General features: G+C 34.4%; 1 protein-coding gene across 1 annotated transcript; it reads left to right on the plus strand.

Annotated features, from left to right (window-relative positions):
• Positions 1 to 13,278: 13,278 nt before the first annotated feature.
• On the plus strand, positions 13,279 to 60,684 carry LOC119066999 (neurexin-1-like; the record flags this gene model as incomplete). Its single annotated transcript, XM_037169727.1, has 17 exons — positions 13,279 to 13,438; positions 34,030 to 34,190; positions 34,670 to 34,696; positions 35,969 to 36,127; positions 36,347 to 36,499; positions 40,480 to 40,590; positions 40,761 to 41,145; positions 41,204 to 41,580; positions 41,642 to 41,753; positions 50,142 to 50,289; positions 50,358 to 50,761; positions 50,831 to 51,184; positions 51,238 to 51,416; positions 51,474 to 51,645; positions 51,769 to 52,004; positions 58,844 to 59,138; positions 59,315 to 60,684. Coding segments are annotated over 17 exons (4,212 nt in total), but the record flags the coding sequence as incomplete, so codon positions are not given.
• Between the last annotated feature and the right edge of the window lie 9,385 nt (positions 60,685 to 70,069).

Raw genomic sequence — 70,069 nt, forward strand, 5'->3', positions numbered from 1 at the left:
TCCAATTTTCTTCCAGGAGTGAACATAATGTTTTACATATATGCGAGGAGTGATTAACCGCTTTTCTCCATGAAACAAAAAGACCTACTTGTCACACAATTTTTCAAAACAAAGGTTTTCAGTTCGGTGGCGAGAATGTCTCTTTTCTCCACTGTCAAAACAAGAGTCGATAAAATAGACGTTTCCATTCCCGAACTGTCATTAAACAAAGAGTCAACCAAACGTTATTTTCCTATTCCCTTTTGAGTGGAAAAAATAAAGTTAGTCAAACCGCACATATGAAAAATTGTATTTATCAGTCGTTACCGGAACAAATGATAGAATAGTATGTTGTGTTACAAGTATTGTAATGTTGATTTTTTCAGCACTAGACCCAAGTTTTCCGTACGAGCGGAGCGAGTAAGGAAAATTGGGTCGTGTGCTGAAAAAATCTCATTACAATACGTGTAACACATCATGCTTTGTGCCAACCGAGAATTGAAATAGACAAATACCCAAAAAATCATAATTTTCATGGTAAACAATCACTCTTCAAATTTGATCGATCACATTGCTTTGCATTTTCTAAAACGAATGTTGTAATAACTCATACAAATTCCATAACAACACTGCTTTGAGTGTTGAAATATCCCATCAAACGGATGCTGAAATAAGTCACTTTACAGCACTAAAATGAGTGCTGAAAAGAGTCGTATTTCAATTCTCGGTGGCACAAATGATTTTGGAAACAATTACACATTTTCAAGGACATTTAAAAAAAAATTGATATCGCTATTTCACACGATATCTAGTTCCCTTTGACTGTAAGTCATGGGTTTTACAAAAACAAATACGCTGTACATAACACGTTCACTATGATTAAAAATGTATTGAAATGTGATGAAAAAACGTTAAATGTTTAAATTTTGTGCCCTTTGTTAACACGATAACTTGAGTAAATCTCAACCGATTTTCAAAAACTCCTTTTTATTCGACGAAGTGTTGAAATCCTCAAGTAAAGTTCGAAAATGGGTGGTATCGGTTCAACCATCTGGGAGTAGTTCCAGTAGTTCTCAGAAGAAGCCTTTTCTGCTCTTTGTTAACACGATAACCAGAGCAAAGTTCAACCGATTTTCAAAAACTTTTTTTTATTCCCTTGACTGAAAGTCAGGGTCTTATGAAAGAAAATACCCTTAAATGTCCGTAACGCTAAGTTCACTTTGATAAAGTTCACTTTGATATTTTGAAAATGTTCTACATTGGCAAAAAACGTTAAATACAGAAAACGTCCGTACACTTGTGGGCTCGATAACTCGAGTAATTCTTTACCGATTTGCAAAATTTTGGTTTTAATCGACGGAGAATGAAAATCATGAGGTTAAGTTCGTAGATGGGCAATATTGGGGTAATGAGATGGGAGTAATTCTTAAGAGAATTTTATTCCTTGTTACCGCGATAACTTCCCTAATTCTTATCCGATTTTCAATTTTTTTTGTGTTATTCGACGAAGATTGAAATTCTTGAGGCTGAGTTTGCAGATGGATAATGTTAGATAAACGAGATGGGGGGAGAAATTCTACATAGACGCTTTCTCTTGTTACTTTATCGCGCAGTAACAAGAGAAAGCGTCTATGTCTTGAGTAATTTTTACCAGATTTTCAAATTTTTGTTCTCTTTATTTAAATATGCGAAAAAAAAGGCTGCTCACAATGATGCAGCCCGTAAAAAAACGATCTTTTCAAAAATCAAAGGTTACAAAACATAAAAATCATCTACTCTATCCGTTCCCAAAGTCCCCAAAATACACGCAGCGTTGCCTCTTTGTATCGCAATTGAAATTTTCTGCAATAAATAATCCATTGATCGCGGTTCCCCTGAAGTGGCCTTTATAATTTTTCCTAATTTCTCAATGAATTTCTTTGTTTCAGGTCCCATACAGCCTAAAGTCTCGAAAGCTAGAGGAGTAAACAAATAATTTTCTTTTAAACGCTTATAATGATTGTGTTTAAATCTTTCTGCGTTGTCCGCAATCGACCGCTGTTTCTTGCTAGATTCATTAATGTATGAAGGCGCCAATGTATCTCTTATGGTTACATCCCAAATAAGAGATTTACCATGACTCCATGGAATCAGGGTCATTCCATCAGGTCTTTTACCATCATCTCTAGACATACCTGGCGGTTGTAACATGGTTGGAAATCCTGCTGAAGAAAATGCATGAGAAAAAACTTTGTTGACTTCAAATTTTTTGTTTTAATTGACAGAGAATGATATTGGAGTAGTGAGTTTGGAGTAATTGTAAACATAACTTGTTATACGACGACATTTTTGCAACGGATTTCCAGAAAAATTTCTTATTTGACGAGTTGTGAAATTCTGGATTTCTGGTCTAACAATTAAGAAGTACTTCCCAAAAGAGTTTTTGCTTGCTTGCTTGAGAAACCGATAGCTCGAGTAATTCAAAAGGTATCAAAAATCAATTTCGACCAGTAGCGTAATTCAAGTGGTTAAACTCGAACATTGGAATTTAATTGGACTAGTAATCTGGGATAGACGACAATTTTTGGTTGAATTCTGTATTCTTAAAAGAATTTTTTTCGTTCGTAAAATGTTTGAACGAGTGTGAACTTTGCGGCCAGAGCGAAGCGAGGGCCGTTATTCACACGAGTTATATTTTTTCAAGAGGTAGGCGGGAAATACGCCACCTTTTCAGCGCTTTTAGTAGACTATATAGGAGACTCATATTAGGTGTTAAACGTACCTCGCTGGATCTTCCACTCATAGCGTATGTTTTGTATGTTTTCTGTTATTTGACACTCATAGCGCTTTTTAGGAGACAATAAAAAAGACTCGTAATAGAGCAAAATAGCAAAACATCGCTCGCTGGGCCAGCAACTCATAGCTCTTTTTGTTTCTGCAGAAAATTATATTAAATTTGAGTAAAATGAAGCATGTGATGGCTGCTGTTTTCTAAATAAAAGAGACATTGATCTTTCATGTGAATTTTTGTGATCGTTGTTACAAGATATGGGAGAAATTATACTCAGACGCTTTTCCTTGTTATCGTGATAACTTAAGTAATTAAGTAACCCGATTTTAAGTTCGAAAAAGAGTAATATTGGAGTAGTGAGGTTGGAGTATAATTGTAAACACAACTTGTTACCACGACATTTTTGCAACGGATTTCCAGAAAAAAAATTATTCGACGAGTAAGTGAATCTGGATTTCTGGTCGAACAATCTAGAAGTCTAGAACAATCTTGCTTGCTTGATAACTCGATAACTTGAGTAATTCTCGGAGGCTTCAAAAATCGCAGATTTGAAATATTAAGTGTTTTCGACCAGTATCGTAATTCATGTGGTTAAATTCGAACCTTTGACTTTATTGGACTGGTAATTAGGGTGTAGCGGTTTTACAAAATGTGTTAGTTCTGTTAAGGCTCAGCCGGAAATCCACTCAGCTGGTTCATCCGATCATTTTATGGAATTTTTTTTTTTTAAACTTTGATTATGTGCTGCCGCCAGATCGATTTTTGAAAATTTCGTCGTTTTCGGTCCACGTCACATATCGATTTTTTACGGTGGGCTCGGTGTACATAAAAAGTTGAGTCAACATGGTAATCTAATCTCCAGGCTTCACAGATTATTTTATAAAAAAGATCAAGTCTAACAAATATTTTTTGAGTTCATGACTGATCGTCAAAGTTCCCCGATGGTGATTTTGAGACTTTAATCTCGCCACAAAATTTGATGAAAATGTGCAAAAATGTAAATTAAACTTTAAATATGCTAAATGGACCGCGGTGAGTCAAATACAACGTCTGATTTGAATTGGGACACCTAAATTTGATATTTATCTGACAAAAAGTTGTGAAGTTATGAATTAGCTTAGAAAACGCTTAAAATTGAAGGTTTCGCATTGTCAGAACCTGGGAATATATTTTAAGCTAAAAAATTATTGATTTGAGGTTATTCAACTTTTGCCAACAATATTCAATGTACCAAAAACACAACTTTTTGTCAGATAAATATCAAATTTAGGTGTCCCAAATTAAATCAGATGTTGTATTTGACTCACCGCGGTCCATTTAGCATATTTAAAGTTTAATTTACATTTTTGCACATTTTCATCAAATTTCGAGCCGAGATTAAAGTCTCAAAATCACCATCGGGAAACTTTGACGATCAGTCATGAACTCAAAAAATATTTGTTAGACTTGATCTTTTTTATAAAATAATCTGTGAAGCCTGGAGATTAGATTACCATGTTGACTCAACTTTTTATGTACACCGAGCCCACCGTAAAAAATCGATATATGTGACGTGGACCGAAAACGACGAAATTTTTAAAAATCGATCTGGCGGCAGCACAAAATCAAAGTTTGAATTTTTTTTTTCTTCCATAAAATGATCAGATGGACCAGCTGAGTGGATTTCCGGCTGAGCCTTAAAAGAACTAACACATTTTGTAAAAACCGCTACACCCTACTGGTAATCTGCGATATACGACAATTTTTGCGTGAAATCGTGTTCTTAAAAGAAATTTTTTCGTTCCTAAAGTGTTTGCACGAGTGTGAATTTTGCCAGAGTGAAGCGAGGGCCGTAATTCACATGAGTTTTTTTTAAAGAGGTAGGCAAGAAATGCGCCACCTGTTCAGCGCTTTTAGTAGACTATATAGGAGACTCATATTAGGAGTAAGACATCGCTCGCTGGACCTTCAACTCATTGCTCTTTTTGTTTCTTCAGGAAATTAAATAAATATGAGTAAAATGAAGCATGTGATGACTGCTGTTTTCTGAATAAAAGAGACATCACCTTTTCATGTGACTTTAATTTTGTGATCTCATTTAAAAATGGTTAGAAAACTAAGACTGGAATTATAGAAAAAAGCCAGTCAAGGGACCTGACCCACCCAAGAGGTGGGGCCTAGTTCGACGGAGTATTGAAATCCTCAGGTCAAGTTCGAAAATGGGCGATATCAGTTCAACCATCTGGTAGTAGTTCTCGAAAGAAGCCTTTTCTGCTCTTTGTTAACCCCAGTTACAGTGTTCTGAACCGATTTAAAGAAAAATGTTTGATAAAGCACAGAATTCCTGAGGTTTGGTTTCAAGATACATTATATTGGTCTAACGATGTAGCTGCTGTTGCTAAACGAATTTTTCGATCTATTTCAATAAGTCTTTCTTGTTATTTTATTTTGTCTTGTTAACAAAAGCGAATAAAACACAAAAAATTAACGAGTGTGAAGTTTGCGGCCAGAGCGAAGCGAGTTTAATTTTTATTGAAGGCATTTATCATTTTATAGACAATAACGGTCTAGTATGTGCATAAAACCAGGCCAGTAACAGAAAATGAAGTTGTGAATCAAAAATTAGTATCGTTTTATAACGTCTCAAGACTTTACAAAGATTTTCAGTAAAACAAAACAGAATTAAATTATTAATGAGAGATTTAGACCGTTCTAGTAGTTCCTCTTAATCAACCAATAAATCATTACCAATACAACATCTATTAAGAAGTTCAGGTTCAGACAGTCAAGGGATCTGACCCACCCAACAGGTGGGACCTAGTTAATAATCGATTAATGAATAATGATTGAATCAAATTGAATGTCTACGAACAATGGTGTTGCCACAATTATAAAAATTTACGTTGCAGAAACTTCACGCCACACGTTATCGATTTTTAGTTCTGGTAAATTTCGTTTCACATTCCGAAATTATTCATCGAACTATTACGTTACAACTTCTGTCACAAACATTATAATAAAGCATACACTTAACGTAGCCGTGGCATTATTCGGTTCTCATTCAAATACTTTGTTTCATTCAATGTAATTAGAATTTTCATTGAGAAATTTCGTGCAAATGGTTGTTTCTTTTAAGTGGGTAGAGTATAGTTGAAACACAAACCAGAAATCGGGTATATAATTCTTTTATGTAATACATATACTGTGGTGCATTGCGACACCGTATTTCGAATTGAAGGATTACAGATCTCTAAAAGCTCCCATTTCCCATTTACGCGATATCTTTTTCTTCTGCATTTTATTTAAATATATTCTCAGCAGGTCAATCTACGAAAAAAGAACATTTCATATATTTATGCTGTATGATCCACTTTATTATCTACACTTAAAAGACAAGGAGAAAATGATGCTTTGACAACAGGTCGGGGGTGAGAATGTCTATTTTGTAGTCTCTCGTTTAAAAAATTGTGTAATTGATTTTTTTGTTTCGTGGACGAAAAGGGTTAAACACACCTCGTACACATGAAAAACGTTGTGTTATCCTCCGAAGGAAAATAGCAAATTTTAATTAGAGCGAATCGTAAATCGCCGCAAAACTCTTGTAAGAATTTCATTTGTTCTTCCCTTGGTGAACAAATATCTATTTCATGTGTCGGGGCCGAAAATTAGGGAGTTTCGATATTTTTCTCAGGTTTTCGACCCCTTACATGAAAAATTTTTTGAGTATCTGTTTTGGACGATTGATTTTAGGCACTTTCGCATGTTTGCAAGCGAAATTGCCTAAAAACAATCGTCCAAAACAGATACACAAATAACTATTACTTCCCATTGTACATAGTTAAATAACGTTTTACTCTAGTTTACGTGGTGTAACTAGTTTACAGTCAGATGACGCTAATCTAATATTCCAATCGAACATTAGTCAAAACAACCAGACCGAATCTTTATTTTTTTAGGACGTGTCTGTGGTAAATGAAACATTTCCCAATCAAATTTCGCAGTTGTCATTTGTTCTCATACATTAAAGAACCTTTAATTCTTCAATTTACATAATCACTAAATTAAGACTGAAAAATATAACAAAATATCACTTAACGTTATGCTGCAATTAAATTGCATAATGCAACCGAAGAAGGTATATGTTTCTGAGATATACCGTTATTGTTTAATTTATTGTTTTTATGAAAGAAAAAAAATAACGCTGAAGCAAAACAACTGCAATAAAACCACTTTAATTAATGTCCAAGCATACACAAATCTTATTTAATATTTTTTCTGTAGCCATAAAACAAATATAAAATAACTCAAATTTTGAATTCATGTAATTATATTGATATATGCAAACGACTAGCAACTAAAACATGTAATACTGGGTGGTAGTAATAAATGTTAGTTTTAGCGCATGTACAGTACATAACAATTCATTATAAACAACAACGTGCTATAAGGTTTCAAAAAGAAAAAGCAAAAACTTTTAATGAATTTCATGTTTTGAAAATGTACTGGTCCCCCAGTTCGTATCTATCAATTTATTAATACATGTATTGTGCACAATCAGTAAATAAATTTCTTGTGCAAAATTAACAACAGCTGGTGCTATCACACATAAATAGTAATTTGAGCAAGACGTAAAGTCAGCGCAATATGTACATAATTTCTATTTATTAATTTTTTACATTTTAATTTTAACAAACAAATCTCTCACATCAAATGAAATTTCACCGCAAAACGACCCTTTGTAATGATTTCGAAAAAAAAACAAATTTCATTTACCATGAGCGCCGCAGAAAATAAGTCGCCGATCAAGCCGCCGAAAATAAGTCGCCGATCAAGCCGCCGCCGGCCATTTTTGAGCAAGCCGCGCCGCAGCCGAGCCGGTGCCAAAAACACGGCTCAAGCCGGCTTGAAACGGCTGGAAAATGAAATAAAGATTTCGAAAGGTGAATGGGTGAAATAATTTTGAAAACCGAGATTACTGTTGATCCTAAGCAGCTCAAGTACATTTTGATTTTTTTTTTCAAAATTAAGAAAATTTTGAAAATTTTCTTGAATTTTCATGAATTTTCCAGAATGGTATTTTACGTCCTCGCTTCTAAGTTTGTTGTTTAGGCAAGTATGACCTTTGCGGAACGAGCCGAAGGCGCACAATCAGTTAATTCACAAATTTGAGAAAACTTTATCGATATTTGCGAATTTTCTCGATTTTTTTGCTTTTCAATTTTTACTTGATTTTCGTGAGCTTTCGATTTCTTCTCGAAAACCATTTTCTTAATGAGTTAAATGAGTGTACTGGAGCATGATTTTCCATTTAGTTCAAGCTTTGAGGCAATAAAACTTGACGTGTTAGTGAACCTCAGACTTAGAGACTTGCTTGTAACAAGACCAGTTCCACTTGCACTTTGAACAACCTAATCTACCTACATTTTCGCTTTCCGTACAATTTCATTTTCATGCTTACTAGTTCATTTTCCATGAATTTATGTAAACGTTTTTATTTTGAAAAAAAGTTAAAAGGAACCTCCAGCCGAGCCGTTTTAAGCCGGCTCAAGCCGATTTTTTCGCCGCCGCCGAGAAATTTTTTTCGGCTAGCCGCCGCCGAGGTTTCTCCGTCGGCGCTCATGCCTGTCATTTACGTATTTTGGTTCAGCAACGGTAAATGAAACTATTTTGAAGAATAGTCATCAATTTACGTGTCAAATCCAATATTTCATCATTTAATGCTGCTGAACATTGCGATTTGCACGTAATGTAGTTGACACCACTTCCTATGTTGAACAAATTTGAATATCGGACATAAATATGTTCGATTTATTTCCGCTACGCGCCGCACCCTTCGTAGCAAATCGCCAATTACGCAAATGAAACTCTTTTTTATCGAAATTACAACGAGGGAAAAATACGTTTGCCAAAATTCTAATGTAAAAAAATATATAGAAATTATGTACAGGTGGCGGCGCTGACGTCTTGTGGTGCGTGTGGTGCTCAAATTCCTATTTATTTACGCTTCATGCGTTCCAAACATTCTATTAAGTTTCTGGTCGGAGAAAAAATCTGCCTATGATGTCTGTCACAGCCGTGATACTAGCCGTTTAAAATCAAGTACTATTCTTTTACTCTTATCCGGTGAGTTCAAAAAAGAAACGGTGTAATCTCCAAATAAAAACGATATTAAAATCACCCTCTTCTGCCCTTCTCCGTCATTATACAAAATTCTATTTTCAAACACTTGCATCAACGATTTACTGATAAATATAGTCGGTTGTGTTATTAACTCCTCCCATCAAAAACAACTCTCCAGATTCCGAAATAAATTCAATGAGTCGGAAAATGTGTATGCCTTCCTAACATACTTAAAATTTAATGTGAAATGCGCCAATTGACATTAAAATTGTAATTTAATTTGGAAAAGGTCGAGTCGGTGAAAACAGAAAAAAAAAAAATTTGTCTCATGCCTCATAAGAAAAGTCATTGAACTTTGTGGAAAAAGAAATTTGTTAAAAAAGTTTTTTTTTCGTCATTTAGTTAAATATGGAAACTTTTTACGTATATTTGTAATTTGAATTTTCTATGTGGACCGTCCCTCCAACGACGTATAATTGTAAAGTCTCTTTTACTTTATCCTATCACATTAATAAAAGTTAATATTCAGCACTTTTTTTGAATACTAAATTGACCGTAGGGCGGCAATACTGCTTAAATTACCATTAATTGCCATGTATGTTTAATATGCCATAAAACTGTGCTTGCATAAACTTCATCGGAAGTAATGATTGTTTTAGCTCAGCAATATTATAAATACCTACCTTCGTATCGAAAGTTTTATGTTAGCATATATATATATAGACAACACACAGTGTGGATAGGATATCCATCAGTCATTTATTATATACCATAAAACTTTATCGCTACTATATTGATTATGAAGATTGAACTTTTATTCATTATTGTTTGGTTTTAAGTATGTCTACCTTTAGGTGAAGGCAGTGATGTCTTCCTAATAATTCATATACAATTACTCGCCTCGTTTTTTTGCTGTTGTTGTTGTTATTTCGTTACCTATATTCGTTTAACGCGTTATGGTCGAAACTAAAATGTCATCAACTTAAACCATCATCAAAATATAACAACAACAAAAAAGTGGATCGATCAAAAATAATACGTCCAATACAATGGTGTGCGATTGTTAGATTCGGTATGGATGTGTATAATGATCACGAGCATTTCGTTCAAATTGTATGATTTGAATTATGACGTGTGTTCAATTTTTCACCATTATATTGAATGATGAGCAACATCAGAATATAAATATAAAAACTGAATGGGTGTGGGTGGTGCAAATACTCAAGGCAGACATTTTACGGGGCCCAAGTTTGAGGTGAATATGGATGAATTTATGTTGCATACTTTTGCGGGAAAGGTCTTGACTTCACTTAACCGAGTGGCCTATTCAGTACACAGTAACTAGAATAATCGTTATACATACGAGTGGGAAAAACTGCAGGTGGCGAAAAATCAAAAACTGAAAATAGCCGTACATTCTCACCCTCACCAGCTTTTTAGCCCCGTACCAAGTACAAAGGGGCTTATAGGATTACGATGCCGTGTGCAATTGATGGAATTCGAAGCAGACGGTAAGGGCAAAGTGTTTGCCTATGTTCATAGATGACGAATCCGCAATAAAAATTTGGGTCGTCTGTCCGTCTGTCCGTCACGTCGATATCTTGAGTAAATCAAATCCGATTTCAAAAATTTTTTTTTCTCCCTGAAAGATAGTCAAAATAGTGAGGCTAAGTTCGAAGATGGGCATATTCGGGTCGGCCCTTCGTGAGTTAGGGCCACCTAAGTGATTTAAGGTCTTTTGGTGATATTTATGGCAAAATAAACGATGGAAATGTAAATGACACGGCAAATGATAGGTATTGTCAATATCAATCCAGTTTTTTTAAATCGGGTGTGTGGACCGTGAGTTAGGGCCTTAGAAGTGAAAATCTACTAGGGCCCTATGTGTATTTTACATAGAACTCAAGCAAATTTCATTCGTTTTTCGTAATTTTTGTGTCATTTGGAAGGTAATCAAAGGCCGAATAGAATGTTGTTGAAAAAAAATAAATTTGGGTCCTTGGACTAAGGTCGCTACTAGGGCCCTATGTGTATTTTACATATAACTCGAGTAAATTTCATCCGTTTTTCGTAATTTTTGTTCCATTTGAAAGATAATCGAACACCGAATAGAATGTTGTTGAAAAAAAAAATTAAATTTGGGTCCTTGGACTAAGGCCGCTACTAGGGCCCTATGTGTATTTTACATATAACTCGAGCAAATTTCATCCGTTTTTCGTAATTTTTGTTTCATTTGGAAGGTAATCAAAGGCCGAATAGAATGTTGTTCAAAAAAATTAAATTTGGGTCCTTGGACTAAGGCCACTACTTGGGCCCTATGTGTATTTTACATTGAACTCGAGTAAATTTCATTCGTTTTTCGTAATTTGTGTGTCATTTGGAAGGTGATCAAAGGCCGAATAGAATGTTGTTGAAAAAAAAAATTTTGGGTCCTCGGACTAAGGCCGCTACTAGGGCCCTATGCGTATTCTACATACAACTCGAGCAAATTTCATCCGTTTTCCGTATTTTTTGTTTCATTTGGAAGGTAATCAAAGGCCGAATAGAATGTTGTTGAAAAAAAAAATTGGATCCTCGGACTGAGGCCGATACTAGGCCCTATGTGTATTTATACTCAATAAATTAAAATTTTAGGGCTATTTGAAATTTTTGTTTTATTTGAAAGGAACGTCGTACGGGGCTTCGTAATTGCGCTATGCGCAATTTCTAAGATGTACACATTACATAATAATTTTACTTTAACTACTTTAACCGGCGCATAGGCTTACGGTCAAAGTAGGGTGACAGACGCACTAGGGTCACGTACGCAATAGATATACGGGTTTGTACGGGGCTCAGTCGCAGCAAACGCTCCGACTGTTCTGATGGCTCGTTTTTTTGGTGAAGACTACAGTGTCATAACGTACAGTATCAGGTACTCAAAAATTTGCAGGTTTTGATATTTGGCCGCCTGAACTTGTTTGAGATTATAGTCTGAAAAGTGGAATATTTTGACTAGAATATCTTGTGGACCAGTTTCATTCACGTCCCAGGAAACCAACCCAGAGTGTACACCATGACTGAGCGAATTCATTATTTTGCTCGTTCGGTATGATCGTTTAAATACGTTTTTTCTTTTCTTCTTCTTCTTTTTTCACATAAAGAAAAGATAAATTGCGAAGGGTGCTCCACAACTTGGACTAAATTGTATGGCATCAATGTACTAAATTGAAGTGTGGCAACAACATTTTGATAACTTTTTGAGAGAGAATGCCTCACAAATTTGTTTGTTTCGCATATGTTCGACACTTATTGTAAAATTTTGCCTAAACTAAACCAATGTTAGAGGTCACTGAGTGTTTAGATATCGTATAATTTACGGAATTGTAATTTGATATTCAGTATCCGGATAAGTACTAGTGTCTAATTCATCCCGAATCGAGATATCAAGTTACAGTTTTTGTGTTTTAATCAAAATCGATAATAAGAAATTTGCGGGAAAAAATATTATTTATTTACAATAAATGCTTAGGTGTGTAGGCCTTGCTCGGCAAGAACAATATTTTTTCGAAAAGCATAAAACTACAACTACTACTACACCCAAAAATTTGCTTACAGAAAACCATGTCTTGCAAATATTCTGTTGTTGCGATTTTCAAAAGTATTCTATACATCTTTCACTATACCTACGTACGTACCTAGATGACGATATTGACAATGTTTGTCGGTTTCAGGCTATTATAATCATATTATTTGGAAAGGTATACAAAAAATTATACTCTTATCTGGTTGATAATATTTTCTGGCAGACTGTGTGTATCTGTAGAAAATTGTTTTCTGGAAGAGACTTACAAAAACGTGTTTTCCGTATACCGCATTTCATGTTCGTGGTATCTTTTCGACTATGTGTATTTGGCATAGAGCCATTTAGAAGACGAGCGAAAAAAAAAAGTTTAAATATATTTTTCTAACAAGTAGACATACATTGTATGTATGTCATACAAGTTGCCTGTTTCTGATCGATCGTTATACAAAATCTTTTTATATAAAATGTATTTTTCCTATGAGCAGTGTGATTAACCTTATTTTCTCCACTCATAAGGTCATGAGTAAATGACTTTTTGTTGACGCTTGACAGTTCGCATGACAAAATGGCTATTTTCTCCCCTCTTGTTTTACAATGGAGGAACAGACATTTTCCCCCGTACCTTTGTTTTTTGTTGAAAAATGGCGTAATAAATTGATGTTTTTGATTCTTTGAGAAAAATGGTTAATCACACCTCGCACACATGAAATGATGTGTTCACCCCTGGACGAAAATAGGAAATTCCAAAACTGCGTTCTTGTTGGAATTCCCTTTTTTCTTTCCTAGGTGAGATACACTGAAGTTCTGGTTTCCGTCAGACCAATCCATATATTTAACGTTCATCTGATTGGCATTTTCGTTTTATTTCGTTACAGACAAAGCACCATCCGAAGCAACGTTTAAAGGTACAGAGTTCCTGTCCTATGATTTAGGACAAACAGGTGGCGAGCCCATTGTTAGTGCTCAGGATGCAATTTCACTCTACTTCCGTACCAGACAACCCAACGGGTTGCTATTTTATACAGGTAAGATCGAATAGCACAAACATATCTCTATGTGAGTGCCATGAATAAATCTTTGTTCGTACATTACATAAGTTTCTTTGTTGGTCCGTATCTAGATAAAAAAGTGTTCACAAAAAGAGTTATTTTTAAGTTATGTTGAATAGTTTACACTTGGCTGAGTCTTTTGTTAAAATACTTTTTTTTTTCTTCCTCCAATAACAATGGGAAAGGATTTTGAATAAACTGAGAAAGAATATTCTATTTATTTCAAAAAACGCTCTGACAAAATGCTATTATGAAGATTTTTTTATTTTATTATTTTTTATGAAGCATAGAAAGCGAATAAACATTTCGCATTTTAAAATTAATTTATTTAAATCAGATCATTTCTGTATTTTTATATGATCCGAAAATATATTTCGGAGCATTCGGATGCATTCGACATCGGCATCAGCATTCTACCTACAGGGGAGGCTCAGTGTGGCTACTCACAGAAATCTAGTAATCAGTTCTCTGGGCTCTAGGACAAAGTCCACCATCATAGCTATTAACACAAGTAACTGTAAACGAACATAACCTGAAATTGAAACAAAGGGATTGAGATTTACTGTTTTTGTTTCATTAAGAGGCATCGATGCTTAGCTAAAATTGTAGCCTATATTTGTGTGTCTCGTATTTCATTTTTGAAAAATGTACGACCGCAATAATGACCTCGAATGTGTTAGCTTTAAATAAAAATTAGTTTTGGTTGTAGTCGTTTCTTAGAAAAGTCGGCAGTTTAACGAAATTTTCATAAACTGCTCAGTTTTCCCAGAGCTGGTCAAATTGCTACAACCAAATGTATTTTCTGTTGAAGGCTAACACATTCGTGGACGCTATTGCGGTCATATATTTTTGTAAAAGGATTCTGGTGGAAAGATATCATTAAAAGTAAAACTAAAATCCAGTATTTAAAAAACGCTGTGACTATTCGCACGCGCGTATAGCCATTTCACATTTGATTTGACTATTCGGACGCGCGTGCGAATAGCCATTCCAATCTGTTTTAGACTATTCGCATGCGCGTGCGAACAGCTATTTCACATTGGATTTGACTATTCGGACGCGCGTGCGAATAGCCATTTCACATTGGATTTGACTATTCGCACGCATTCAAATTTTTCTACCAAGTCAAAATGAAGAAAAAAAACCTCCCATCAAGCATTTTTTTACAGTAGACAAATTTCTTGGATTTAATTCTGTTGTTAAAAACAAAGGTTTCCTCCAGTTGCAATCACATTTTCAACAGCTTTCAAACGAACAGGAACTGATAGTAGTATGAGAGCGAAACCTGAATTCAACGAAAGAAAGAGAAGATGATAAGAGTGAGATGAAAGATCTGGGTTAGATTCTTTATCACGGTTGAACTAACTCGAAGCTGCATAACTGTACTCGTAGATCAGTACATTGTATAGAACTGAAAATGTTTTAGGTAAAAAGGAAAGTGGATGTAGTGAGTATCTTAGTACCATTAAAAATAGGTAGAAGATATTTTTCGATCAAGATGTCCAAAAACTCACAACATTGACACTTAACACAAAAAAATTCTTTCGAAATTATTCGACTGCCACATTTCACGTGGTGGCATCTAAACAAACTTGTGCAAGTGTATCAAATTTACTTCAGGATTTCGAATTCTACTAAATAACGGAGGGTCATGACTTACATCAGCAACAAATATCTTCTTTAGAAGAACGTCGCTCTTGTTCTTTTTAGTTAAATATTCCAACACACTCAAAATCCCAAAATTGTTTTACAACTACAGTTACAGCCGTTTTGTATCGTCGGATGCACTCTTTTGTAATCTTATGAGCTTATGGCTATTCGTACGCGGAAAGGACTGTTTATGGAAAAAACGAATATGATTTTCGCGCGGCGCGAAAAACAATTACTGTACGCGGCCTAGGAGCTCGTTCAGAAACTCTTCTTCAAGTTTCACTGGTGAGGATTTTGCAGGCCCGTAGCTACGGGGGGGGCCAGTGGGGGCTAAGCCCCCTCTGGAATTTCCAAAAAACCGGTTTTCTTTTAATTTTCCCCATACTAAAAGTTTTTTAACATCGTTGAGCCCCCTCTGGGATGTCTGAGAAATGGTTTCTAGCTACGGGCCTGGGATTTTGACACTTCTTTCATATAAAATATGTCAAAATCTTCACTTTGGGTAACGAATTTTTAGTTCCTGAACGAGTTCGTAGGTAATTGGCTGTGATTTACGAAAGCCAAAATAAAAAAAAAAAAATCCGAATTCCATATTCTTGTCCAATTAACAAATTAACAGACAATTTCAAATCCTTGAAAGATAATCGAAATTGTAGTTTAACGTCCAAAATTTAAATATCCAACAATTCACAATTCTCGCTTCATTTGAACTGCCCTCAAAGATAAGAAAAAATAACAGAAAAAAATGAAAAAATGGTCGTCCGACTTTACAGATAGGAACATTTTACCGCCATTCCTACATAGGACATGAGAGTGCGCTGTATTCTATGAATTTTTCTAAAATGTTGTTCCATTTTACCAAACCGACATTTACATAAATTAAGTGAATGACACTCTTTATGTGAAACAGCTTCTACCTATCTACCGAAGCAATAAAAAAAATCAAGAAAAATAAAACACAAAAGATGAACATACTTCAAAGTATGTTTAGCTTAGAGTACCTAACCCACATTAGAATGGAATGGTGAATTCATACGGTGTATTCTAGTGTCAAAAGATCTGATCTTACACAGATAAAAGCACCTGGTGTCACAATACTTTTATTCGGTGTTATTCCAAATTGAAATGCGACTGAGAAACACCATAAAAACTACAGGGAATACTCAACATTTGATGGGTGTTTTAAAAGAGAATAGCCAGAGCTCTATGTCTTTGCGAATTTAGTTCTGATGTATACGTGAGCGATTGTATTCCAAATATTTTACCAACAATCATGGAAGATAAAGATTTCGGTAATTTCGTCTCTAGACTTTCGTTGTGCATAATGAATATATTAAATACTAGGCCCCACCTTTTGGGAGGGTCAGGTCCCTTGACTGACAGTTTTTTCAATATATTTTTGATTAATTTCATTGCAGAACTTCCGAAGCATCACTGATACAAATGCCTACATTTGATCCCAATTTATTTTTACATATGCTGTATTCCTAAGAAATTGTCAAATTTAGAACATTAATACATCGATTACTCTATACATGACAACAAAATTTGACAGAAGAAGTTCTTCAAGTAAGACCTAATGATCTTTGAGTTCTCATTTTTCTTATAAATTTGAAGCAATGTTTTCAATCAACCATAAATCGTAAATAAAATGCAACTCGTGTGAATTACGGCCCTCGCTCCGCTCTGGCCGCAAACTTCCCACTCGTATGAGGTATCTATTATTCTGCTTGATTGCCATTTTGTCAAATTTGAGAGTAGATGCGAAGTTTTGCGAATGTGGAACGATGAAAAAAGTGAAGAATAGACAAAACGTCTTTAAGTTACATTTCGTAGAAGGATGAATTCCCTAGGAAAGAACAAAACGCCATCTCGTTACATTTTGTAAAAGGATGAATTCCCTAGGAACGGACAAAACGCCTTCACCATACATTTTGTAAAAGGATGAATTCCATACGAACGGACAGAACGCCTTCTCATTACATTTCATAGAAGGATGAATTCTAGGAACGAACAAGACGCCTTCACTATACATTTCGTTAAAGGATTAATTGAATTCATTGAATTCCCTAGGAACGAACCGCCTTTGCTTTATATTTCCAAAATCGACAAAGTGTGAAGGAAAGACAATTTTTTTTTACTTTTTACTGATTTACTGAAGAATATAATATCCCATAAAATATCACGACTCGTGAGAATTACGCAAACTACACACTCGTATCGGAGTTGTAAAATATTTTGTTTGATTGTTGGAATAATGAATTTAAAGAAAATATTCAGAAATTAATTGAGAATGACTTATTATATATTGCCTACAAAGAATGATGGTTTAACGTTTTTCATAAAATTTCCTACACTTTTCAATCATAGTGTGCTCATTTGATAGCAAGCATTTTTCTGCCGTAAGACATTGAGTAAAAAACATCTTTCTATGTCAGTCAACTATCGAATTTGTTAGTCAATTATCAAGTTGTTAGTCCAACTATCAGATTTGTTAGCAGTTCACTAACAAGAGTTGTTTACCGGATAGAGGCTACATGTTTCATGCACATTATTGAAAACAAACTTAAGATGATTTGCTCATACTACGCAACAAAATCAAATTTCATCAAAGTAATCTTTTTCGATTGAGGCTATAATCAACAGTGTAAAATGCTGTTTTTCTGGGATAGCTTCCGGATCCTTCGTCCCACATAGCCCATTTTCGAACTTAGCCTCGGGATTTTAGTTCCACACATTTAAAAAAAAGATTCATCTAAGTTGGTTCAAAATTACTCAAGTTATCGTGCCTTCAACGAAGAATTGTTACCCACATTTAACGTTTTTCATACCATTTCATACATTTTCAATCACAGTAAACTTTTTTGTCACCCACATATTTCGGTATTTTCTGGTGTAAGACCCTGACTTTCAGTCAAGGGAATTAATTTAAAAGTAAAATGCTGAAAATGGCATCTGAACTTTGAAAAGTTTAATTTTACTTTTAAAACAATATCTATTTTACTCGTCCGAAAAAACATTAAAACTTTAGCCAAGTGTTTTAGATAAGTTGGAACTTAATTAATTTTCACATATTAACAAGTCGAGATCATATGTTTTTAATGAGCTGATGCCCACGCTTTCTCTTTCTCCAAACATCAAACAGATTTTAGGAATTACAAAAAATGCTTTTCTAAAAACACTAAGCTCGTCAAACGAAACAAGAACGTACTTCAAAACACCAAAAAAAGAAGGAAAAAAACCGAAATCTTTTATACCAACCGAAAAACCCAACTTTTCCATTCCACCGTTAAACTATACTTAATGCGATTATGTGTACTTTAAAGTTGCCGGAAGGGATTTATTTCGTATATTATCTTTGATGTAAAAAAATGTTCCGTATTAATGTTCGTACTGTTTCGTAAATAAAAAAAAATTACAGTTTTGAAATACTTTTTAATGAATTTGGGCAATACACAGATTTCTGTTTACCGTCCGTCGATGAGCGGAAAAGAAAATTGTAAGGAAAAATCCAGAAAAAGCAGAGTTCAATGAAAATTTTGATACACATGGTTACTGTAAATTATGGCAGTGAAAACGCTCATCTTATCGAACTTGTTAAGCAATTCTAAATGTGTAATGAAATCAATGTCAAGATTTATTTGTTAAATGAACGAGGTGGTGAAAGCTTGAATTCTTTCAGTTAAAGTCGTAAGAAATCTACAATTATTTTCCTACAAATTTCTATACCAAAAAATCTAGAAAATCGTTTGAGGAAAGTCATAGTACTTTGTCAATAATACACAAATTGAAAAATTTACTAATCCCTTGATAGTTTAATTAGTTGAGGTATTTTTATATATACATTGGTATGTGAATTTCTTTTGAAAATCGACTTCAAAAAATCGCAGCACTTTTTTGTGAATGCTTTATATATGCCCTAAAAGATCTCGATCTTTCGGCGTCGAAATCACTCTAACGAAATTTTTACCCTCAGTTGTAGTCCACTTAAAATGGAAAAGTAACATTCGCGGGTACGGATACCGTTGTCACTGTAAATGACCTGCATGACGATTGGTTTTTTTGGGAAGCTATAGGTCGAGTACTTCTCGAATGGAAAATTTTCGTGCTATGCGTCAGAAATAGGGATTGCAAACCGAACTCGAATTCAAAAACCGCGGTTTCGGTTTTTTTCCACTGAAAACCGCGATTAACCGGTTAACCGCGGTTTTTTCAACCCTAAGATCAAAAAAAATTCTCTAAATTTCACAGTTTCAATACTTTTTTCGCGTTTATGACGCGGTATTTCATATTTAATTCAATGAAATGAAATGAATTTGTTTACCATCTGTTTGGAGACGGAATTTGGGTTTATCTTGGCATCGACACATAAAATATCTTAAGTTTCTGCAGAAAAACTGGTTTATAATTTCGGAGGATTGCATCTCTTGACTTCGGCGCAGGATACAAATTTTAAATTTAATCAGGTCGGGTTCGGGTAACCCGAAATTTTGAGCGTTTATTACACTAAAAAAAAGTCAAAAATTTCGGGTTACCCGAACCCGACCTGATTAAATTTAAAATTTCGGGTTCAGTTCAGGTTCGGGTCGAACTCGAAATTGAAAATTCAGGTTCAGGTCACATTCGGGTTGAACAATTTCGGGTTCAGGTCGGGTTCGGGTTAAACCCGAAATCGAAAATTCAAGTTCGGGTCAAGTTCGGGTTGAACCCGAAATAATTTTTCAGGTTCGGGTTAAATCAAGTTCGGGTTCCGGTCTGACCGAACCCGACCCGTTCCGAGCCTTAATTTTTTGAAGTTTTTTATGTTTATTTTGAAATCATTAAAAATGTCAAAATTCCGAGACCAATGTTTTGCACCTCATATCACACATTGCTCATTGATAATAATTAGGAAACAAGGATAACTCCAATAATACGACATAGGCAGAAAATACAAGCTTGCCACAGAATTTTTTTTTAAAATAAATTTTGGACTTTCGGAGCGACTTTTAAAAACCGAAAACCCTGGTTTTTATGCCTAAAAACCGCGGTTTCGATTTGGCTAAAATTGCCCGGTTAACCGGTTCGGTTTAAACCGGTTTGCAATCCCTAGTCAGTAAGCATGGTGGGCAAAAAAAGAAATTTTGATGGAACTTTGATGAGGTGCTAGACTATTTACTCTTACTTAAGTTGTAGGATCATCGTTGTGTACGTATTACATTAAAAAATTATTTAACAAAATATTTCTTCCTTGAGCGGTGATTTTAGCAGGGACATTTTTTGGGAAAACATTTTCCCATATTTTCCAGTGGAATAAGTAGGAAAAATTACCTGAATAGAGTTCCGCTTTAAACTGTGTTTAGTCCTTTCGATTCTCTTATATAAAACAAAAATATTTTAGCTGCGCTTCGTGTAACCTTTTTGTTTCTTGTCTTCGTAACTGTCCCGACTACGTTCGTGTTGTCGATTGTCTACGACATTAAAGTCGGTATAAACCAGTAATGTTTAATAATATCTACGTTTGCCAAACGTATCACGGGGAGCTTCAAAAAAAATTTATTCGACCTCTCGTGGACATGAAATGTTTTTAATGGTTTTTGTAGAGTTGCATCAAGAGTAAGATTAACATAATAAGAAAATATTTCGATTGGAAAATTTTTAATTGGATCAATTTTTCGTTTTTTTTTTTGAACCTGCGGGAAGCTTCGAAGACTGTTTGGACCCTACTGGTGACTTGTTTGATCACAAAAATACAGTTACTGTCTAGCCTGAGGTCTAAGCTTTACAGCGATTATCATGATATTCATGACTACCAACAAACATCTTTTATGAAGCAAAGTCATGCTATTAGATCGCGGTGAATTTTAAAGGCTGTATCATGCGTGGATTATTTTTATTTTCTCTTATAAAATATTTTTAGTTATTTTACATAATTTCAGGGGTTAATAAAGGTCGAAAGAAGATTTTTGACTCGAAATAGGTTTTTTTATAAATCGCACCCATGATTAAATTGCACTATCTCGAGTCAAAAATTAAAAAACCTTTCTTTTGATTCGTTTGTAGTTTCTCCAATAGCCATTCTAAGCTAATTCTGCAACATTTTAGCTGTTTCCACTAAAAAATGAGACATTAAACGAAGAAAATTGGATTGTTGTTCTACCAACAAAGATTATATCAGAATATATATTATATCAAGCTCATCCTTCGGCCTTTTATTAACTCCTTAATTATTTAAATTCACTAAAAATACTTTTTGAGAGAAAATAAAAGTATGATACAGCCTTTAAAATTCACATCGACCTAGTTGAATGACTATCCTTCATAAAAGATGATTGTTGGCAGTCATGAATGCCATGCTTGGTATCGCTGTAAAGCTTAGACCTCAGGCTAAACAGTATTTTTGTGATCAAACAAGTCACCAGTAAGGTCCAAACAAACTTCAAAGCTTCCCGAAAGCTCCAAAATAAAAAAGAAAAATCGATCTAATTAAAAAATTTTCCCATCGAAATATTTTCTTGTTATGTTGTTCTTACTCCTGGTGCCGCCCTCTACAAAAACCACTAAAAACATTTCATGTCCACGAGAGGTCGAATAAAAAATTTTTGAAGCTCACCGTGGTATAAACTTATGTGATGTTGGTAATTTACCATTTTGGTGGTAACATTGAACTATGCACTGGATTAAATATAAAAAGTTGCAGTCACGCAACCATCGGTTGTTCCATGATTTAGTTCTTTTAAAGTTTTATGTCATTCATTTTCTTCGATTTAAGAAAGTATATAAAGAACTGTGCTTATGTTCTGCATTATTAAAATGAATAGAAACTGGCAAATCACAATGGAATTAAATTACCATTGTCGATTAAAGTAAATGACCGAGTGTATTTACAACCAATTAGTGTAATGTATGTGTATACTGAGTCCAAATGTATGTAGCTCTGGGCCTTCGGATCGAAAGATTACAAATAATGTCGAAAATCGATATTAATATGAGAAAATCAGGCAACGGGCGTTTTAGGACGAAAATTTGTAAAACAAAAAAATCCAAAAGTACTTCTGGTTATGCCCGACCATTGAGTCAAACCGAACCTGACAACAAACGTTAAAAAGGTCTTGGAATTAAAAGATAATCGAGAAATTCACGAAATATTTTGCGGTTTTCCCGAGAATTTCCCTTGTTTTCCTGAACTTTCTTCACTACTTCTTGTGTTTATCTCAAATTATCAAAAAGTAGGCCCTCTATTCCGTACCACATTACGTACCACATTCTAGGTCCATCCCACATAATAGATCGTCGAACATTCGATTAGAGTCTATGTTGTTACCAAAATCTATATAGAAATCGAAGTTTGGTTCTGTTAAGAGGCACCGGCACTTAGCTAAAATTGTAGCCTACATTTGCGTGTTTCGTATTTCATTTTTGTTAATATCTTTTCATCAGAATCCTTTTTGAAAAATGTGCGACCGCAATTCCGACCACGAATGTGTTAGCTTTCAACAGAAAATAGTTTTGGTTGTAGTCGTTTGACCAGCTCTGAGAAAAGTGAGCAGTTTAATGAAATTTTCATAAACTGCTCATTGTTCTCAGAGCTGGTCAAATTGCAACCAAATCTATTTTCTGTTGAAGGCTAACACATTCGTGGTCGGAATTGCGGTCGTACATTTTTCAAAAAGGATTCTGGTGGAAAGATATCATCAAAAGTAAACTAAAATCCAGTATTTAAAAATCGCCCTAATGTATGCTTTTCGGCAAAGTACCGGTGCCTCTTAATGAAAACCTACAGAAGAAAATGCACCGACAAAATGCACTATTTATTCGGTTCACTGAGCTTGATTGTATATTACTTCCGTAAAACTGTTTGCATTTTGTTTTAATTATTTCACTTTTGAAACGGATTGTTGATAGTCTAACAATTCGTACTTATCGGGACAGAAAAATAGAACGAAACATTGTGTAAATAAGCTACAGATTTTTCCTCGATAATTTCTCTCTCTGTCTCTCTCTCTCTCTCTAAATTGTCACTTTGCTACTAACATGTCGTGTGTATATAAAATGTTGATTTTGCATCTGTGTCTATCATTCCAAATGGCAAATAACATCGAATAAATAAAACTTTACTAAACTCAGACGATGTTGTTTTTGTGAACTCTGTTTATCGAGCTTTGACGATAACACGATCCAAAGTCTTAAAAAACAAGAAATGTATTGAAAGAAAAAGGAAAATAATAAGAAATTGGAACACTCGCACACAAACACTACATTTTGACTTAAATGGAAACAATCTGCGAATATCCTTGGGCATAAAGATGCCAATAAATTTGACAGCACAAAAAGGTCTTGCGTTTTTGGGACGATGTGCTGGGGAGTCGAACGGGTTTTATTTCCAATAAATAGATCAAGATGTAACAATAATGCCGTTTTTTTTTTTTTCTTCAAATAACTCATTATTTCTTCTTCTGTATTTTGCAAACAGACCTTTCGAAAGGGGAGAAAGAGAAGAATAAACTTAATTCAAATAAACTTTTTATGTTCTCAACGTTCTGCAGTTTTATTCTTACCACATCGTTTTCTATGCTTTCGACCAGCATAAACGTCAATAGAGTCGTTGCACTCACTCGTATGCATGTGGAATAGAAGAAATTTGAAGTTAGTTGCGATAGTGACTTGAAGAAAGTGTACAAACAAACAACATCCACGAAAAACTAAACGATTATTTAGTGTACACAATCAGCCAATTGCACAGCTGAATGTTGCACATACTAAGCATCCTATTGAATTATCGGAAGAATATACTTATAATAATGTATTGTACCAAAGCCTATGATTGTACTAACCTAGCTACCAATAACAAATCATTTTCTACATCTTTTTATTACTCAACATCCATCACGTATTTTGTTTACGAAGATTTGTATCTGTGATATGTTGCTGTACATTTATTTAAAGATTTTCTTCTCATGTGTGATTATGCGCAATGAACCACACATTCAATATTTTCGATCAGAATATTAATAGTCTATAGACACGGGTAAGATAATATGCTTCAATTTACTGGAGAAAAAGTTTGAATTCTTAAGCTGTATACAAGAAGCTTTATTATGCGTTTTCCTAACTAGTGTTGAAATAACGCGACTTCATAGTTTAGAAAAACCTTGTTCCATTGCTCCTTTAGGCTGAAAGGCTTTTTTTATCAATGTTTAAAAGTGATGTGGTTCGGGAATTTTTTGTATGAAATGTTGTTATGTTACAGTAAACACATCATATCAATGTGCTATTTTAAAACAGAAAATCACCAACCACATCATCTTCAAACATTGAGAAAGATCTCGTTCTGGGGTAGCGTTTTTATGGCCACTTTTCCGTGCTTATTGATCATTTCGATTCGACGTAAATTATGTGTACTCTCATTTGCCATTTGAAATAGCATAGAGTGTTCCAGTTCGTTATGACATAATTGTAATCCGAAGCCTTAACTGTTCGAAAACTATTCGAACTGGAAAATTTTATATGAAAGGGGAGAAATCAGAGAAACGAAGAGTAACATATACGGGAATTTTTGCGTGGGCAAAGCAGTAGATCTTTAATTACGGTTGCTCCTCTGTTAGTATTAGTATTAGACAAAAACCCTTAACCTGGCCTTAAAGAATAAATGACAACGCATGTCCTTGTGAAAAATGTCTGATAGTCAATTTAGCTTGTAAGATTAAATTCATTGATGGACAATATCGGGCTAACGATCTTGGAACTTTCATCGTTTTGTTGTTGCCATTAAGACACGGTTGAAAACTCTCTTTTAAAAGAGTTTAACGTAGAACTTTTTTGTGATAATCATCATTGATCATAGAAAATCCATTAGATAATAAATATGTCCACACATCCTCTACGTTCCCATCACTAAGAGACTTGCATTAACTTTTGCCGAGAACTTTAATCAACAACTCATTCAAATACTGTAACCGGTGGACATTTATGGTTACCATCACAGAATAGAATGACCTATCCGGGGCAAAGGTTTCACACACTAATCCGAATGCTTTAATGTAATTCAATTAATTTGCGAAATGCAATGTGTCGAATATATATATAAAGTGATTGGACATACCGATTGAATTACAGTCCCCAGTACGTCAGTCAATGGATGGTAAAATGGAACGTTGCTATAATTATCCGTTGTCGACTGAAAAGTTCAAATGTGAAAGTCATCTAATAGTTTCAGCTATTGGCTTTTCAGTGAAATAAATAATGTTATGGAATTAGAACCTTCATCGCTGTAGCCATTTTCACTTATTAAATCGAGGTTTTTGATGGAGCTAGATCTATAATACAAAGTAAAAGATTCGATAAACTCCAGCCAAGGTGACACGGTACTTGTCTTCATGTAGATTTCAAATGGAGTGAGTCGATCTTACAAACACTTACAAACACTCACTTACAATGTCGCTTATTCCTATTCTGATAAATAAGTATCGACTCGCACGGTACAAAGTAATCGTAAGAGTCTCTTAGGTGTCATTGTGCCGAGCAAATTGAGAAATGTCTGGGAATGACTAAAGGGACTATCTGTTGGACAATTATGATCGGATCGAAAGTTAAGTTGAAAGGAGCGGTTTCACAAAACTGTAAAAGTAGCTATCGTAGCCGGTAGAGGAATTAAAAGTATTTTTTGTTATTTCTGTTTGGCGGTTTCGCCTTGAGCATTTTTGTGGAAAGTTCGTGCTTTTCGGTAGAAAAGATACTCCTTCTCGTCATAAACTTACAACTTTTTTAGGGTATTCGGTCAAAATAACCCCACCAAAATAACGAATTGTAGTAATAACTAATGTCAAAAAAATTATTGGAAAAATGACGAGATGACCAGTATATCGACAAAATTCGAGGATATCGACAGAATTCGAGGATATCGACTATATTCGAGTCTATCGATAGTATTCGAGTCTATCGACTATATTCGAGTCTATCGATAGTATTCGAGTCTATCGACTATATTCGAGGATATCGACTATATTCGAGGATATGACTATATTCTAGTGTATCGACAGAATTCGAGGATAACGACTATATTCGAGGATATCGACTATATTCGAGGATATCGACTATATTCGAGGATATGACTATATTCTAGTGTATCGACAGAATTCGAGGATAACGACTATATTCGAGGATATCGACTATATTCGAGGATATCGACTATATTCGAGGATATCGACTATATTCGAGGATATCGACTATATTCGATTATATCGACTATATTCGAGGATATCGACTATATTCGAGGATATCGACTATATTCGAGGATATCGACTATATTCGAGGATATCGACTATATTCGAGGATATCGACTATATTCGAGGATATCGACTATATTCGAGGATATCGACTATATTCGAGGATATCGACTATATTCGAGGATATCGACTATATTCGAGATATCTATATTCGAGGATATCGACTATATTCGAGGATATCGACTATATTCGAGGATATCGACTATATTCGAGGATATCGACTATATTCGAGGATATCGACTATATTCGAGGATATCGACTATATTCGAGGATATCGACTATATTCGAGGATATCGACTATATTCGAGGATATCGACTATATTCGAGGATATCGACTATATTCGAGGATATCGACTATATTCGAGGATATCGACTATATTCGAGGATATCGACTATATTCGAGGATGTCGACTATATTCGAGGATATCGACTATATTCGAGTATATCTACTATGAGATGACCAGTATATCGACAGAATTCGAGGATATCGACTATATTCGAGTCTATCGATAGTATTCGAGTCTATCGACTATATTCGAGGATATCGACTATATTCGAGGATATCGACTATATTCGAGGATATGACTATATTCTAGTGTATCGACAGAATTCGAGGATAACGACTATATTCGAGGATATCGACTATATTCGAGGATATCGACTATATTCGAGTATATCGACTATATTCAAGGATATCGACTATATTCGAGGATATCGACTATATTCGAGGATATCGACTATATTCGAGGATATCGACTATATTCGATGATATCGACTATATTAGAGGATATCGACTATATTCGAGGATATCGACTATATTCGATGATATCGATTATATTCGAGGATATCGACTATATTCGAGGATATCGACTATATTCGAGGATATCTACTATATACGAGTTCGACTGTAATTGGAAGATATAAAAATTGTGGCTAGTACTTGCACAGAATTCAATAAGTACAACATCGCAAATGCAAATACAATTATTATTTTTAGGGAAGTTAGCGCCGCATACCGTGAAGAAATAAAAAAAATAAAAAAGCAGGGTCGAGGGGCGGCAGCCCCCGCATGGGGGGTCAAGGGGGAATATCCCCCTAGTGGGGTTTGGAGCAGAGCCCCATTAACGTCTGCAAAGTATGAAAAAGCTCGCCGCTTTTAAATTATAAGAAAACGAGTTCGAGACTGACCCTAAATATTATGGGTGATTATCAGTGTTTTGTCCTCTTTTTTTCACCGGGGTTATTTTGGTAGTAGTTATTTTGTCTCGTCGATATTTTATTGGGGTTATTTTAACCTAGAGCCCTTTTTTAGCACGCCTTTCAGGTATATTACTTTTGCAGATCTCAGAAGATGGTTCATTGGTTTTAAGAGACTATTTTGATTCGTTTACTTCATGTAGATTTCAACGTGATCGATTCCGTACGACTATAATTTACAAAACACTATTTGTTTGCAGTTCCTAGCTTGCTTTGAAACGAAAACCAGTAAACGTTTTGCTCAACACTCTTGTTCTCACATGACACATTCAAATATAATAAATAATATTTGCAAATACACAATATATACAACGTCGTTATATGTAAAAGAATATCTCTACCATCATTTAATGGACTATAAATCCATTTCAATAACACCCTATAAATTATAGCCAAAACATTGATTAAATTATTAGGATAAAATATGAGAGGGAAAAAAAGAATTTTGCACGGTTGCTTTTGTAATAAATGTTGTTTGATACCCCAGTTTCGTATAATTTTCGAAAAGCGAAACGGAATGGAGAGGAAATTGTGTGTATTTATATTGAATGAGTAGCAAGTAGTATAATAAAAGGAAATATTATCAACCGTTCAGTAAATTAATTCATTTTCTTCACTAAAATGAGTGAGTATAGAGGGAAAAAAATCTACTGACGAGGTGAAATTTTGTAAATAGAAGATGATATGCGAAATTATGGGATTTGGTGTTGGAGATGTTAAATTCATAGAGACTCTACCTGCAGCTCTTTACGAAGACATTGAAGAATTTAAATGAATTCTCGATAAGGGAATGACAGCAATTTATAGATCTGTCTGTATTAGGGTCTACGTTTTCGCAAATTCTTTTAAGAATTTTAGAAATTTCATAAAAATTACAGTGGGTTCTTTTTTAAGTCAGAACATATTTGAGATTTTTTTAGAGACTTTAAAGTCATCGATGTTTCAATGTCGCCTAAATCTAGGCTAGACACATGCACACAAATTAATCATATTTTGGCTACGTCATACGAATCATTCAGTGTGTATATCATTGCAGTCACAAAACACACTGCACCTACCCAAATTAAGAGACTTGAGTGAACCCAATGCGATATAATCGGTATAAAAAGTCCATGTGGAATTGTCTGACGGGAATCAAATCCGGATCATGTTTTGGTGGATTAGTACGTAACCACTGAACCATAGATTTTACTAATAAACTTATAAAATTCGAAAAATTCGTAAAATTCTTAAACTTTAGGAGTTTTGTGGCAATTAAATCATCTAATGACGTCAGATCGCCGTGTCGACCGTCGTACGTAATATTGAACCTCAATTTTAACTTTCACATATTTAATCCCTTATCACGTACGCGTTTTTAATGGGACTTTGAAGAAATCTTCATTTTCAATGCTGTAGCATAGTTCCTGACCTGAACATCGACTTCAGATCAATGCGGTCAATCTAATTTAGCAGTAAATAAATCAATCAATAAGGGATAATATTCAGCCATTATCCTTTGTTAGTTTTAAAGAGCCACATTTTATACTAAATTTGAACCCTTACCACATAAAGTATAACCACACACTGAACAAAAGAAAAGAAAAAGAATATCAACCGAACTATCAATAACAGTGACAGAGGTTAATAAAACTCTAAACAAACTATTTGAAAGCAAATAAACCACATTAGATGGGTGAATCATTTTGAATTATCTTTCTGTCGAAATAAATATATTTCTTTTAGTTAGATTTTCAAGATTAGTATATCTCATGGATTGTCCGATTTATTGCTCAACATCAACAATGTTGGGTAAACAAATAATTTGAAAATTTCCCTTACATTTGTGGAACAAGAACAAGTTTTTTTTTTTCATTTTTATATCTTAATAGATGTACAATTATACCTAACAAGAGCTACACGTTAAATATAGAAATTTTAATAAAAAGAGTAAAAGTAAACCTGGCAGGAGCGGTTCATTATTGAAAAGTCAAATGAGGGACATAAGTTGAAAAATTTAATTCGCAAAATATACAAGGCTACTAGATAATTCAGGTCCCTAGTCAAACAAGCGCTCCTGCCTGGGTTACTTTTACTCTGCCGTGCTTAGAACAACTCACATAAGGTGCACCACATCCACAGCCGCTCTGATATTTTGACACCAATGACCAATACATGTTATATGAATAATATTTGTTGTGTTATGTAAACAAACTCAGAAGAAAGAGGAAAGTTTACAGAAAAAAAAGATCCCAACGAGTATATTGGATATACGAGTATTTTACGGAAATACGTGTTCGCTTCGTACTTATTTAAAAACTCATTTTAAAACCTTGTTACGATCAAACGACATATTTATAATTAAAATCAACTTTCGGAACTGTTTAATCAGATGTGGTGGAGCATATGGTGTGATTCGCATTGAAATTGCCAAATTTGTGACAAAATAGCTTTTTACAACGCATGTGAGAAACAGTAATTTGCTCTACTCAGCTGAACCTTGAGTAGCCACTCTGGCCACAAACAACACAGTCGAAATGAAATTTGCTATTTTTCTTCTCTCTGTGAATAAATGACTATTTCAGATCAGCGGTGTGATTAACCTTATTTTCTCCAATCAAAAGGCCATAAGAAAATGATGTTTTGTTGACGCTTCGTCGGGAAAGAAAATGTCAATATCTTGAGTAAATCAAATCCGATTTCAAAAAAAAAATTCCCTGAAAGATAGTCAAAATAGTGAGGCTAAGTTCGAAGATGGGTATATTCGGGTCCGCCCTTCGTGAGTTAGGGCCACCTAAGTGATTTAAGGTCTTTTGGTGATATTTATGGCAAAACAAACGATGGAAATGTAAATAACATGGCAAATGATAGGTATTGTCAATACCAATCCAGGAAAAAAAGTTGTTTAAAATCGGGTGAGTGGACCGTGAGTTAGGGCCTCAGAAGTGAAAGGCTACTCGGCCCTATGTGTATTTTACATATAAGTCGAGTAAATTTGATCCGTTTTTCCTAATTTTTGTTTCATTTAAAAGGTAGTCGAACACCGAATAGAATGTTGTTGAAAAAAAAATTGGGTCCTTGGACTAAGGCCGCTACTAGGCCCTATGTGTATTTATACTCAATAAATTAAAATTTTAGGGCGATTTGAAATTTTTGTTTCATTTGAAAGGAACGTCGTACGGGGCTTCGTAATTGCGCTATGCGCAATTTCTAAGATGTACACATTACATAATAATTTTACTTTAACTACATTAACCGGCGCAATAGGCTTCCGGTCAAAGTAGGGTGACAGACGCACTAGGGTCACGTACGCAATAGATATGGTTTGTACGGGGATCAGTCGCAGCAAACGCTCCGACTGTTCCGATGGCTCGTTTTTGAGTTGCTTTCAACGTTCAATACACAAGTTTTTGAATATTTTTCATTGTTTTTAAAAATTCGTTCAAATTATATGTATGGATTTAGTGGTTCGGTTTTAATTCAATCTACCTATATTATATACGCAACAATAATACACATTTATCATTATAGAATGACAAAATTTATACGTATACGAGAATCGTATATATCCAAACCAAATATTAAGCTATAAACGTGAAGTGATGGTGATATGTCTCTACAGTACTTTATCTCTGTTACTACCCATCTATCTCCATAATTCAAATCGAAAATCTATATTTCGATTTCACGATGTACAATATTGTTATATTCATTGGTACACCCGCTTTGTGAGAACCCCCATAGTACGAAATTATTGCTGCTGCTGCTGCTGTGTGTGTACGTTTTGTGGAAGAAAAAGTTTTTTTTTTCCTTATTCTTTGGGCATATAAACATACCAAAATCCAATATAGAAACGATAGTGTATATGACGAAGGGCATTACATCGTTGCTTTCGGTCGTTTCGATAAGATAGATCGATTGTATACAAGAGTGTTGTGTGTCATGACTAAGCCTAGTCAGAATACATAATAATATATTGATTCGAGTTTGTGTCTTTATATATTTGTATAACCGGTGAGTTACGATGGATATACCGAGGACCACATAATATCACACACAGGCAGTGTAGAGGTATGCCATACTGAAGAGTTCAACACTAGACATACATATACAAAAGGTCAATAGGCGCTGGAGAAGTTACGGAAATGGAGCTATCAGACAAAATTGTATAAAATAGTTCGTTGGGAAAAAAAGGGAAAATTGGATACTATTTATGGTTACATTTAAATGCAAATAAAACTCGATTGTTAATGCTCAAAGAATGCTGTTTGCAGTGAATGTTTGTAATATACCGGACACACACAAAATAAAAACAGTTAATTGATAACTGATATATAAAACTGTAATCGTTCCGCTTTGATGGTGATTTAAATTGTTCCAATTTTTAATTGACATTCCCCAAGCGGATATTTTTTACCGATCGGCTTAATTTTTTTTTATAAAACTGTGGCAAAACCACAATTTGCCGACAAAATTTAGAAACTTTCGTTGGATGCCACTTTTTCAGATACTTTGGCCCTTTGTCAGAATTGTAGCAAATATAAGAAAAACAAGGCATCAGAACAGTCGGAGCGTTTGCTGCGACTTAGCCCCGTACAACCCGTAATCCTATTTCGTCCACAACCATAATACGTCCGTAGCCCTAATAAGCCCGGAACCCTAATACCCTATACGTCTACAACCCTCTAATCCGTCTGTTACCAAAATGCAAGTCAAGTTGGGCATTGTCAAATTTACTGAAACTGTTCATTTTTAAAATTGCGCATAGCGCAATTACGAAAGCCCGTACGAAGTACCTCTCAAACAAAACCAACAATTTACGACATTATTTTAGAAACCCAAAATTTTTTGCCAACTTTCCATTGGGTATTCAATTACCCCTCAAATGAAACAAAAACTAGCAAAATCGGATGAGATTTACTCGATTTATGTGCAAAAAACACTTAGGGCCGAGTAGCGGCCTTAGTCCAATGGCCCAAATTTGAAACTTTTTTCGCCATCATTCTATTCGGCATTCAATTATCTCTCAAATGAAACAAAAACTAGCAAAATCGGATGAGATTTACTCGATTTATGTGCAAAAAACACTTAGGGCCGAGGAACGACCTTTGAGCCCTCCCAACAAGCCCACATTGCATCTTACCCAAAAACAATGTTCAGCAACTTTGTTCTACTCGTCAATACCTTTCATTTGATATATCACAAGCAGCTATTGCGTGTGTATTTCGGAAGATATCGTCGAAAGACTGAAAAACACCTATAGGGCCCTAGCTCTGGAGGGGCCGACCCTACCATGCCCATTTTCGAACTTGACCTTACTTTTGTTGATACCAATCGGGGAAAAAAAGAATTTTGAAAAAAGGTTGTGATTTACTCAAGCTAGAGGGGTCACGGACGGACGGACGGACGGACGGATGGACGGACGGACGGACGGACATTTTTTTTATTGCGGATTCGTCATCTATGAACATAACCAAATGCTTTGCCCTTACTGTCTGCTTCCAATTCGACGTGTTACAAACGGCATATTAATCTTATAAGCCCCCAGTACTTCGTACGGGGCTAAAAAAGTTGGGAAACGATGGTTACACAAACAAATAATTGAGAAGACGACAGAATCTTATTTTCTTTAGACTCTGTCAAGACTCTGTGTCAAATTTGGTAAGAGAGGCCTTAAACTAATCACCAAAGTAACTTAAAGAATCGAAAATTTAATTGGTGAACATCGTTCGAAAGAATTTTTGATTCAACAAATTATTGTATCAGTTTACAATCACAATGCAGATTGAGTTATGGGAAATATGGTGTAAATTAGTAACTTTGATCTTGCATTCGCAGAAATCAGGGCCAACTCCTTTGATTTTTTTTGTTAAAATTCCTATTTTCATTAATTTTTGCGTAGCTTACCTTCAAGCCATTTCAGCCAATGCGCCATTTAGCAGCCAGTCCGGCCCTGACAGAGAGTTTTATGAACTATGTTCCAAAAACATACGACCAAAGCCAAAAAAGGCGTCATTTAAATGGCTGCTTATATGTCACGCATGACGACTATCTCCATCTCTCTTTATCACATTTTTATATAAATAATACCTAGCATCCCTCTCAAAGTCAAAATGTCATCTCTCCGTCCACTATGTCCGGTTTTTATTTGGGAGAACGTCATAGCCATGGTAGACGTATAGCACTATATTGAATTCCCTATTTTTACTTCATATTTCGCCCCACAATGCGAAAGCTTATCATCACCCATCGCAACGAAGCTCTACTGGAAGCGACTCATTTATGAATTTTTTTTTTGTTAGTTTCCTTTCATTGGATTTAACACCGCAGTCATTTCATAATAATTTTTTTACTTCTCCTACCGTCAACTGCTTTTGCGTTTGAGAAAGTCTTTGTTTACACTTTCATTGTTTTCAGGTCATGGAACCGACTATTTGAATCTGGCACTGCGCGACGGTGGTGTTTCTTTAACAATGGGTCTGGCAAATGGCAAACAGGAAATGCATATCAAACCAGCTAGAGTGCGCTTTGACGATCATCAATGGCACAAAGTTACTGTACACAGAAGAATACAAGAGGTAAGAATGTGAGATATATGTATTCCATGCTGAGCAATGCACAGTTTTCATTGCATTGTTTCGCGGTAATTTGTAATGGCACAAAGTATTTCTGTACGGGCTGCCATACGACATAATGGGGCACTGTGACAAAGAATATTTTTCCGTATTCTTCTAACTTTTCATAAAGTTTCTTTTTTGTTAATTAAATTGAAATATTATGACTTAGACTTATACACATTATTATAATCATTTATCGAGCACGGAGAGCTTCTACTACTATCATAAACTACCAACATGCTGATGCGGTGGTGCAAAAACTAATTCCTCTCCTTGCAAATAACAAACTTTCGTTTGCCATGCTCTTGGAATTAATTATCTCCATTTTTGCTCGTTAATTTTCTGTTATGTTGTCTAAGACCGAGCCAACTGAGGCAGATGTATAAAATTAATTATGACAAATACCGAAATTTGTTTAATATTTTATCTCTTCATTTCAGATATCATCAATCACCAGCTTTTGTCGGGTGAGTGCATTTTATTTCTTTCATATTTTTCGACAGTGGACATAAAATAATGATTTTAATTACAAAATTTCATTAATATATTTGTCGTGTTCTGTGTATGTACGACGGCGTGTATACATGATACGACGGTAATTGGAACTGAATATATACGATGTCTCTCGGAAGTGTAATTTGAGACAGATGATAATTCGTTTGTTTCCAATTATAGTAAACTTGAAGGTCGCTTTACGTATGTGAACATTATCAGGATACAATTTCAGTTCATCTTGATTCCGGTCATGTATGAATTGTTCAAAGTTTACGGAGGCAGTGACATTTTTGAATATTCAACACATGTCCGCTGTTTGTGCATAGATTGACATGCATGCACTCAACTTGACCACATTCCATAACAGACCAGTAGTCGTATATCAAGTGCGAACCCAACACGTACGATGTATTTTTCCAGCTCGGATACTGCAATAATTCGTACTGAGGACATACACGGCTCATATGAGTACTGTTGTACCTGCTTATATACCTTTACTTTCAACAACAATTGTAAATTTTAGGACCTCACCCCTTTTTTTTGAAAAATATAATCAATTTCGGGTTCTCAATGTCCCTTCCCAAAAGTAAATATTTTAGAGGAAAATATCAACATCATAACGCTTCCGAAAAAGTTTTAAGATTTACACACGTGTACACGCATGACAATAGATATTTACATCACTTGGAGCGAACACACGAAATTCCTGAATAAGTTTGAATTTGTGTGCAAGTATTGTGGGTTGCTAGGAATCTCGCGCCGCGTCATTCACAATAATTCACATTTTGACACATTTTGTATAAGGAAGACGTCACTTTGTGAGTTATTGTGAATTACGCGGCGCGAGATTCCCTAACACCGTATTGTGAACATCATCTCAGCTCCAAAGAAAAAACAATGGTTTCGTAAAACTTGTGGCGCGTGATTTCGTGATTTTTCGCATCATGACGCGTGTAAATAATAGTCTTATGCGTAATAGTTAATGTGTTATGACTGCACACACAAATTATGCTAGACACTCTAATCGACAATGAAAATGATTAAGTTATAAAATAGATAGTTAGCGAAACAAACAAATATGTCGCTAAATTATTTGGTTTAAAAAGATATAGGAAATTGGAATTTTGTCTGAAATGTATGAAAAATATTTTTGATTTTTTCTTTAACTTTTTTTTTACTCCTCTAATAAAGTAAATAACCAAAATTCAATTTCCCCATTTTCATTCAATCTTTTTTATTTTTAGCTTGTGGCTGTTGTCGACGATGTGTACACAGATCATTCACATATTGCTGGCAAATTCACAATGTTATCATCATCACGAGTGTACGTGGGTGGCTCTGTCAATCCAAGAGCATTGCTGGGCGCCAGGGTGCATAATAATTTCGTTGGATGCTTACGAAAAGTACATAAAAGAATCTAAGATGAAGACTCCATAAAATATGATTTTCTCATTTTTTTCTTCTTCTTCCTCTTTTCCTGTCATCATTATTCTGATGTGTCTCAGTGTACACACAACATCTCATACAAACAAATTAAATGTTTTTCTTCTTTTCTTTTCTCGCCTACCATTCATTCGGTTCATATAATACGTTCCTGATATTTATATTCGATTTTGATTTAGGTTGAATTTTCTGCTGACACTTTGCGATTAAATTTGATTGATTTAGCACGAACTGGTTCGAAATTGATACAAGTTGCTGGTCGTGTGGATTATACGTGTCCGACAGGTGATCCACAAGATCCGGTTACGTTCACAACAAAAGATTCACATTTGGTAAGTTTATTGCTTTATTTTGTGTTGCATTTATCGGTCATTGTCAATATCGGTCGAGTAAATCTCGGTGGTAAACTCTCTATGGTTACATGGAACATTGGAACGTATTGGAAGAAACGATATAACCACGTGTTCATATATCGTTCGTAACCGTTTGTAATACATTATCAAAACGTACAATTTTACTTGCTTTTACGGTTTTGTTCCTTGGGACTAATCTCATGTGTCCACAAAATTTATATTGCAAACAAATCCAAATGAAAACACTGAATTATGAAGAAGAAAACAATTTCTTCCGTACAACACATCCGTGGGTAAGATGTGTTACGGTAAAGGGTATAATAAAGAATCGATAAACAATACGATGAGCAAGTGAGAAAGTATTTTGAGTTGAAATTGAAATCACGGACTATTTTTGGGAAAATGTTTTCCAATATTTTCTTGAATTTTCAAAAAAAAAATTCCGAGATTTTCCCTAATTTTCCAAAAAAAAATATTTTTGCGAAAATTTGGAAAAAGGTAGGAAAAATCGGGAAGTTTAGAAATTAAAAATTCATTACCATCATCACAACTTGGAACCCAATCTGTCGAACGACCTTTGGCCTCAAGTATTAATCGACATATCTAGATTGCAAATATTTTCTCATTCAATCGATCAATTCCAAACGGATCAAAATGCGATATTAAATATTGCAACAGAATTTTATGAGAATTGGTTTTCTTCAGCAAGACAGAGTCCAACGGAAGAAACCGAGATAGACCAATAATAAGAAACGTGGGATCGGAGGATATGCCCGACATAACTGTTGATGAAGTCAAGGCCGCAGTAGCCGAGATGAAAAATAAAAAGTCTCCCGGAGAAGATGGTGTTCCAGTGGAAGCCATTAAACTAGGTGGAGACTCATTATTAAAGGCAATCACGGCTTTGTTTAATCAATGTCTCCAATGGGAAGAAGTACCAGAAGCCTGGGAAAATGCGGTAATTACATTGCTGCATAAAAAAGGAGACATAACAAAGCTGGAAAATTACCGACCCGTAAGCCTATTGTCAACACTCTACAAGTTGTTTTTAGGAAGTTAAACTGGAGTAAAATGGGAATAAAGATAAATGGAGAGTCCCTGAGCAATCTCCGCTTCGCTGATGACATTGTACCGATAGCAGCGAATCTAGGTCAGGCTCAGCTTATGCTACAACAGTTAAGTGAAGAGGCAAGCAAAGTTGGCCTCAAGATGAACTTATCGAAAACAAAAGTCATGTCGGGGGCGATAGAGAAATCAAAATTGGTGACACTGTCATTGAACGAGTCGACAGCTACGTATATCTAGGACATAAACTGAAGATAGGTCTGGACAACCAAACTGCAGAAATAAGACGTAGGATTGGTCTTGCATGGGCAGCATTCGGAAGACTCAGACTAATTTTCAAAAGCAAAATGAATAATAGTCTGAAACGCAAAGTTTTCGACACTTGTGTCCTTCCAGTGCTCACTTATGGAGCGGAAACGTTAACTTTAACGAAAGCATCCGAAGATAAATTGAGAGTGACACAAAGAGCCATGGAACGGAGTATGCTTGGAATAACACTCAGAGACAGAATGACGAATCAATGGATTCGACAACAAACCAGGGTCGTTGATGTCATGGAAAGAATAGCATCTCTGAAATGGAGCTGGGCGGGACATATTGCAAGAAGGACAGACGAACATTGGACCAAAAAGATCATGAACTGGCGACCATATAAAAGACGAGCTATAGGTACACTACCAGAGAGATGGACAAACGGAATTAAGAATATTGCAGGTACAAACTGGCAGCAAATGGCAATGGATCGTACGAAATGGAAAGAAGTTGGAGAGGCCTACATGCAGCAGTGGATAGAAACAGGCTGAAAAAGAAGAAAGAAGAAGAAGAATCGATCAATCAATGAATGATTCGTATTACTGAAAAGTTAGTTTCCTTATTACAGTCTTCGTCAGAGATTCATTTCTTCTTCACGTATTCGTTTTATTCCAAACTGGAGCTAAGTTTATTTCCCAGCCTCCACCCACATATTGTTCGTCATACAGCACATTGAACATGTACAGCACATGTTTATGTATGAGTATGAGTATCCTAACGTTTTAATTCGATAGACGGTGTTATAAATGTATGTAGAATATAAGAGGGTAAATGACTTGTTTCAAACAAGTGGCACACGTTTTTGACGACATGTTCTTCATCGGGTTGTAAAATGCTAAGTGATCTCCGTTTGAATTATGTAAAATTCAAGTCTTATTTTCCACCGTCAGAAGCTTAAGTGAATGTCATTAGACAAAGTAGGATTTTATAAAAACTTTATGGTTAAATCGTAATTACATTTTCACGTTTTTCTTTTGTTGTTGGTGACTGAAAGCGCATAACTATGCACTTTACCTTTATAAATTTGATGTTATCAGTGAATTCATGCCTGGTTGAACTAGCTGTAAAATGCAACAAATCACCATGGTTCTCGGTGAGCTCTCAATTCAAGAAATTTTCAAAAAGGTCAAATGCGACTGTATCGAGGATAAGTGGGTGCTGTTACCCTGCTTTTTCTTATCTATCAACCCTAGCCAAAACTAACTAAAATCTCATAACCGGTTCAATTACCCCACTTTTCCTCTTCTATCAACACTAGCAAAACCTAACTAGTTTACATCAAGCTCGTCACTACGGTTGACGGCCTAAGCAAATTTATAAAAGGTTATTCATTTAGTAAATCGCGTGCACTTGCAACATCCGTAAAATTTTTTCCCCTCTTATATACGGGTAAATTAACAGACAGACATTCTTTTCATAAGTATTTTTTTCGTGATGTTCCTTTTTCCTTTTGTATACATACCGATTTCAGTTTAATAACTTTTGTTTTCTTTTAATTACCTGCATTGTTTCCACATTGTTAGGAAATTCGAAAATGTTGTGAAATCAGTGAAAGATGAAAAGCTTTTTATCTGGATAGACATCCGTGTCTGACAATGTGTTATTGTGATGACAATGATGGAAATATTTTAAAATGAAAACGATGTGAGGAGCGATTTTTTTGTGAAAGACATTACACAGTCGGTGACTTTGACGTATTTAGTTTCAGCTGATCCACTCATACAAACAATTATGGATTTATGTCTTTAAATGGTTTTACCATTACCACGCGCATGCGTGTACTGTACATTGTTTACCCGTATAAACAAGCACATTTGTTGAAAAACAGCTGAAACCGAATTCGTCAGTCATTTGAAAGTCTCCGACTGTACCCTGAACGAATAAATTTTTTAAAAAAATCTAAATTTACAAAAGTCAATTTTAGTAATGTTACGGAAAATTTGGGAAAATGTTTTACCGAAAATAGTTCCGGGGTTGTACTAAGACGTAGTATTTAAAAGTATTAATATTTTACAACATATTTGTACTATTACTTTCACTACCGTGTAGTTCCAGTTGATTTATGAGAACGAATTAAAACATGATATTCTGGTAATTTCTGGCACTTTTCTGGTCTGTTTCTACAGCGCGATAGCAGTTTTCCCAAGTTATTTTTGAACGACGCAAAAGATTATTTTAAGTAAATACTTGTACTACGGTATGCGGGTATGTCCCTCTCGAGGTCCCTCTATTTTTTTTTACGTCGGTTGAAAACAACTTGTGAAAACTTCTATCCGCTACATTACAGGGATGAATTATAGCTAAATACGACCTGCCAAGATAATTTCCACTGTTGATTAATAATTAATTAATTATTGTCAGACCGAACGAAGTTTATGTTGTTAAAAACAGTGAAGGTAAACGAATGAAGCAATCGAAGTATTTATTTCAACCAGAACTTTTCATTTTCCTTCATGTAGCAATGTAGCAATTTATAAAATGTCGGTCGGCTGGGAACAGCTGCACCACTTCAATATTAATTAATCCCCTCAAACACAGCTCAACGCTATACATATAAATGCAATTTTCCTCTCCTTTTGCAGATCCTTCCACCTTGGGAAACTACTGGCAAACAAAGTTTAATGTCTTTCAAATTCAGAACAAATGAACCAAACGGATTAATATTTCTAACAACTGGAACCAAACCACCAAAGGTAAATATAATTCTGCACTCAAACCAGCTATCGTCAACCTTTCGTAGATGAATACGCTTCGGAGTAATAGAGCAAACTAACAAATTATTTTCGACCCTCTTTTCCAATTCATATATTACATTTCACCACCCAATGTACACTAAAACTTACATAAATTGTATTACATACAGTCGGATTTATTTGCTGTTGAATTACTTAATGGCCACATCTATATTCATGTTGATCTTGGTTCTGGTGCTGTTAAATTACGAGCATCTAGACGACGGGTAGATGATGGTAGTTGGCATGAATTGACATTAAGACGGAGCGGCAGAGAGGGTAAGGTGTCCGTAGACGGTCAAGGGAATGATTTTCGTACGCCAGGTGATTCGACACAATTAGAATTGGATGCTCCAATTTATATTGGTGGCACCGGTGCCACATATGGCAGCGTTCAATGGCCTCCTGCTATATGGACGGCGACATTGCGACAAGGATTTGTTGGCTGTTTACGGGATCTGACCCTAAGCGGAAAACCAGTCGATATTGCTGCCTATGCTCGTCAACAGGATTCGGGTAAAATTGATTTGCTGCTGTTTTGGTGTCAATCGAATGTTTATTTTGACTCAATTAGGAGCTGTAAAACCGTCATGTCACATACAAACAAATCAGTGTGGTGGTGCGGTGCCTCCGTGCCAAAACAATGGAATTTGCAGTGAAGGTTGGAATCGTCCGCTGTGCGATTGTACAGCTACCTTGTATAATGGACCGACATGTGGCCGAGAATCAACCACATTGGCGTTCAACGGAACGCAACACATGACGATTTGGCTGGGTGGCGCTCAGGGAAGTCGAACACAGACCGAAGAACTGGTTTTGAGGTTCAAAACAGCAAGGGCAGCTGGACTGCTTTTACTTACAAGTGCTGAATCGGAATCTCCGGATCGGTTGGAAATTTCATTGGTTGCGGGCCGTGTAAGAGCCAGTGTTCGGCTGGGTGATAGAGAAAAGGTAACCGCGAGCATTTTTGTGTATTCGTTTGTGTATTCCAATTTGGACAATATGTCAACAGAATCTGCTAGCCGGTCAAGGCGTTTTAAACGACAATAACTGGCACACGGTTCGCTTTTCACGTAGAGCGTCGAATCTTCGTCTACAGGTTGACGGGGCAGCCCCCGTCAGGGGTACGTTATGTATGTATCAACAGCACATATTTTGCCCTATTCGTGTCGTGACGTGTCGTTTTTTTTATAAATCAAAAAAAATTAAATTTTTTCAATATTATTAACATTCGAATTCGAATTTAACTTTGAGAGCCAAAAAAAAAATTATTTGATTGTTGATTGGATTTAATTCTCTATTTGTTGTAATCAGTTCAATTTTTCTACATTTTTTTTTCTATTATTTCCTTTCAAAAAATTCCTACCGACCAAACAAAAAAAAAAAACAAAACAAAAGAAAATCTTTATGTACAAAGAAATTTCTATTTTTCATATTTTTGATTTCGTTTCCATTGTATTTTCGTTCTGAGAGGCGGCCACAAATTTTCATCGTATCATTTTCATTGATTGGTTTGTGCGAATTAAATGTTCTGGTCAATAGCGAACAACGAATCGAAATGTCCTTAGAGAACCTGCCATTAGAATGGCACACTTCTATTGCACATTCATTCATTTAATGAGTCTAATCAAAATTTCAGATATTTCAACGATAAAGTATTTACTGCTCTTTCATCTGTGTTACTTATAGAAACTGACTGTATTCATAATTTGATTATGTTAAGCCCCGGGACCGATCGAGATAAAAATTTATAAGAAATTGAAATATTTCAACGATCTAAATACGCTTCGTTTAATCAGATGCACACGCATATGACGCAAATTTCTGATTAACACAATTCCACTCAGAAGTCCGATTTTCAGAATCAATGTTTTCAAAAGGCGAAAAGTCAAAAACTGAAACTTTTCGAGTAGCGATACATTGGACCATTCTCACCTTTAAACAACGCACTTCAAGCAAAAGTGGTACTCTAAATAGGGTACTGAAACTTGACAGTGCTACAGTGCAAAGAGTGGGGATAAAATTTCATACAAAATAGTACTCTATTTGGCAGCTGTCATTAATAGCACTTTTGCTTGAAGTGCGTTGCTTTAAATAAAAAAAAATAGATTTTTTCGTCCCGTTTTTTTGTTATTTTACAGCCCACGCTGTCGTAATAAAATGAAAAAAGGTTTAGAAAACTTCAATAACTCAATATTTTGTTACGACGGTTCATTTTCAATTCATTTTGATAGAGAGAGCAAATGTTGTTGATTTTGTTGACATATTTTAGTCGAGCTATATTAACTCAAAGCAACCATCCGGAACTTTGGTCACATACAAGTTTTTACTTTTTCCAAACTTTTTTCATTTTATTATGACACAGTGAACGATATCTCAAATGTCTCACTGTCAAATTTTTCTGAGAATTTTATTGTGTCATTGCAAATTCACAATGACATTCTCTGAAAAAAATGACAAAGAGACATTTGAGATGTCGTTCACTGTAGTGTGGACTGTATGGAGTAGAAATTAAAAAAAAAAACAGGACGAAAATAGCTGAAAGCTTTTTTAGTGAAGGTGAGAATTGTCCACTCGAAAATTTTATGTTTTTGATTTTTCGCCACCTGAATTTATTCCAGACCATAGTCTGAAAAGTGGTTTTCCGGGGTAGATTGATTCATAGAATTGTTTGTGGACTGCGCGGAATCGACAACTCCATGAAACACGGAAGCTTCCGTCAATTGTATTTTTATAGTTATATTTTTGATTGAACATGATAACTCCATCAATTTTAATTTTCTGCGGTGAGAATTTATCTTGAAATCTGAAAGTTCTATTTATAAATAATATGATTTTTGTGTGTGAACTACAATAAAAGTTCTTTAATGGAATGGAAATTAATTATAAATTCTGCCTTCGCTATTTATAGAAGATTTAACTTATATCGAAAAGAACATCTTCATTAAGTCATAAATTTAGAGTTTATAAAATGTCGTAATGATATCCGTAGACCTTTTATCATATTGACAATCATAATTTTATTGGTAAATGATTTTGATGATTGGATGTTTTAGCAGTTTTTTTTTGTTTGTTTTCAAACTAATTATGTTTTATTGTAAGTCATCATAACATTCACTTATTTCCTTCATATCTGCAGAGGAAAACAATATCAATTCGAAAATTTGAAGGAAAAACGAAATCATCCTCATAACCAAAAGAGACATTCTCTAAAATGAAAATTAGAGATTATTTTGAAGGTAAACCGATATCTCGGCCAGAGGAATTTTCCAACACCGTGTTTGTTATTCAAACGTGCAAACCGCCTCTAGCACAAATATCTCTGAACCGTCAACCTTTGTTTTTATATAATGCCGGCTGAAAATTGTAGAAATTCATATTTTGCACTTGACAAATGTTTGTCAAATGTTGAAGGATTTCATACGAGTAGAAGAGATTGAGCACATGCAGTAAACTTCAAAAATATTTTTTCAGCCTCTTTCAACTAGATGTTACCTTCCAATCTTCATCGAATTTTTTTCGAAATTTGTTCGTAGAATTCTTTTTCTTTTGTCTTTCATTTTCCACATTAGCCCAACACACGTTCCTATTTCGTCAGCTGCTTGCAACTATAGTTTTTGTAGGAAATAGACGATTTTAGGATATTTGTCCTACTCTACGAATCAACTAAAGGCATATTAAAAAGACAAAAGGACATCGGTTTTGGACTATTCGCGCTATGGGTAAAGGGAACATAATAAGTATGCTTTTGGAAAATACTTCTGATGGAGCTAATGGTCCACTTTCAAAATAATCCATCAATAAATCCTTAGGAATTTCTGCAAATTCGTCAATTAGTTATTAAATAACAGTCTAAGCAGTAACCAAATGGTTGTACATTTTCTTTTCGCACATGTTTAGATTCAAAACAACTTCTTTAATAACCCAGTGACGACAGAAAACATAGCTGTCCGAGATAAGGCATTTGATAAATCGATGAAACGTAATTAATTAATTTTTATTCCGTTTCGTCAATACACACTAGGCCGTAATACTATTTTACATGCTACATGCGTCAAAAATCGTACTTTTCATGTTTCAAGCACTTCTTTTGACGCCCTCAGCATGAAATAGTTCATTTCGTACCTAGGACTAAAAGTCTTTTTTAGCGTGTGAGAGGTTTTCAGACAGAGCCGAAGGCGAGGTCTGGAATCCAATACGCTAAAAAGACGAAAATTCTCGTTTTCGTGTGTTTTCGCGGAACTGTAACCTTGTGGGACACCCCCGTAAAAAATCTTATGAAACGAACAAAATCAAACATATCAGAAGTAGTGAGGAAAAGCTTTGATGGCAAATCTCACTCAGAAGTCTGAATTCGTTCGATTGACACTTGTGAGGCACTAACTTAACAAAACTTTGTGTTTTTTTTGTCAAATTAGTAGTGCCCTAGAAGGTGACAGCTGATCTATTACGATCACTTTATGTATCGAGCTTCTAAAATAAGGTTATACCTTCATATAACTGTACCTCGAACTAAAAATTTTTTTTCGAGAAAAATTTCCATTTTCATCCCACGTGATCATTATGAAAAAGTGCATCACTAAATGCCAGTACATTTTCGAATTATCTACTTAACATTCTATTGGCCATATTAACACCAAAATACCTTCATAGCAACTAAAAAACACATTTGTCTTTGCAATTGTTTATCTGACTCTTTGGCGACGTTTTATCTGTCTCTTTTAATGCAGATACTGGCCCAGTATTCTCTTAAATTTCAATGCATTGTTACACGAATGAATTTGTCTTTAATTTACATCTTTTTCAGAAGTAAGTATTCATAAAATGTTAACACATAAAAGATGGTGCGAGATGTTCATACATGCCGCGTCGCGTATACATTTTAATTGCACTTTTTAAGTGTATTTCGCGAACAAACAAGATTGCGAGAAAAATCAAATTGAAGCGGATATTAATTGTCAAAGTAGATTAAAGTTATAATTACATTTTTTTATGGATGTATTACGATACGGATAGACGGATATAAATCCTTTTTCACTTTCAAATGCCTTCATCTCGCCCCTACCATCATCGAGATAGTGTTGAAACAGAAAAGAAATTACCATTCTTAGTTGCTCAAGACAAGAGAGTTTGCTAGTCTCTCTGGTTTCTTTTTAATTTGATTTGATTTGATTTTTATTCATTCTGTTACGTATTAACTAATGATTGATATTCATTTTAATTTTTGATTATATAAAAGGAAACTAATTGCGCTTTCAGTGGTTTTAATTATGATTAACAATTGGTAATTTTTTTATCATTAATTTTGTGGTAAAAATGATATTTATTTTCATAAACAATTCATTATAATATTAATCGTTCGCCATTTCAAAAACATATTTAATTGAACGAGAAAAAAAAACATAAATTTTAAGAAGAAATTATTTGATTGTCTTACTTGAATCGAGTAAAGCTAATTTAATGAAAGAAAAAGAATCTGAAAAATGATTCTACGAGCGTCAGGGCGCTATTTTATTGCACCAAAATTATTTTGCCTGAAGTTTTATTTCAAGAAAGAAATATATATAAATGAAAAAGCTCAGTTAACGGTTTGATGTTTCATTGTTTCTTTGCGAAGGAACATAAGTTCTGCAGACGGTGAAAATTTAGTGTGTGTTGTGTATGTGTATGCAAAATGCGATATAAAATTATGCATTAAGTTGAGGCGTACTTATAAAATTGAGAACAGAAAAATGAATTTATAAACACGAAATATATTCAGAAAGTTACACCCTCGAATTACACGTCGTGTTTGCTGAAGAAAATCTTTCAGAAATTCAGTACAAGGCCTTTCTCGAAAACTTCATTTTTTCCATCTACGTTCAATTGACTTCTGAAAATTATATTTTAATTCGACTCATCATAAAGTTTCTTTTTTTTTCTCCAGCGAATGCAACAATGTTCCTTCAGACAACCTGGAAATATATTTTAATATTTTCTTCGTACTAATATCCAATCTTGACGCAAAGTCAGTTTTATTTCACGTCTAATAACTTTATTTCTCACTTTGTTGTATAACGAAATGAGCTTTTTTCACTTCTGACACGGTTGGCCTGAGCGAAAAAAAAGTTTGAATTTAATATACCCGGGAAGTGACTATGGTTCTAAGTAGAGCAACTCAACATAAAACCCTTAGGTAAATCGAAATTTGACGAAATTGGACATTACTTGACTAACTACACATAGTGGATCTCACTTTTTTCATAATAAAATTGGCGCGTTGGTCGACTACTATTTCTTTTTCTTTTCTTTTTTTGTAAGGTGAAGCATCTGTGCTGATTTTACCTAAGCCTAAGCTTAAGCCTACTCAAAAATTTTGAGTTCCTCTGGGGTCCTTTCTGCATAGTAAACTTTTAGTTCACACTTTTTTTTTGCTCAGAACAACCGTAAGATCTTCTTCTCTTTAATATAAAAAAGAAATAATTATTTCACTCCAACCTAGATTACAAATCCCTTAATTGATTTAAATTCACTTATACCTCATGATTAGTGTATCAAATATTGAATGAAAGTTTCAACCGATTAATATCTTTACTGCTACACATCATTTTGGTTCTTTCATTGTTCTTGCATGATTTAACACATCGAAAGAGCCACAGTTGCTCGTTGCATAATACCGAAAATCATTAAACATGGATTTCATGCTTCACGGATTTTAGTTTCCTATAATTGCAAATTGAGGATTTTACCGTAGTGCTGATCAAATTTTCGAACAATTTCAATCTCAATTTTTAAATTATATTCTAAGTCTGTTCTACCGAACATAGATTTGAAATCAACAATTTGAATACGTTTGCGGACAGTCTACTAACAATACGGTAACTACGACCCCCGTCACAATTTCTACTGAACAGATTGTGTTCCATTTTTATTTCCATAATAAACTCAACTAGTACGGCCATTTCAACCATTACGATGCAGAATGTTACGAAAATTTTCCCACTAAACCCCATTTTCTCAGCTGCTTAAAATTTCACTAAGGCCGTTTGTCGCCGCGATAAATATAAATTTGTTTGAGCTGTCCGGTTGCAAGAATTACGTATCTATTGACATTTTTGATCAATAGAATATCCTAAAACAGTGCTCTGGGTCAGCTGTACCTTTCTAAGTTTAGATTAACTTGTAAAAAAGTGGTAGCAATTTCAAGGCACACCGTTCAATAATTTATTACTTAGAATAATGTTTTACGTCGATTAGAAATAACTTGTCGGAATTCCCCAGTCTTAATTGCATTAAAAACTGTTTTGAACCATCGTAAATTCACTCGCAAGACAGAGTGCTAAAACATTCGTCGAACTGATTAAGCTTCGAACTGACGCGAAACTTTACTTAACTGCTTCATCCGACTGTTTTATGCTACTCTTCAAATCTATATTCTATTGATCACATTTCACCATCATCTACAGAAATAGTACATTATACACCAATGCGACAAATAATGATGAAAATGATGCTTTTAGTGTGAACTTCGCCGATCCGTGTAAACTCGACCAAAATAGTCGTTATAAGCAAGTAGCATCATTGATATGCATTTTATTTGAGTCAATAACGTGAGACAAAGTTTCTCAGCCGTAAAATGTAAGACAACACAGCGAAGAAAAAGAAATTTTAAGAAATTGCATAAATGAGCCAACAATAAATCAATATGTTCCGCAAAGAATTTTAATGAAACATCGGCGGTTGTTAAGCCTTTTTTATTGTATATAGAATGATTGTTGGATTGATATATTGAATTATGATTTGGTCTTGAAAATATTTAAGAATATAAATAGCTTAGAATCCCGCCCTGTAAATAAAACAAATTTTATAAGAGTATGATAGACACTGGAAGCGATATTCATAGTTATTTATCTACCAAGGTAGGTATGAAGGTATTTTTTCGCACTAGATGTCGATTGTCGACCCGAGGCGAAGCCGAGGTCGACAAGACGTCGTGTGCGAAAAAATACCGGCATACCTACCGTGGTAGATACAACGTTTTTCGCAATTTCGGGCCATAATCACCTTTCCAATGCAAAACATGTCCTACATTTTGTTCTAAAATTCTTGTGTATACAGAAATTCATTTGAACGATCAAGAAGGCTGCATTATAATACACATTGCAATGTGATGTAAAGAGACGCGTTGAATGAAATCGAGTAGTCAATGCTTAGTATATACGCTTCAACAATACGTTCGGTATAATTGTGTGACTCTATAGCTAAATGGCTAAAGTCGCTGCTTTGTGCTCAAAAACCTTTCGGTGTCGGGAGTTCGATTTCTGGTCAATGCAAGATTTTTATTTATAAAAATTTAGCCTTCGTTGAAGGTAATAGGTTCTTTAGCGTGCGAAAAAAAGTTGATATCGCACTGCGTGCGAAAAAAAAGTTGATAACGCATTGCGTGCGAAAAAAAGTTTATATTGCGCTGTGTCCGGGAATACAGTGAAATAAATACCTTCAAAACGACATTAAATGGATGCATGGAAAGGTGATGATTATGGACCGGAATTGCGAAAATTTATTTTACACATTTCTTGCCGTGCTGTAATGAATTTTGATTTACATATAGAGGTTTGCAAACCTAGGGTTGTAAAGTAGTTCATGCATAGTTGTTTCTATTGGGATAAACGTTTGCTTGTGATAATTGACCTCGGATTCGCCTCGGAATAACAAAATTCACACGTCGAGTTGACTTGTCAACTTTCGTCTCTAGATATGTGAATAACAATTACACCACGAGGCAGAGTGAATGCATCAAATTAACAATCAGGAGCAGACCTCTATCAATCGGAATTTCTAAAACTCTGCCGACAGATTGATTCGTGAATTATTTTTTTCCTAATGACCCCACCGCCTGTTCGCGCTGAAAATCATGCATTATCGTCCAATATGATACCATTACACTTTAACGATGTTATAGTACAAAATAAAACCAATCTAATTGACGCTCAACTGTTCAATAAGAGCGCAAGGAGCATTCTAAATCATTAGAATCGATCGCCAAGAACTGTGCACTTTTTGATATTATTTCACTGTCATCCGGGTAAAGTGTCAATCATACTCGCATTAGTCATTTCAAAAAATTCCTTTCTTTATTTTACAAAATTTTTCTATCGCTTTGCTGCTTGAATTGCATGCTCTACAACTTAAAAATGATTCATCGGAACAGTTTGAGCAAACAACCAAATTACGATTAAATGTTTGAACGAACCAAAAAAAAATCATTTTTAAGTTTTTCGATTTCTAATTTTACTCTTGCATGCTTGAATGTAAATCCCTGGTACACAAGGCACGTGTTTTTTCAGTCTTTGTAATCAGTAACATATCACAATCTGATTCCCGACAAATTTTTTGTTTTTATTTTGTATAAAAATCACGAAAAAATCCTTCCTTCCCCCGTCAAAACTCCTCGAACAAAAACCTCACATTGAATTTGCTTGTGTACGTCTCAACAACGACACACTTTATTATACATTACTAACCAACTTCAGCTGAAATGATCTTGGGACGGCATAGTACAATGGATATACGGTCCATTCATTTGGGAGGTCTTTTCCATGCCGAAGAAGAAATCCAAATGACCTCAACAATGGCTAATTTCGTTGGACAAATGCAAGGATTTGTGTACAATGGAAACAGGTGTGCATTGAGCCACTAATCTACTATTTCATCAATAACTGTTTCTTCTCAATCGTTTAACGTGCTAGATTCATTGATTTGGTAAAATCTCTTGGACCTGAATTAGCAGCACTGTCAATGACTACATTTAAATTGACGGCTCGGTTCGTCAATTCGCCACCAGGCAATCCGTATCATGCTTCAACGTTTAGGTCAAAGCATTCGTACGTTGGACTGGCAATGCTAAAGGCTTACTCAAATACGAATATCGATTTTCGTTTCAAAACGCTCGAAGCGAACGGTTTGCTATTTTTCAACGGTGGTCGACGATCCGATTTCATTGCTGTTGAATTAGTGAACGGTCATATTCATTACATTTTCGATTTAGGAGATGGACCGATCACACTACGTGATAAGTCACGCGTTCACATGAACGATAACCGATGGCATTCGGTTAGCATTCGGCGTCCCGGTCCCAAAACGCACACATTAGGTAAACGTTTAGGAAATAAGCTCAGTTACAGAGTGCTTGAACACTTTCTTTTCCGATTAAATTACTTAGTCGTTGACGACACAATCGAAGTATACAATGCGCCTGGTAACAACATGCACATGGAATTAGAGGGAATCCTATATGTCGGTGGAGTATTTAAAGACATGTACACTAAATTGCCGGCGTCAGTTGCATCACGAAATGGATTTGAGGGATGTTTAGCGTCTGTAGATTTGGCAGATGTTTCACCCAGTCTCACTGACGATGCTGTAGTTCCCAGTTCGTTGGTAATCAGCGGATGTGAAGGGCCTACAAAATGTAGTCAGAATGCTTGCGCTAATCGTGGCGTCTGTGTTCAACAGTGGAATGCATATGCTTGCGAATGCGATATGACATCTTACACCGGGCCTACGTGCTACGATGGTACAGTTTAATTGATATCGAACTAGGGGATGGTAACCATTGTTTTTTCGCAGAATCCGTGGCATACGAATTTGGCGCTAACAAGGGAATGATTCAATACACGTTTCCGGCGGGAAAGCAGCCGGATACTGAGGAAGATGCAATTGCTCTTGGATTTATAACAACTAAACCGGACGCAGTGCTATTGAGAATCGAGAGTTCAACAACGCAGGACTACATGGAACTAGAAATTGTAAGTTTTCTCTGCCGCTTGATGCAATCGAAACTGTATTGTCATGTAAATAATCAGGTGGAAGGAAACATCTTTATGGTTTATAACATCGGCTCAAATGATTTACCACTTGGTGAAATCGGTACTAAAGTCAACGATAATACCTATCACGTTGTTCGGTTTCAAAGATTCGGAGGCAATGCAACTCTTCAACTGGATGATTACAATGTCCAGACTGTGCACCCTCAAGGTTTGATCAAATTCCATATTTGAACATTGCACGTTTTTTGTCGAGTTAACTGCACCATACATTTTGAAATTAAAATCAAACAAACAAATATTTTTCCTCTTTCACCCGTACATCTTAAAGCAGGTCATCAATCTACCGTCTTCAATTCGATGGCAAACATACAAGTTGGTGGAAAATTAGCAAGGAATGGTCGGTTTCGCATTGAGCGCCCGTTTACCGGCGTGATAGCTGGTCTAACCGTAAATCGATTGCGAATGCTTGACTTGGCAGCTGAACGCGATCCACACGTAACGACACGAGGAGATGTGCAATTGGTAACTGGAGTTTTAGATAGAAATGATCTTCAAAGAATGCAGCAGGTTAGGACTGAATTTTAACGAACAAACACGTATTGTCTGATGGCAAAAATAATTTTTGAAAACTTTTTTGGAATTTGGTTTTGTTTTTTGCGCAGAAAAAATATTTTTCTGAGCTCTCTCTCTATCTCAGTTTGTTCTGTTCATTTTTAAAAGAATTTGTACGAAAACAAAAAGTTTTGAATTCAGAATGTGTGTTCGTTCCTTTTTTCATTTTCATTGTCATTTTTAACATAATTACGATATGTTTGTCCGATGCGAAAGGGTTTGTCTGAGTTTAATAGAGAGATGAATAAACAAAAATTAGAGCTAACAATGCCGATAGTAAATAAATACAAAATCGATGAGAGACAATTAAATCAGCGAATTATAATCGTCAGTGCAACAGGTAGAAATTGATTGCTCCAATATGAGACAATATAATTGGTTAATGAATAGCGAATGGTTTCACCACTGTTTCGATCTGTGAGAAAGTATTAAACCTGTCTTTCGACAGTGGCAAATAGAAGTAGGTCACAGGTTTTTGCATGTAAATAGTGAATCATAAATAAATGAAAGTAAACTTTCATATTATTTCATCATCAAATACCGCCATCATACTCGCACGTAATTTTGAAATCGACACATTTTCTGTTTGCGGTTTACACAAATTTTTGCATGTTCTTTTATATGAAGAAACAATAACTCAAGTATAACACAGAAGCAAAAAATGTGTCGGTTTTCAAAATTCCGTGCGTGTAGGAATTTCGAGAATTTTCGCAAATTTTCATATTTTAAGAAACGGGTTTTTTTTTGAAGTAATTTTTGTCGTACACAATTTATTGGCATTTGAAGAAAATTCTCTGGTTTTTCTGGAAACTCTGTTTACGCTGAAATCTTTTTTTGTAAACAAAATTATTTTAGCTTAACAAGGGGAGAAAGGGCACGAATTTTTGGAACAGCTTTCATTTTTAACCCTTTAGAGGGTAACGAGTAATTTCGCGCCGCGCGAGATTACACATGTTATAGTGGAATTTCGCGCCCATACATTTTTCAATGGCTAACTTGATTTAGAGAATTTTTACGAGTACCTGGCGATAAATTGGCGGTAGATTCAGTTGAGTATCAGGCACATAAATTTTGGAGATGCGAATTTTATTCTAACACCCTAGAGCTTTGTATCAGGGATACCAGTATCCTTAGAAAGTGTGGATTTTCCTTTTACAAAACGTTAGGATACCGGTATCCCAACTGAGATACACGTATTTTGTATCAAGGATACCGGTATCCCGACATAGAAAGTGTGGATTTTCCTTTTACAAAACGTTAGGATACCGGTATCCCAACTGAGATACACGTATTTTGTATCAAGGATACCGGTATCCCGACATAGAAAGTGTGGATTTTCCTTTTACAAAACGTTAGGATACCGGTATCCCAACTGAGATACACGTATTTTGTATCAAGGATACCGGTATCCCGACATAGAAAGTGTGGATTTTCCTTTTACAAAACGTTAGGATACCGGTATCCCAACTGAGATACACGTATTTTGTATCAAGGATACCGGTATCCCGACATAGAAAGTTTGGATTTTCCTTTTACAAAACGTTAGGATACCGGTATCCCAACTGAGATACACATATTTTTCATCAAGGATACCAGTATCCTTACTCAGAAAAAGTGGATTTTCCTTTTACAAAATGTTAGGATGCCTGCATCGCAACTGAGACGTTGCGAGATTCATACCAGCCAGAAATTCCTTATGGGCGCGAAATTACACTAATAAAGTAGGAATTTCGCGTGGCGCGAGATTCCTACTTTAATAGTGTAATTTCGCGCCCATACGGCGCGAAATTACTACTAGCCATGTGTACATCATACTGTGATCACCACAACCCTATTATTTCATCATAAAGTTCTCGAAATGATTGAAAATTCTTGAAAATATTCAAAATTCTTAAAAATCCTCAAGTACCACAAAGTGTTGGTATAAATTTAGGCTTTCATTTTTTCGACCCGAAAAGCCATTTTCCATAACTAAAGCGAGCGAATTTATCACAATATATAGCACTAGTGATCACAGTGCTTTACATAAGTAATTGGCAAAATAACTCAAAATTAAATTCACAGAAAACAAATCGAAACCGGCAAACGTTACTTGCAACAATAAATTAGAATTTGAACTACTTAGTGTTTTAAATTCCGGGTTTTCATTCAAAAACAAGATTCAGACATTAATTTACCAAATTGTCCCAATATCAAAACATCCGGAAAGTCTCTTTTTTCAATCATCAGGATTAGATTTCACAAATAGTGAACAGACTGTACACCAACTTAATCGAGAAATGGTTCTACGTTCTTGTTCGTCGCTCCTTTAAAGTTTGTTGTCGAAATACACTTGCACGTTAGCAATGCAGTGAAATTTGGTCTAGAAACCAAATCTTCTCGACATCATCTTGCCGTCGATATATAAAGAAATTTAATTAGTTTTTCCGTGTCTCCGCAACTCTTAACGGTTTAAATTCTCAATGTGGATGCATTCATGTATACATACATATACGTGGTTAACATGTATATATGTCCATGCATACCAGTATAACACGCGCACACTCATGACTGATTCAGTTGAATGAACACACGAATTTATATTACATTTATATAAATCAGCGGTTTTGTGTTGACGCTAACTGCAAATCTAAAAATCATCCAAAATTTGATTATCTCTCAATATTATATATATGAGCAACGCTCATTGAGCACTGACTGCATTGAAATCAATTTAATTTTTTAGATTCAAGTGATCAAACTCGTTTGCATCGCACAATATATTTTTCTGTACTTCTACTATATAGTCAACCTACAGAACGTTTTTTTATATTTATATTTATACTCTATCTCTTCTATATCAAACATTTTTTTATTAATATTATGAAAAATCCGTTGAGTTTCGTTTTTATTTTTCATTTTTGAAATTGCATTAATTTTCATGTGTATATATAGACAAATGATGTTGTTTTTGGCTGTCTCATCAAAAAATTGTTTTTTATTCGGTTGTGGACGCAACTTTAACAAATCGAATTTCCAATAATCTTTTTTCAACCGTTGCTAGTTTTACAGCAAAAAACTCATTGTCCAATTAAACACAAAAAAATGTGAAATAAATTTTGCATGAAAATAATGATGAAAAGAAAAACAAATTTTTTGTCATGTGAACCGGCTGCAATCAGAGCAAGTAAATTCTTATATTTAAAATTAAGGAAAAAAATAATGTTACTTTAACCGTTTGTTTTTGCAAATTTGATATTGATTTTCTACTTTTCCTTTAATTTAAAAATTGTTATTGCGAATGTGTTTATCAGATTTTGAATTTTTCTTTCTTTGTTTAATTTGAACATTTGAAAACAAAATTGGAATGACTCTATGTACACATTTTTTTGCTTTCATTTTGAATTTTTAGTAACAATTTCCTTAACAAAAAACATTGGCCGTGTTAAGAGTGATATCGCCAAAACTTCAGGTGATTTTTGTAACTTTGGGAACAAGCGGTCTCCGATTTTAATGAGTGATAGCTCGTTGGATTCGCCTTTTAATTCTAGGAAACACGTATCTTTCACTTTTTCGAAAAAAAATTTACTTTCTGTGAAAAGTGTTCAAAAGTGAACACATGTCAGAGGGTACCGAAAACAGTTTTTCGACAATAACTCAAGAAAAAATTATTTTAAATTATTGTAATGTTGTACGAATGTCGGCCTTTGAAAAACCTACAGGTAGAGTATACGCACGGCTTGGTGCGAGTAGATCCGCGAGAGTTATTTTTAATAATATAGTGAATCTTCGGAGAGTCCGCCTTCCCTGCAGCTTCGATGTTACGCGGAACTGAGTATGGGGTGTTGTAGCTGGCCTCACCCACTATCGTCCCACATATAAATGAACCCAGTACTTTTGTGCTGCAAACCTACCGAAGTCTTGTAAAAAAAATTGGTGCCAAAATGCAGATTTTTTCCTTCGTTCTGTGGGCCCAACTGCTGGAACAGCGTCTGGAACGCTTGATTTCTTATGATGAAAACAACTATTTCTCTACAAAACTTTTATTTTTGATGGACCCATAAAAATATTAGTTTTTGAAGGTTAGGACCTAGACTTTTCTACAATAACGGAAAAATGTCAATACACCTTCCCGAGAGCTTTCCACAGTTTCCCAAAGTTGGACGAGGGTACCTGAAATGGCTACGACCAAGCACTAGACATGATTTTCGTTTAATACTCAAGTATTACCCAGTGTTTGATATGTATGCTTTTGTGAATTACTATATAATAATTGCAGCAAGTAAATCGCCTATATACACATATAGACCCAAAAATCCTTCTCTTGAGAACATCTTGATGAGAAAAAACCGAACTTATCCTTACGCGAGTAATGTGTTATTTCGGAGAAATGTCGATTCCACATTCGTCAATTTGTCATTTGTTACACATTTCGCCATTGAGCGACCTAAATCGTTTAGGACTAGGATGGAGTGGCACCCTTGTATACTATCGATCAGAGACTAAAAACGAACAATGTACCGGAGAGTGCCCCAAACTTTTCCATACAAAAATGGACCCCCGACCCACAGAGATCGATTAATTGTGTCTGTGAGATTGAGTTTGTATTTTTTCAGCCCTTGGAAGTGATCTTTAGTTTAATCTGCATGCATTTGTGATAAATTAACCGAAATTAGTTCGTGATTTTGAATAACGTTATTCGAGTAACCGAATTCATTTCGATTTTTGAATAACGTTATTCGAGTAACCGAATTGATTTCGTTTTCCGAATAACGTTATTCGAGTAACAGAAATCATTTCGGTTATAACGTTATTGATGCCTGTTATTAGTAATAACTCTCGCGGATATACTCGCACCAAGCTGTGCGTATACTCTACCTGTAGGTCTTTCCAAGGCCGACATTCGTACAACATTACAATAATTTAAAATAATTTTTTCTTGAGTTATTGTCGAAAAACTGTTTTCGGTACCCTCTGACATGTGTTCACTTTTGAACACTTTTCACAGAAAGTAAATTTTTTTTCGAAAAAGTGAAAGATATGTGTTTCCTAGAATTAAAAGGCGAATCCAACGAGCTATCACTCATTAAAATCGAAGACCGCTTGTTCCCCAATCACCTGAAGTCTTGGCGATATCACTCTTAAGCCAAAATATCGTATCGCATTGACATCTTTGTTTTTAAAGAACTTTCGACAGCTTTAACATTCTTCTCTTCCGACATATTTCACTTTGCCAATAGAATTTAAAAAAAAGCTCAAATCTTTCGAAAGAAAGTATGCGATATGTTGGTTTTAACACGGCATAATACATCATTGTACACATTTTGGCGAAATTTTTACATTAAGTAAATTGGCCGACTAGAATATGAATAGGTAAATGTTGTATTAACGAATTATACATGATAGAAGTGTACAGTGAACGACATCTCAAATGTCTCACTGTCATTTTTTTCAGAGAATGTCATTGTAAATTTGCAATGACACAATAAAATTCTCAGAAAAATTTGACAGTGAGACATTTGAGATGTCGTTCACTGTAATATATTTGCGATTGTTAATCAAAACGAAAAGTGCCGAAAGTAGTAAAAAAAACCTAAATTTCATTTTTCCTATAATTCGCTAATGTGTCACATCCCATTTATGCATTTAACTATTTATTTGTTCTGATAAATTTACTGTAAATGTCAACAAAAATATCGAAATTTTCTTCAGCTGTTGGCCCAATAAGATATGTTTTTTGTTGACGGTTTCTCCTCTTGCAAGCAATATTTCTATACTACAGCTGAATGTGGCGCTTTTGCAGTTTTTAGTATAAAACTTAACGCAACGACCATATACAGCTATGAAAATAAAGGTGTCGCTTTTTCAGAATAAACTAGGACTCCGTGACATGCTATAATATTCAAAACACACCGCTAATAAGACTCTATACGTGTTCGATACAGTCACATGCACGCACACTCATGCTAGTGCCGTATAATCACGTATAATTAGAGTTATTGTTATTGGCCGGACCGACAAGCTATTAACACAGCTGAGTTGAAAATTTAGACATAAATTTGGTTAACTTTAACGTAATAAAGAATGGGGAACCAAAAAGCATTGCAATCCCTATATAAACCATCGCAAAGCCATTAAAACCCATTACACTTTCTCTATGCTAATGTTAGTAACCCTATCTACTACCTGCCGGGTCTTTACCTTAAGTAAAACTTTAGTTCACATTTTTCGGAAGTTTTACCTAGAACCTTGTGTCTACTGAAAATTTGAGAGTCATTGAATCAGCTAGCCAATGAGCTAATTTACAGAATATCATTTATGTGGCAGAATAATATTAGTCGACAAATTGGGTAGTCTGTACTTCGACAAAAATTCAGCACAAAAACTAAACAAGTAGTAACAGAAATGCGACCCTTTCGAGTCTTTTGAACACTTACGCTAAAATCACACCTGAAAACACACACTTTGAAAAACAGTTTATTATTTTGAGTTAGACAAAATTATTTGGTTGACCTTGTTTGATTATATTATGTGTGAGTAAGTTGATTCGATTTGATTCGTAGATTTCATAAATATATTTTCAAATAGAAAAGGAGCATTGAAGCATTGAAAGAGGTTTTATAATTCGAATTGTAAGCGGATAAAGTCAGCCTTTCAATTTAAATTGAACCATCCTACACACATTGCCTTTTTTTTGGAAAAAAAAACCATTTTGAATGCTTCGATGCATTAATGTCATTTTAAAACGATAAATCCGATGAAAATTTCCAAACTTAATAACAACAACAAAAAACCATCCAACCTATCCCATTTAGACTCCCGCATCTGGATATTCAGGTGTTATGGATGATTTGATATTTTCGGGTGCTGGAAGTGGTTGCCGTGGCGATGATGAGGACGAATGTACTCCACCGTTTGAATCGGGCAGTGGCGATGATTTGATAACTCCGGTGTATGTTCCGCCAACAAAGCAACCAACTACACCACAAAAAGGAGACAAAGAGACTGGCGGCACCGAGAGAACATGCGATGACGAAGATTGTGTGCACGGATCGGGCGATTCAGGCGATGTCACTGAAACGTTTACTTCCACAACTTCCAAAGGAGGAGGTTAGTAGAAATGATGTTTTTTTGTTATGTAAGAAAAATGTCATGACAAAGAACATTTTTCGTTCAATGTTTGGGTCTTTTTCATACTTCGTCTTTTTTCTTGCTGTAGGCGCCTACACAACGTTCAACTATACGTTGTCGTTACGTTTGACCTTATTAACTTTGCCAATATTTAGATCCTACAGATCACAGTTCTTCCACAATAACTGAAACGGCAAAACGCACAGACGGCACATCAACCGAACAAGAAACAGCAGGCACAACAATTGATTTTAGTACAACAAGCATCGGCACATCATCATCCTCCGGTACTAGTTCGAGTCGCACAACGCCCGCAATCACCACGACCAATTCTGGCACCACATGGTCATCCACCACACAGCAACAGCAAAACTTTGAGACAACTGTTCCGGACCGAGAAACCGTATACCCACACTATCCAACAACACCCGAACAGGAACGGACACATCCGCCGTACGTCGAAACTGATCCACCAATACCTGAACCAGAACCACCATATCATCCACCGCCACCCTATACACCAACGTACACACCAACACGGCCGAAAAACAAAAACAATCGGGTGAGCAGCGAAGCTGAAGAAAGAACTGCAATGATCATTGGAATTGTGGCGGGTGCACTCATTGCGGTAATATTGGTAATATTTCTGTTACTGTGGCTGAAATCGAATGGCGATCGTACGTATAAAAACGAACACGACAAAGTGGGTGGCTACGGGCAAGGTCCCAATGCAGCGTTACTGGGTAGCAATACAGGGACAAACAGTTCCCATCACCACCATCATCATCAGCAAACGAACGGTGCGACTGTGCCGTTGAACGGTTCGTTGCGGAACGGAAACGGTGATAAGGCACAGATGAATGTCAGTGGCGGTTTACAGTTACAAAAGCCGAAGAAACGTGACTCAAAAGATATTAAAGAGTGGTATGTGTAAAACGTGTATATAAAAATTGAAAATTTAGTAAAAACAAAAATAATGGAGAAAGAAGTTAAAAGAATAGAAATGATATTGATTGCTTAACAAATAGGAATTAAATTGATTTTTAATTTATAAAAAAAAAATCTTTCCAAAATGGAAGAAAGTAAAGAAATTAATTGTTGTGGCTTGATAAATTAATTAAATAAAAAAAGAAACTTTAATTAACTGTGCAAAAAGGACAAACTCATCTTAGTTGAGGAAAAAAAAAAATATTTCCCGTAAAAGATAATTATAATTGAAAGCAAAAACATTTTTTTTTTAAATTTTAAGCGGATTTATCACAAGAAATTAAATTTTAAATTCATTATAAGTGGTGCTGTATCTTGTATGTAATGTAAATTTTGTTAATAAAATAAAAAGAAATAATAAATGACACGAGGGAAAAATGTTACGTCGAAGAAAGACACAAAAATTATTAAGGTACTGGGTAAGTAAACACGACTGTATAAATTATCAAAACACACACACACATACACTAAACGTTTTGACGTATATTTATATGAATGTGGAATCAATAACCATGTTTTGTTTTTCTTCTATTTCTATCCCATTTTTTTTTTTAGTAAATTTTAATAATTGACATTTACGGGTTGTCGGTGAATCCAGAAGAAGGAGCGAAAGAGATCGGTTCAAAAAAAATCTAGTTATTTATAGACCCGGAAAAACTTCGGAAAAACAACTTTTCAGAACAACTTCAGGTGGCGAAAAATCAAAAATAGAAAATTTTCTAGTAAAACCATTCTCACCTTCAACAATTTTTTTTTTTTGAGATATTTCCATCCTGTTATTTCTATTCTATACAGTCCATGCTGTCGCAATAAAATGCAACAAGTTGAGAAAAAGTAAAAACGTGAAAAATGGTCGCAATGAAAACTTCGATAATTCAAGAATGTAGTCGAGCCACGGTACAATTTTTGTTGTGATGACTCATTAAATGAGCCTCATTTTAAAGGTATTTCGACAGAGAATGCTAATAAAAAAGAAAAGATTTTGAAAATATTTGTTGTTGTCTGGGACTATGTACAACTAGGACTGTTTTTTGTGGATCGGTCTTTTTCGCTCTCCACAGAATCGACCCAATCCCCTAATTGACAATTTTCACAAATATATTTTTTCTTTGAATGAACTACAACCGAAAGAAACTCCTACTTACAAAAAATTATTCGAAGATTCCATTGGAAAAACAGAAGGAAATGTACACAAATGTACACAAACATTAATTACAAAAATAAAACAATGAATAAACAAACGTAAATTAAATTTTGTTGAACTTAGAGTGAATTTAGAAGTGAAAAAAAAAATAAATTTAATGAAAAGTAATCTAACGTAATTAAGATTAAACACAAATGAAAAAAGGAGAAGAAGGAAGAAACCAAACAATAACTAATATTAAAACATTAAATAAAACCAACAATATTCATTACAATAAACAAATACGAATAAGAAAAAAGGAGATGAAACCCAGAAACGATAAAAAGTAAATTTTAATGTGGAAGAAAACAATTCAATTTGTATAAAATACCATCAATGTTAATACTATATCCAAATGCAAATTACTGACTATAAACCGAGAACGTTTAACCATTCCGTTTAAAAATTTACAGCTTTTAAGCAGAGAAATGACAATCGTAGCTTTTACGCCGGGAGCCATTCCTTTGAAAAAAGACCTACCAAAATCGGACGCGTTTCCCAGTGGACCTTTTTGTATGTGCCTAGAAAGACAAAACCACTTAAACAAATTCTCGACGCTTGTGTGCTTAGAGTAGTCATACCTAGAGAGGAAATTACGAACAGAATTACGTAAAATTTGTGGTCCTGACATGAAATACGTAATATTTGATAGTGTGAGTTTTTGTTGCGCAAAAAATTTAAATGTGCCTGCTAGAAGGATTTTTAATTTTTTTTTAAAACAATTTGAGAACCTTTTACATACAGTTACCACCGATATCAACAAACACAACGAAAGTAATAGAAATTGACCAGTGTTGTTTTATGCAGCAAATTAGTTGTGGAATTTTACATTACACAACGAAAAGAAATGTCTGAAAATTGCTTGCATCGAAAGATGGAAGTAATAGATTTGATATGATGGGATTATAGTCTTGGGAAGGTTTTAATGAAATAAAACTAAACGATCTTGAAACGACACTACATTTTATTGGCCAGCAAATAAAGTAACTTTCGTGTTACTTGCACGCACAAATTTTCTGAATATTTCGACTTTTACTTGCTAGCCGGAAAAAATTACCGAAAAAATGAGCAGGCATTTCCCTTGACTCCTTTACTTTGGCATCCCCTAATGAAGCACGTTTGCACCATATTTTATGTATAATAATAGGTAATTGCGAACGATTTGACACAAGAATTTCAAAATAGTGGTACGCGTTTTGGAAAATACAAAACTGACAACTATCAAAATGTTCAACGCCTACCATGTGTTAGTGAAAATCACAGAAGCCACAGAAGCGTCGAGGATTTTTTTTGACAGAACTTAATTTTGGCTTCTAAGAACGAATGCCTTTCTTTGCACATATTAAGAAGTTCACTGCAAAATAGGTCCGCACTCGGTACGCTAATTTTCAAAAGAATCCCTCCAACTCTCTTAGAATCAGTGCATGAGCTGCCGTTATCATTTCTCTGGTTCTAAGTGATTTTTAGTAAAGACTTTTTTGCCAGTTTTTTTTTATAATTTCAATACACAATCTTACAGGGACGCACATAGCCACGTTATATACGTCTGACCATTCCTTCAACTGGAGCAATATGGCCCATTTTTTACTCCTTGTTTGTTCAATTCAAACACTTTTGCATAAACTACAAGCTCACTTTTGTACGTCGGAGCTGTGTACAACTGTTCGTAGATAGAATCGGGGTTGACGACTCGATTTGATATTAGTTTTCGAAACATCAGCTGATTTTTTTTTACATTTTTTTCGTGGTGCCTGGGATTTGCCTTTAAACGCCCCTTGCATCAGACACGTTTAAGATTTGTTTCGATTGGGCATAAATAAATATCGAGTGGGATAGAACTTTATTCATAAAAATGTATGTATGCAAATTGCCACGTCAATATGCAGGTTTTAAATTCACAGCTTCCACTGTACAAAAGGAAACAAAGTGTGTACAAAGAAAATATTATTTCAATTGCATAGAAAGAATAGCTGAGCAACACTCGCTGTTTTACTAAATGTTGAGCTTTGTAAAAAAAGAAGTATTATTGTACCCAGTAACTTATATAAAGAGGTGACGTATAGGATAATTAGCCGAATTACGTACCCTTTTGACAAAATTAAACTTAAAAAAAGAAATCTTAAAAAAATAAAATTTTTGTTGTTGCCCCTTCTTAATATGTTACGATTTTTCTAACAGCAAATGAATCAATGTTGCTGCCAATAGATTTAATTTTTGTTTGACTCTATCGATTCTATATAACGGGAGTAAATGGCTGTATCAAACTAGATACGCCCAAATGACTGAACTGATTTTTTTTGTATCTTGGCAAAATTTCTTTGGGTTCTATGGAACGCACATGAGCAAGTGTATACTCACTTTGAACTCATTTTGCTGACTGTGATCGCGTCCAAATGCCTATATTAATATCAAGAAAAAATTAAGCCTAACAGACTCTGCTTTATAATTCTTAACAAACAAGTTGACAGTTTTCAAAATTCCTTTCCAAAAAAGTTTTGAAAATGAAAATGTATATACATTTTGCAGAAAGTCCCGTGTCCACACTAAAACGAGCAAAACTGTTGAACGAAGCAATAATTCCAAACGAACTCGTCAAAGAATCGTAAAACACTTGAATTTGCTTTTCAATTGGCTCGTTGTATCCGCTTAAGTTTGTATGGTGAACAATTGTTATTTTCAAGTCAGAGCGAATATCGACAGAGATCTATCTGTAAATCCAAACCATATGAGTCTACAGATAGATCTTTGTGAATGTTAGAAAATGTTTTTTCCTTGTTTTTGTGGATCCGCGATTGAAGTTTTACAAATAAACGAAATAACGCCTTGCTACGAGATCGAGGATTTATGGCCGAAATACCAATAAAAAAAATGTATTGAGCTAAGGGAGCGAAGAAAAAAAGAATTTATATTTATATGTATGGAACAATGGAACACTTATATTTCAATCAACCCACTACATGCCCTACAATTTTTACTTCGAATTAGTAAGAACTTTCTGCATTTTTCTTCACAAATTACAGATTAATTTTTTTTAATAACTTGGAGGTGAACTCACTGCCTATTCGTAATAAAAATAAAATTTTAACTCACCACTGGGTGTTCTAACAAAACAACAACAACAACAAAATTCCATTATTTTGTCACCAGTGAATATAATGGCATTTTTAATCGAAAACAGAAGCTATTCACAAAATAAAATATCCTTAAAACAAAATGCAATAGCAAATTTAATATTAATTCTAAGAACTGTATTGTTGAAACTAATTAACAAAATTAAATAAATAAAAAAAATCGTTCGTTCGCGTACACTTTATAGTCGCTCAAGTATACAATGTTACACTAATTTTCTTGTCCTCTATTACAATTCCATTTAAAAAAAAGAAATTTTAACTAATCTATTATGACACATAAAATCCAATAAAAACGTTATTTCAATCGAACAAAGAAATCCATCACAATTTCATCGAATGCTATTTTATTTATAAAAATGCCACACTCAAAAAAGCCCAACATATCACTCAAAAAAAAAAAATAAAAAGACACAACCTTAGACTTCTCTTATATAAAATGATACAATTTACCTTAATCTTACAACAACAACAACAAAAAACGAAGAAAAAAAAACTCAAAAGAAAAATGGACAAATTTTTAAATATTTTTTTATATTATATAGAGACCAATAGATCCGTTTTTTCAATAAAAAAAAGTAAAATAACAAATTAAATATAAAATTAATGAATAATAACATTAAGTCTATGGATGGATTACCTTCGATGACATTGTTATGGATTGAAAATTAAATTAATTATGACAAAACATAAAGAAAATATCAAATTAAAAACCCAAAAAAATGAAGCAAAGTCGTTAAATTTTCGCGTTAAATTAAACTTAATTCAAATAATAATTAAAGAAAAGAAAGAAGAAAAAAATGGAAAACTACTTTATAAAATTTAATCTAAATAAAAAACTGTCTTTTTTGAGAAAATTGTTATCCTAAAAAAATATTCATATCAGTTTTGTATTTTAAGAATTATACATATTTTATCATAAAAAAAAACCTTTAAAAATATTTCTATTTAAAGACGATAAAGAAGAGGGAAATACTTTTAAAAAAAATGTGAACAAAAAATAGATAGAAAAAATTTACTATTTAATTGATATCGACTACATTGAGTTTGGAAAGTAATATCCGTATCAGGCTGATTGCAAAATATAGACAAACAACAACAACAAAAACAGACGTGATTTAAAAAAAGATATCTTTTTAAGCCGTTTAATTAACGTTATCAACGTAATAAGGTAACGAACTGTGGTTTGTACTGATAACTTTTAACTTTTCTGTTTTTAATCAGTTGTGCAATGCGGAATTATAGATAGGGACATGGGTATGGGCTTCGGATAGGATAGGATATCCATTGGGCTTTAAGTCAAATTTATGGGCAAAATGGATAAGACATGAGTTTTATGGATCGTGGGCGCCCTTTGCCTATTTTTGGAATTACCCTCGTTAAAATTCTTTAGAATTCTTGAAAAATTCCTGAATTTAAAATTATTGAAACTTAAGAGTTTTATAGAATTTTTAAGAAAACGTGAAAAGGCAAAAATGCTATGTTGTTTATCCAACAGTGTCGAGTGTTCCACAACTGCTACAACCACAATCTTTGATTTAGTGTTAATATGCCTACTGTCCACTTTTAACGGGGTTAACGGGAATCATTGAACTTACGAAATAAAAGCGAAACGCCTAATTGTAGGCTACAATTCCAGCGAACTAGTTGAAATAAGTTGTGCTATAATGTGAACCGTGTTTAATGTTCATATAAAATCAATGAACCGTCACTCAGTATGAACCGAATATCAACGTTACTCTCCTCAGTGATTGCATTACATCGAGTCACCATTCGGTCCGTTGAGAGTTTATTTACGAGTTTTATAGACATATTTCAACTCCGCATTACTTTGGGCTACGATTATTAATTTTCCTATAAATTTTACACAAATCGCAATTCGTTACCTTATTGGTTTTACGACATCGCCTTCGTTTATTTTGTAAATCATAAACATACATTTCACAAATTCCATTGAAAAACTCATTCAGAAGCGAATCATCAGCGACGAACATTTTATTTTTTTGTTTATTGCTTTCAACAAATAATAACATTCATGTTTCATAAGCTCATATTGAAATTTCAGTACAGTTTTACGTTTTAATGCATAGAGTTTTCCTTTTGCACACATTTAGACATGATTTCATTTTTCATATGTGTAGGCGTATGTAAGGAAAAAGTTAAGAGTGGAAAATAAGACTAAGCTAAAACACCTCAGACATTTTTTCAGAGAAATCGGACATCTTGACGTTGCTAATAATTTTGGAACTAAAGCTTTCTTATATACACTACATTCATCAGCGGCCGAGAACACCCGACTTTCGATGAGACACTAAGGTTTCTTTCGAATCACTTGTGGTGATAATTTTCCACAAGTTACAATACTATACGAAAAATATAGGTACGGGCAACGCACCTGGCATAATAGTAGAATATTGCCTGCATCAAATACAGTAGTTTTTACTTTAATCACATAACCTTGAAACAGTGTAAAAATGTGAATCTGTCATGACGTACTACTCTGTTTTTTTTTCTATTACTATGCTTGATGCTTTGGTAAATTCAACATAAATCAAGACTAATATCTCCGAAGAATTTGTAAAATTGTTGTTTACTCAGAAAAAATGCAAAAATTTTATCGAAGCTTTCAAATGAATTTGATTCTATCTGAAACGTTACAACATTGTCAAAATTGTCCCGATCGATAGTGACATAGAATTCAATTTAAATCAAGGGATATGTGATGACGAGATCATTTTTATTTTGACGATATATTTCAATGTCTTATAAAAATTGCAGTCAATAGACTAGACATCCATACAGTACGTTCACAATTGAGTGTTGCGGTTGCCATACAGTTCTTAAATCATTGAAAACTCCATAAATATGAATTTCTGGAGTGTATGACCGGCCCAAATAAAGCATAAATTTACCTTCAAAAAATGCATACTAGTCGAGTATTAACGTCTGGAAGCACTGAATTACGGACACTCTTTATGGATGTCGCCTCATGAGCGAGCAGCAGAATATAAAAAAAAATGTAAATAACTTCATAGAGTGGTGGGCACCTGTTTTCTTTCACAATCCTTTCGTAGTTGGTTGGCCTTCAAAGAAGTCTTACTCGTCAAAATATTGCCGTTACTCATTTTTAACATAATGAATCTCGAATCTTCAAGCAGACCTATTACACCACATCAAATCATTGACCAAAACGCGCCATATTTTTCTCTTTCTTAGATTTTTCGTATTGCTTTCGTTTCATTTGGACTGATAAAATTTTAAAACGAATCTTGAGGGAAGACATTATAAATAGAAGTAATTAATTGATTAGATTCTTAATTATAACAACAAACAAAAAAATATAAAATTAACAAAAAAATGTAAATTATTAAATATGTATTTGTATGACTGCGCCCGAATTATATTTAAAGAGAAAAAAGGAAAGAAAGTGAATATGAAGAGAACACATAACTTTAATAAACTAAATAAAATGAAGAAAAAGTAAGAAAAATGTTGATAGATATATATTATATAAAAATAGGTATTATACTAATAAATAGTTGAATAATTTTGTTGTTCTTCAGTTAATTTAATTTAACGTCATTATTTGTACTACTTATTAGAATTTATATAAATATATTAAAAGGAACTAAAAAACAAAAACACTCACCCAAAAATATTTTATTGTAACTAAAACAAAAAACTTTAAATTATATAGTTAACTATAAATACAATTCTATTACACTTAAAAAAATTTACTTATTATCACATTTTCGTTTTCAACAGATTCTACATAATTTCTAGATCCACAGATTTGACAGTCTTGATATTGAATGGTTTTTTTTTGGTTTGTATCACAGTAAACTGGTCGTTACATGTGTGTGACAACAATTTCGACTGGGAAAAAATTCAAATATTTCATTCAACATAACAGCTGTCAGATTGTTTGGAACAAGAAATATCAGATCCTACATAAAACAAAAATGTGATAATCCCTAATTTTTGATAGTTGTAGACCCTTTCCAATTAAAAACAAAAAAAAATTGTTTTTTCAAATTTCATTGCTGAAATTAAATTTTAAAAATTAATTCTTTTTGTTGATTAGTGAAATTATGACTTAATTAAAATGAGATGTTAGAGAACTATGTTATTTCGTTATATTAAACAAAACAAAAAAAAATGATTCGTAGAACAAACAAAATTAATTGGAAATGACTTTAAAAAAATTAAATTAAATTGAGACAAAAGTAAACAAAATTTGGGTACCACACACTTTGTATGAAAAATTTGAATTAGAACAAAATGAAAGAAAAGCAAAAAAAACAAACAAACAAACGGAAAGTATCTCTCATATAAATTACATTCATAAAAGATATTAAGTCAAAAGAAATGAACAGAAAAATGGTATGTTATACGACATAAAAATATGTAATAATTATAATGATGAAAATAGATTTATTATTTATTTATAAAAACAATAATGAGAAATATACAAAAAAAAACATTCATTTCGGCATATTTCTATTATATTTCATTTGATTTTGGGCAATAGATGGAAAGCCGAAAGGTTGACAACATCCATAGGAACAAGATTGAATAGGTTTCTTCCAAGGCCATATGAACTGTCAAATTTCATCCATATAACCACTAGGTCCCACCTTTTGGGCGGGTCAGGTCCCTTGACTGTCAATTTTTTCAATATATTTTTGACCATTTTCATTGTTGAACTTCCGAAGCATCACTGATACAAATGCCTACATTTAATATATCGATTACTCTAAACATGACAACGAAATTTGACAGAAAAAGTTCTTCAAATAAACCTTCGAAGACCGAATGATCTTTGAGTTCTCATTTTTCTTATAAATTTGCAGCAAGATTTTCAATCAACCACAAATCGTAAATAAAATGCGACTCGTGTGAATTTCGGCCCTCGCTTCGCTCTGGCCGCAAACTTCCCACTCATATGAGCTATCTATTATTCTGTTTGATTGCCATTTTGTCAAATTTAATCAGAGTAGATGCGAAGTTTTACAAATGTGGAACGATGAGAGGACTCTTTCACTTTGGTAAAAAATTTAAAAAAAACCCGATCGATGTACTTGCCGAACTTACAGTTTTGTACAAAAAGGATGTCCCCCGGTATTTTACAAAACCGTCACTCGTGAATAAAATGTGGATGGTAATAAACGACCGATAAATTAATTTTTTTTTTTTTCGTTTCTTCACTTTTGTCGATTCAGAAAACGACAAAAGTGAGGAATTGACAAAACGTCTTTAAGTTACATTTTGTAAAAGGATGAATTCCCTTGGAACGAACAAAACGCCTTCTCGTTACATTTTGTAAAAGGATAAATTCGCTAGGAACGACCCGCCTTTTCTTTATATTTCCAAAATCGACAAAGAGTGAAGGAAAGACCATTTTTTTTACTTTTTACTGATTTACTGAAGAGGTGCCAGCGACATTTACCACATTTCTATCGGTATTTTATTATTTTTTATCGGTAAAATTGAATTTTTCTATTGGTCGAATGTAATATCCCATAAAATTATTACGACTCGTGAGAATTACGGCCCTCGCTTCGCTCTGGCCGCAAACTTCACACTCATATGGGAGTTGTAACATATTTTGT

The sequence above is a fragment of the Bradysia coprophila genome (assembly GCF_014529535.1).
Source record: "Bradysia coprophila strain Holo2 chromosome X unlocalized genomic scaffold, BU_Bcop_v1 contig_117, whole genome shotgun sequence".
NCBI lineage: Eukaryota > Metazoa > Arthropoda > Insecta > Diptera > Sciaridae > Bradysia > Bradysia coprophila.